A 72,089-nucleotide genomic window follows, 5' to 3' on the forward strand; every position below is an offset into this window, starting at 1 on the left:
TATCTAATTGCTTCGGTGAAATTTCTGGAGGCTGCTAGCAGGTCATTCCCTCCCGGAATGCAGGAAGAAGTGAAGTCACCTGGAGGACAGGTTCTCACATAGAATATGGTATTAAATGCAGAATATAAATTAAATATAGGATATGGCATTAATTTTGCCCCTTCAGCTTGGCCCAAACCCCCTATCCTATCATACCCTATCAGCGTTAAGGCCAACTTCCCTGTAACCCCCTTACCCAATCCTGTAACACGAAGGTTTGGAAAGCCCCTTGCGGTTTTTGCCTTTATAAACCCTGTATCCTAAGGAGTTGGACCGCCAACTCCTTACTGGAGCTTGTTCAATAAAAGATTTTGTGTATCTTGAATCCGGCTGGTCTCTGGTGGTCTACAGGGGTCCCGTGACTTGGGCATAACAGACTAAAGCGAGGTGAAAGTGAGCCAGCTAGTGCCAGTATGCTCCCACAGCCAAACTGAAAAGGCAGCTCCCGGCCTTGCCTCAGGTGAAGGCCCCCGCCTGCCTAGATCCTGGGTGACCTGGAGCAGCAGCAGGCTGATGGTCACTCCCAGCACCACCCCCATCACCTCTCCAGCGCTGACAAAAACACTGACCCAGTGGCCCAGCCTAGGTTAGAACAGCCCCTCTGAAGTGAGCGGCTTCCTGGTTCCCACGTGCCCCATGCCCACTGTTTCCAAGGTGGGTCTACCCTCCCTCCCTGCCTAATCCCTCAGGCCTGGTGCTGAGGCCAGGCTGTCCTGCAACCTGGACTAACCTTCACCTCAGAGATCTGACACCTCTGAGAAGGGAAGAACATGAGCAAAAGGAACTCAAAAGACTATGCTTGTGACGTCACGTTGAGCGAGACTACATTTCCCACAAGTCTCTGTAATAGAGATCCAGGAGTTGCTATTCAGGAAAGGACAAAAACATGCAATCTCTGCCGCTAGAGGGAGACAGTCACAGGGAGCCAGGCTGCTTTTAAAATGCTCAGCTCACAAAACAGATGTTTGAATGTGAGTGGAGACTTTATAGTAATGTTTATTACATTTAATAGTTATTTTTGGTTACTCTACTGCGGTTTCACACTCAGATCTGCTTATTATAGCAACTTACTATAGGATAAAACATACATTTTTGACTCAGATTTTACTTTAAGATGATTACCAAGAAACTAACATGGGAAGTCACCGCTAAGCCTTTCAAATGAATTTTGTAGACAGGCCTGGTGGCAGCCCCCTGGTGTCAGCTACTCATGCACTGAAATGAAAAGAACAAAAGTGGGCGGAGGCTGGGTGGTGTGATAGGTTCCATCAAGTCAAGAGGCCTTGCTATTAGTGTGCAGCAGTAAAAACCGCAACACAACAAAACCAAACGCGTTCTGGTTAGGGCTGGAGGATGTCTCTCACTGGGAGAGCACTTTCAGGCATAGCAGTACTACAGTCTGGGGTCTGGACTTGCACTTGCACTCGTGAGTTTACACACATAAACACACACACACACACACACACACACACACACACACACACACACACACCAAAAAGTAAGTTTAAAAAAAAAAAAAAAAAAAAAAACTCATCTATTGAAATGCTTTGTGAAGTGAAATGTACCAGATGCCTCAGGTGGAAAACCAAGTTTAGTTTGTACGTTGGAATACAATATAGGGGGTTACCTAGGGAGCAAGGAAACAGTTCAGAAACGTAATGCAATGTTAGTAGTCCTAGAATCTAATATTTACTTACAAAAGTCCCCCCCACCCTAACCACACACACACACGCACATCTTCCATCTTTCTATCATATCTTCTGTCCATACAATTCATTATCTACCTAAGAAATTTTCATTGATATTTATGAGTTGAAATGGAAAGTCATCTTCCTATACCTGATTTTTTCTCAAAGTTACTTTTCCACATGGTAAACGCCGAGGATGGCTCTCTGTCTCTCCTGTCCTCCCAGTGCGGGAGCACGGCTCTGTGATCAGGGCTGACTGAGCTCCACCTGCAGTTGGGTAGCATAGTGACGCTTGGCCCATCAAAAGCTTGGCTTACACTTTCCTTAGCTCTGGTCATTGCTCGATGTCCTCTCTCTCTTTAATTCTAAATTTGCTGCTGGCTGATGGTATTCTTAATGCCCAGGATGCTCTGCCTGGACCTCCCCTCAGTAGCCCCCAAGTCAGGATACAAACTATTCCCTGAAAACTATGGTCTCAGAAATATGCTCCTGAGCGGGGGGGGGGGGGGGGGGGGGGGGTGAGCTAGTTCCGGGGGGGGGAGGGGGGGATGAGCTAGTTCCGGGGGGGGGGGAGGGGGATGAGCTAGTTCCGGGGGGGCGGGAGGGGGGATGAGCTAGTTCCGGGGGGGCGGGAGGGGGGATGAGCTAGTTCCGGGGGGGCGGGGGGGGATGAGCTAGTTCCGGGGGGGCGGGAGGGGGGGATGAGCTAGTTCCGGGGGGGCGGGGGGGGGGGGGATGAGCTAGTTGAGGAAAAACAGGAACTCATTTTGCAGCACGGATGTAAACGCCTTTTCCTGTCTTTCCTTTGAAATCACTACTCCCGTGTCAGTCATCGCAGAGGTCAAATCATGCGCAAACACTGCACATGTTGGTACTTGGATGAGACACACTGCTTCTCAAGGAAGCTGTTTCTGAGCAGAGACACTAGGAAATTCGCATTTAATTTTGTCTCATTGTAAGCCACTCACACTTTTCCTCTATGTCTTTTTCTTAATACTACTTCCTTGAAATGACTGGTCATGACTTGAGTCATATTTGGTGACAGGTATGTAATACATTGTGATGAACACAGAGAAATGAACAGTACACTCTCTATGGTAAGGAAGAGTGTTGGGGGACGGTCTGATGTATTCTGATGCTAATTACTGCTTGCTGTCTGGGTGACCCACCTTTGCCTTAATAAAAAGCCATCCCACCTGGGCAGGGCAAAGGAGATAGCTAGGGCTAGAAGAAAGAGGAATTCTGGGAAGAAGAAAAGAGGGCCACAAGGAGGAAGGAGAGAGACCTGAGGAGAAGAGAGGAAGGCCGCTATGGGTTAGAAGGAGGAGAGGCATGGATGGAGAATCCAGCCCAGATAAATAACATTAGCAAGTATATGGGATTGTAGATGAGAAGTAGCTTGACAGAAATTATTGGAAGCAGATGACATGGGATTGAGACAGGGATCCCATGCCTGCCCCACTATGGGAGGTAATTTAGAAGAGTGATATCTGCCCTGCCTCAGGTTAACTAAGGCTATCTTAAAATATAACAAGTGTCTGTGTCTTAATTGATTGCTAGCCGGGCTTACGGGTAATACAGATAATTTTTAAAGCAACGGAAGAGGGAAATGATGACAAGAGTGCTGAATTTAGAATCCTGCAAGGTAAACAACCAGAAGTAGGCATTCAGAGAAGGTACAAAACTATATTCCCCGTGTTTTCATCTGTTTCCTAACGAGAGATGTGATAATGAAGGGGGCTGCAATGCATCTGGGAAAGTGGTTCAGACTGAGTGTGTTGCGCATAGGCGGCCTTGAGAACTGCACTAGCAAGGAGTCTATTTTACTCATTTTGCTGAACGCTGAATAAAGGATTTATCTATTTACATGTCTTTTGGCAGTTATATAATCATTTGTTTTGTATGCATATTTCAAAAGTGGGAAAAATATTGGTTTAAAATATCAGTTTCTTTTATGACGTTCAAACCTGATTTTTTTTTTTTTTTTTTTTAATCTTGGTTTATTCCAGAAAGACATTCTCTGTGTCATTGGCAGTCCTGAACCTGAGTCTGTAGACCAGGCTGGCCTCCAACTTAGAGACACACCCTCTGCCTGCTGAGGCCCGGGACTAAAACCAAGCACCGCTATGCCCAACTGAAAACTTTTAATGATACATTTTTCTTTCATTTTATGGGTGTGTATGTGTCTGAGAGAGTGAGAGAGAAAGAACATTTTTTTGTACACGAGCCTGTGGATGTCAGAGAAGAGATTGGGCTTCTCTGGAAATGCTGCTACAGGTGCTTGAGAGGCATCATGTGCTTTTTGGATCACAAACCCAGATATTCCGAAGATCATTAAATACTCATAGATATTTAACTGTCTCTTTCACCTGAAGTGTAGAGTTTGAAGTGAATTTTGCCAAACATCACACTTAGCGGAGAATGTTTCAATGGGGGGGGGGGGGGCAATGTTAAATAAATAAGACATAATACAAAATATTTTCTTAAAGGTGATAGATACAACTGTTGACATAGTCTAAACAAATATATTAGGCCTGAAGATGCTAGACTTTTCCATAAGTATGCCTGGGTCCCTAATTTCATGCTAAATGGAGCTCCCTCCTAGATCCTGCAGCTCAGTTTCTACCTTCAACATGATAGCTCCTTTCCTCCTCCCCTTCCCCCTCCTCATCCCCTCCTCATCCTCCTTCTTCTCCTCCTCCCATGGAGACTGCGGAAGAGTTGGAAATGGATCCTCGAGGATTAGCATTTCTCACATGAATGAGCACCTTCCAAGTTAGCACTCCATGTAACACACACACACACACACACACACACACACACACACACACACACACACTGAAAGCCTAGCCATGCTCAGAAATGCTAAGCCCCTAAGGTTGCTGAGAATGCCCTTCACTGCAGCATTCAGGAGGAGGACTGACCAGTCATGACCTCATTCTAAGCAGCCTTGCCAATCAAGGGCCCAGCTTGCTATATTGCTTCTTGACTCCAGTTTCTCTAAGTCGAGGAAGCTGTTCCCTGTCACTGGGTTGACACACTGCTTGGACTAGAAGAGCTGAATAGGAACCTCGAACCTTCTCCCCTCAGAATCAGCTTCCCTGTGAATGAGTATGCATCATGACAGCACAAAAGCTTCCTGTGATGGGGTTTGTATCTCTGTCTCATGCCTGAGTTGCACAGGAATCCTCATTCCTCAGACCATGTGGGCATTCTCAGTACTCCTCGATTCCGATGGAGCCGTGCTACTACCATGAGCTCATTTGATAGTCCTGTGAACATACTTCTGCTACCTTCGTATTCAAGGAGGAATCACCTCAGTGTTCTGCTCAGAAGTGAGGGAAGTTCAAGGCAGATACATTTGGTGTTCAAATAGTGTCAAATGTGAACCCTGACGGGAGCAGAGGAGAGACAGGAAATTCAATAAGGGACATGAAATGTAAAGCAGAGAAAAATGCCCTATCATGTTCAATGTACCCAGAGTCAGTGCACACACCAACGCGATCCCAGGGGCCTGCCCTCCTCTTGGGGAGAATGTAGAGGAGGACATAAGGTGCTCAGAGAACACTGGTGGTGACTTCAGCACCGGAGATGCAAGGTCACTAAGGACGACTTCAATAAGCATCTTAAAGATATAGCGCTCAGTCCTACATTAGCTTCCTGCTTCCTTATATTTAGGTAAAGCAGATCAATCTGAGTTTTCAATGCTATCGTAAGATTCCATTATAGGTGGGCTTTAGCTTTAAAATCACAAAGTTTCATCTGAAATAACCAGGAAAAGTTATAAACATTACTGTTGAAGTCTCGACTCACAGACTAATATCGGGTGCTGCGACCACAGGACTTTAAACCACGATGGATCCCCTTGTGGCTGTGGCTGTGCTTGTCCTGAAGATTAGTTCCTAACATCTTGACCTGTTCCCAGCTAGACTGGAAAACAAGCACCATTCAAACCTCACTGAGTTCCTGGAAGTCCTTCGCACTGACTTGTGGGAAATGTAGTCCAGACCACTATGACATCATCAGAAGGGGCTACGGTTATCCAACTTCCGCGTTCACTCTTCAAATTTCCTTTCTCCGCAAAGTTAGGCGCGTGTCCTGCTCAGCGCTGGGCTTGAGTCTCTGACATGGAGGTTGGTGTAGGGAGCAGCGGCGTCCTGCAGATCTGAGGGACTGTGCACGGTGGCGGATCCTACGCGGAGGGAGCTGACTTGGGCTGGGAGGGAGACAGGAGTAGCTGACCTGGAGGTTCTGTGCTGAACTAGGCTGCCCTACTGCCTCTGGGTGCAGGTTTGACCCAGAAGAGGGCATCATGCCAAAGCCATGTGCTGTGAGTGTCCAGTCTCTTAGGACGAACCTGCTGCTCGAGTCCACCTGTGCTTCTAGGAATGGAGAAGGTTGGAAACACCAGGATTGCAAGGGCAGTAGGGTGGGTCCCCTGGCCTCTGGTGCCTGAGCCTGTGCTGGCAGCCCGTGTACCAGCTTGGGTGGAGTATCATGGTGGTACTAGCTGCCCCACGCTCAGGTGACTGCTGTCAGATTTCTCAGGACATCTAGCAGGTGGGACTTCTGACTCTCCTGTAGCGATAGCCTGCCCAGAACTCCTAGTTTGAGCTGACAGTTTCTGAACTTCCTACTTTACAGAGACAGAGTGCTGTGAGGGCGATTAGTTTAAGAGATGTCAGGCTCAGTTCTTTGTAACAAATTGAAAGTTTTCAGGACAGCTCCTTTGAAATGGAGCCACAATACATACCCCCCTCAGACCTGAATCCCAGACGGACACTCCCATATAGTCACAGAATAATCCTGTAAACGGTATGGTCCGAGCTTTGCTTAGTCCAACTAATGACTAATTTTATACTGCCCAGTGAAAACCACGAGGCAGTTACGGCACATTCACTTCTTTCTGAGACAGTGTGATGCTTGATATTTTGGACTCCTGTTCAGGTGTGAGTGATGACTTGGTGTGATGAGAGAAATGGACCTCAGGATTGCTTACTGACGCTAGGCTTTAAGCATCACAGATACCCCTCCAGCTAGAGTTGCAATGGCTTCTCTTCCATGTTAAAGGAATCAGTCTCTTGGACTACAGCCTCTTCTCATTGGCTAGACTCCACCTTTCAAGATGCCATACCCTCCCATTGGTTCTCTGACAGAGGCAAGTGAGAATCCCACTCTTCCTTCATCGTGACAGAAATTTAATGTCTGCTCCACTCTTAAAACCACGAGAAAGGAGCTGGAGAATTGGGGACTATCCAGCATATCCTGCCTTGCTAGTCCACACGTGAGTGGGCCATGAGAAAGCACAGAACCATGCCTTTCCCTGGCCCACCTCTTCTTCTGGGAATTGAGCCCAGGCCTCACACATCTGAGTAAGAATGTCTCCACTGTGGGTTGTTCCCAACCCCCTTTCCCTTTTCCTTTAATGCATTCTTCAGATTGCATCTTCTGTCGTGCTGACACTGATCAGCAGTCTGCAGGTTTCTCACAAAGGTTTATTCTGGCTCAGCTCATCTTCAGGGGGAGGCAAAAAGTGCCCTGGGTTTGCAAAGGCAGTAGTTTGGTCTTATTGGATCTTAGGGTGTGACACTGTGACAATTGGGTGTTCAGTAAGCATTGTGTGCAGTAGTTAGGAAAACAGCACTGGGAAGGAAGTCCACTCCACTCCCAGGCTTTGGCACAACATTAAGGAAATGGAGAGTATTAGGAAGAGCATGCATGTCTCCAGGAGCCCATGTCTCCACAGTGCTGAGGAAAGGAGAAAGTCTGAGAAGGTCAGAAACACAAGTGGACACCTGAGAAGACAAAAACGAAACACATGGAGCTACCTACCATAAGGAAGGTGGGAAGACTGTTAAGAGGAGAAAACTAGCTGTGAGGGGGTCATGGTGGCAGTGACACAACACAATTGTGGCTTCTAGAAAGCCCGTGAAGGGACATAGCTTATGAGTGAGAACTACAAGAAATTCTGGGATGGGTTCTTCCAGGTTCTTTGGCTTACTGCGAAGGAGCAAACAGTTCTCACTCTAATTGATTGGACCCACTCTATTTACATGCTCACATTCCTTTCTATGAATTGGGAAAGAAACATTTTAATCTGTTCTAAGTCCAGGGACTTGATTTCATGTGATTTTTTTGTGTGAGTTTGCTTTTGGTAAGAAATATTGAGATTTCTCCCGATTGGTCCAGCATTTCAGACTGTCCCACATGGAACTCTAATTAAGCCTAGAATTTTTCAACATTTAGGACCTGGACAGTGAATGCTATTTCTAGCTTGTTTAACCATTTCCCCCACTTTTATTTGGGCCCCTACAAAGGTATTGTTCATCCGAAATCACCCAGAAGAAACCTTAAGAGATCAATGCCTCATTTCCTTTCAGGGGGTCCAGTAGGTTTTGGGCTATGGAGGGTTATTATCAATAGGATTTGGTTATATGTTGTTGTTGTTGTTTTTATTTATTATTATTATTAGAGAAAACAAGGTTAGACTCAGCAATGTCTCTCTTTGCTGTCTTACATTCTCTGGTTTGCAGATAGGGGTTGAAAAGAAAGAAGGGAAAATATAGAAATATATAGGGAAGTTAGAACAAAAAGTAGATTAGTGAATCTACTCCTCAACTTAGTTCCTCAGTTCTCACTCACAAGGTTATTTTTAATTCCTTGGTATAGAATTTTGAATAAGGATGCAACGTAATCTAGATATGGTGGTATAGAATTCAACTGTAAGAATACGTCACACCATATATATATATATATATATATATATATATATATATATATATACACACACACACACACACACACACACACACACACACACACACACACACATATATATATATGTATACACTCTAAAATGTGGTATTGTGCACTTACAACTCAATTATAATACAAGGGTCATGTCAATTACTAGTCTACTTTTATCACAAGAATATACATCTTAGGTGTGTCAGATAGATATGATTCTATAGAAAGATAAGGTAGAATAGTTAGATAAGGTCTTCAGAAACCTCAGAGATATTCAGAATATGGCATTTAAAATGTTTTTATTATTTTAAAGATTCACTGACAATGAGACAGATTAACTCCTAGCAACACCCAGCCTACCTCAAAGAAGATGATGAGCATCAAAGAACCTCCTTATAGACATGGCTTCAAGTGTGGCAAACAAGCCACTGGGCAAAATGTCCTCATTTCTACCACAGACACACCTCTGTCTTTAAAAGGGCAAGCTTGGATGCAGGCAGAGTTGATGTCCAAACCCTGCCAAGACCAAGAAAACAAGTCTTCAATAGTTCTTGCCTCAGAAATATGTCTGTCAGATATATTGGAAGGGCAGAGAGCATTCTTAACTTGAAAGATGTCTCTCCAGCCCCAAATACTGCTTTGTTTTGGTTTTTGGTTTTTTGAGACAGAGTTTCTATAACAGCTCTGGCTGTCTTGGAACTCTCTTTGTAGACCAGGCTGGCCTCAAACAGAGGTCTGCCTGCCTCTGACTCCTGAGTAAGAGTTCTGGGGTTAAAGGCATGAGCCACCATGCCCAGCTCAAATACTGTTTTGTAGATGTAGTTATTCTCCATTTTTATGGACCTTAAAAGTGGAATGTCCATAGAAGAGTCTAGGATCTCTTGTCCTCCAATTTCCTTTAAGATGAGTCCTCTGTATCATCTGGCACCACATCACAAGTTCTTCAGGGATAATTGCTTCCGTATTTCAGAAGCACTGGCAGCTCTCCTCTCACTATGGGTGACGTTTACATTTGTATGGAGCACATGATGCCTCTTGGCATTTGCAGTATTACTGGTAGTTGTAATTAGCACAATGTGTGCTAGTCACTCTTTTTTCTTTATTTCAGGAAATGCTGTCATTCTGGGATGTGGCCGTTTATTTCTCTGCGGAGGAGTGGGAATGCCTGGGCCCTGCACAGTGGAATTTGTACAGGGAAGTGACGTTGGAGAATTTCAGCAACCTTGAGTTCCTAGGTGAGGTATACTTCCATGGTGAATTCTTAATTTATTGTCAATATCCTTTTACACAATATTGTTATTTTAAAATTATCATTAGTATTAGTGTTACCACTAGCTATCAATTAAGACACAGACACTTGTTATATTTTAAAATAGCCTTAGTTAACCTGGGGCAGGGCAGACATCTAAACTACTTTCCATAGTGGGGCAGGTATAGGATCCCTGACCCAATCCCATGCCATCTGCTTCTAATAACTTTTATCAAGCTACCTCCCATCCACAATCCCAAATACTTGTTAATATTCTTTATCTGGGCCGGATTCTCCATCCATGCTGGCCATGTGCTTCTCTTCCATATAACCCATGGCAGCCTTCTGCTCCTCTCTCTTCAGGTCTCTCTCCTGGCATTTTTCTTCTTCTCCCCAGAATTCTCCCCTCTCTCTCTCTTTCTCTCTCTGGGTCCCTTAGCCACACCTATCTCCTCTGCCCTACCCAGGTGGAATGGCATTTTTTTCATTAAAAAGTGGGTCACAGAGACAGCAAGCAGTAATTAGCATCAAAATACATCAGACCATTTCCCAACACAATATCTCATGAGGGACTGTGCTTCAAGCACTGAGCATCATGGGGCGACTTTTAGGGACAGTTGGGAGATTATTGTTCTACCTTAGAACTATTTTATTTTTTCTTACGTTTTATATCTCATATTGGTTTGCTTATTTTGTTATATATGTCTTCCACATCAGCGGTTATGTTAGAAAGTCAGTGGCAGGAGCAGGAAAAATATATGCTGTAGGGAATGCCACACTCTTTAGTTTTAATATTTTTCCTTGTAAATGAGTGAGGGAAGCTCAGGAGCTGCATACTCTAAATCCCTCCTGAGCATGCTGATGTTCCAGTCAGGAAGCAAGCAGAGAACTGGTCTTCTACAATGTTCCATTGCATCTTCTCATTCCTTATGTGGGTGAACTGGACATGTTATTTCCCAGGAGAACCTACTAACAATGTTGTCCCGTTGCCCACAAACAGGTCTTGCTTCCTATAAGCCATACCTTGTCACGTTTTTGGAGCAAAGACAAGACCCTTCAAATGTCAAGAGACAAGCAGCAGCTGCCGTGCCCCGAGGTTTGTTGGAATGAGGGGGTCACAGGATAGAGTGGGAGGTCAGAGAGCCAACAGAAGGACGGGTTCTGCCATATAGAAGCCATGGTATGGTGGAACGTGTTTGTTAAGGGCAACCTTTCCTGTATTTCACTGTCAAAGGAGGACCTCTTTCAGACATTTGTGATGCCTTCGAGTCTCCTAAGTTTCAGTTTCTACTGCCTTAAAGTCAGCTTGTGTTTACAGTGACTCCTAAGCTCTGTCATTTCTAAGTGAACTTGACTTATTTGGCATAAACTGTTTCAGGAATTAATGTTTTTCATGAAATATACACAAAGCTTCCTTCTCATATTCTTGAAATATATTAATTACTATTGTTATGGGCAGTCTTCTTGTACTATAGACTAACATTTGTACTTTCCAAAACTACAGTCTGTCCTTGGATATGTTCATGTGTATACATGCATTCTCTTAGTTTGACTATTATACTTTCTCTTTATCTAGATAATAATATTTTGATATTTTTTCATTAGCATAATGCTCTTAAGGGTTTTCTTGATTGTTGATGTTCCCTTTTCCGACACGTTTGACCTTGATTAATGTTTCTTTGTTTCTGTGTTCTATGTTGTCATGGTCTTATTTCAGAGGAAGGTCACATGGTTTCCACCTGTTGTATTTGGAACTAGGTTTCCTTGAATGCAGGTGAAAAAATTAGAATATGGCTCATCATTTATATAGAAAAATTTGAGTAGGAGTAAATGTCTTCGTTTAAAATAAGCATTGTCAGCATAAAGAATGTTGCTCTGCTTTTATTCATATTTCAACTTTTGCTCACCAGGAAAAAAATGCTATACATGTAAAGAATGTGGCAAAGCCTTTGATTGGAACTCACGCCTTATTAACCACCAGAGAATTCATTTAAGAGTAAAGCCCTACAGGTGTGAAGAGTGTGGTAAGACCTTCCGTGTTCCTTCATTGCTTTCTGCGCACCAAAGAATTCATACGGGAGAGAATTCCTACAAATGTGAAGAGTGTGGCAAACTGTTTTCTTATTCCTCAAGGCTTAAGCAGCATCAAAAATGTCACTCCCAAGAGAAACCGTACAAGTGCGAAGTGTGTGGCAAGGCCTTCAGATCTTCCTCGCATCTTGATACTCACTTGGCAATGCACTCTGGAAGGAAATCGCACAAGTGTGAAGAATGTGGCAAGGTCTTTAAAAATTCCTCACAACTTTCTAGGCATTTGAGAGTCCATTCTGGAGAGAAACCCTTCAAGTGTGAACACTGTGAAAAAGCCTTCTCCACTCGTTCATACCTTTCTCAACACACGTTAGTTCACACTGGGGAGAAACCTTACAAATGTGAAGCATGTGGTAAACTGTTCTCCTGTGCTAAAAACCTTAAAGAGCATCAAAGAATTCATTCTGGAGAGAAACCCTACACGTGTAACGAATGTGGCAAACACTTCAGAACTTACACAGCACGTTCGAAACACCAAAGAATTCATAGGGGACAGAAACATTACAAGTGTGAAGAATGTGGCAAAACCTTTCACCAGTCTTCAAATCTTAAGCAGCATCAAAAAACTCACCTGTGAGCGGAACCACACAAGTGTGAAGGATGCGCTAATGACTTTTGTACTAAGAACTTTTGCAACACTGGATAATTCACACTGCAGTGAAGTGCAACGTGTGGGAATAATGTTGCAGACCCTATAATCAGCTTTCTAGTACTTCTCAGCAAATGGTAGTTCAAATTCCAGTAAAATAGGACTAATGTTCGTGTTCATTAAAATGTTTTACACTTTAAAGAAATCAAAAAAGTCATCTGAATTGAAACTCTATATGTATGGGAAAGTGGTAAAGCCTTTCATATCATTCAGACCTTACCCAGTAGAGAAGAATCAGTCGTTGGGGGTAGCTAGACATAGGGGAAGAATTTGGGGCAGCTTTGTCATGCAATCCACATTTCTGACCTCTACAGAATTCCTCCCAAAAAGAAACACCACAACTGTGAAAAGTGTGACAGTGTCTTTAAAAGCACCACACACCTTAAAGAAAGCACTCATATTGAACACAACCATACAAATGTGAAGACTGTTGAAAAGGTGTGATATATTTTATGTATCACTCAGCCCTTGTTAAGATCAAAGAAGTCACACATGGTAGTCTCTGCAAATGTACAAAGTATGGCAATGTATTCAGCTGCTCTCTGTTGCTCTATAAGAACCATTGTCCTTATGTTGGTAAGGAGCATGATAATTGCTAACTGATTGTGGCAAGCCCTTTACCTGACCATCATAGGTGAAGTGTTCCCGAAGACTTTATTCTAGGGGAAAACTCTTTACACCCAAACATGGTGTAAAAATATCTTTTGACCATTATTAGCACACAGAGTCTGCACTGTTGAGAACTCTGCAAATGCTGATGCCGTGTCTTACTTCTGTTTTCACCATCACAGCCAAGCAGTATGTGAGAGTGTCAATCTGGATGGAACTGGCCCATGGGCATGTCTATGGGATGTCTTCATGAATGCTCATTGATGTGGGAGAATCTAGACCAATTTGTTGGCTTTGCCACACCTGGTCACGTAGTCCAGCTTGGACAAGACTACTTCCTGAATTGAAGTCAGAGTGCACAGGCCTGGTAGACACTTCCCTCTCTGGTTCCTATTTCACTTGCTGCCTTAGATTCCTGCTTTCTCCTCCTTCCGTGGCTTCCCTTGATGACAAAGTGCAGCCAGTGAATGGAAATAACCCCTTCCCCTTCCCCCAAGGAGTTTTGGTTATGACATTTATCACAGCAATAGAAATCCAACTAGTAAGGAGTGCGGGATTGCTTTCCACTCTTTATGTCCTCCTCAGCGTCAGGGCCTCCATATGGACACAGTGTTGTAATGAGTGATGAGTGAGTTGATATGGATTAGAGACCCTTTTCATATGACTCAGGCAGAAACTTTGTCCAACATATAAACCTCATAGAGCATATTATACCAGAAAGCATTGTGGAAGACAAATTGTGTAGCAAAGTCTTTTCATATCTTAGAAATGAACAGAAGGGAATTAATGTAGGAGATCAATACCATAAAAGTGGAATTTTGGAAAAATGAGGTATTGCTTGAAATTAGTGTGACATCATCGTTTGATGTGATGGAATGAAATCTTAGATACCAGAACCCTTCAGATCACTCATGTCAGAGGATGTCAATGGCTTGGGAGCCAGCTTGGTTGCCAACAAGACCCGCTCCTGTATTTTTTTTCCCAAGGTCCACAAAACAGAAGGGGAATTACCTATGCAGGTCATCCTCTGAACTCCATGCATGGGCCACTCACAGACATGTGTTCACATGTACACACACACAACACAAAATTAAAGTGTATTGTTTAACCTATGGATGTATTATAAAGTCACATTCTCAAGTTCAGTGCTCAACCTTCTGTACAGTCACCATTTGCTCCATGGTCTCCTGAACTATCCACACAGCGCCTGTACCTCCCTGTGAGGAATGCAGCACGAAGGGGCCTGCACTGTGGCTGGGGAAGTGGTACAGGCTCAGTGTGGTGGGCGTGTAGGGTCGTGAGAACGTCACTAGCAAGGCGTCTGCTTCACTGCGCTTTTTGGTTTGTTTGTTTGTTTGTTTTTGTAAATGACAAGTAACAGGTGTTTAACCATTTGTTTATATATTATAAACCCAGAAAATATTACCTTCAAATATCAATTCCTTTTTGAAATTCAAACCTGAGAATTGACAACAATTTTTTTCAATCTCTGTGCGTGTGTGTGTACATACTTTGTACATAAGCCTGAAGAGATCAGAACAAGGGCTCTCATCCCCTGAGACTGCCATTACATGTGCTTGTGAGCTATAATATGCATGTTAGGAAACACCGAGCTCCATTGGAAGAACATTAGTTACTTTTTACTCTTGAAGCCCCTCTTTAGCTTGCACACATGGCTTGTCAAGTTTTTCCAACTATCACAGAGTGTTTCCATAGGAGAAAAGTGTTCATTATACAAAATTCTTTATTAGAAGTGTTAAAATTGTTAACCGGATGTAATAGCAACTTTTATTCTTCTGTTCTGATTGTTGTCTTGGACGCTTACTGCCTCTGCTACCTAGGCCTAGTCCAGGTAGCTTCTAGCCTCCGTGCAATCTCACGTAGGCCTAGAGTGCTTTCAGTCTCTGAGACTTACTGCTTAATGAGCTCACCCTTCCTTGTTTTTTCTGAGCCCTGGGATGGCTGGTTCAAGTCAGCCGTTCTGGCTCAAACTCTTCTCGCAGCTACCTTATTTAATTTGCCTTCTCTCTCAGCCCAGAACTGCTCTGCTTGGCCTCAAACTAACTCAGCAGTCTGCTCTAATCTGGCTTCTTCTCATTTCCTAGCTCGGTCCATCTTCACATGAGTTTTCTCTCTGCGGTCCATCTCTCTATTACTGTCCTGGTAAAACTGCCTGCTTCTCTCTGTAAAACTTTTTATTAAGTAGATTCTCTTTCCTCTCTTCTTGTGAGAGTTGGGCATATCCTAATCTTTCAAATCTTCTGATTCGTCACCTTTTCTGCTTCTCAGACAACTGTTGTTTTTAATTAATATTGTCAGTATGACCGGCTAGCGATGAATTAAGACACGAACACTTATTAAATTTTAAAATAGCCTTAGTTAACCTGGGGCAGGGCAGATATCAATCCTCTAAACTACTTCCCATAGTGGGGTAGGTATGGGATCCCTGCCCCAATCCCATGCTATCTGCTTCTAATAATTTCTATCAAGCTACCTCCCATCCATAATACCAAATACATGCCAGTGTTCTTCATCTGGGCCAAATCTCCATCCATGCCGGCCATGTGCTTCTCCTCCATCTAACCCATGGCAGCCTTCCTTTCTTCCCTTCTCGTCCTCTGGGGTCTCTCCTCTGGTCTCTCTTCTTCCCAGGATTCTTCTCTCTCTAAGCCCAGGAACCTTAGCCACACCTATCTCATCTGCCCTGCCCAGGTGGGATGGCTTTTTATTAATTAGCATCAAAATATATTAGACCATCTCCCAACAGACAACACTTTCAACATGGGTGCTTCCTTCTACAAACTAACATTACCTTCATTGTTTGTGATTAAAGGTACGTATCATCACGCCTGGACCTAAGCTTTTCTTTACCTGATCCTTGTTCTATACCAGACTGGCCTTCAACTTAGATCTTTTTGCTTCTGTCTCCTGGCTTAAAGGTGTGTTTGTATTCTAGCCAGATCACACAGACCTAGAAGATCTTTGGATGTGATCTCTCGCCAGCCTAGAGGTCTTTGTATATGATATATTGCAAGAGCAGCCTTCTAAATTAGCATTCCTCTATAGCAGTGTCTAAAAGACTTATTAGGCCAGAGCATCTGGATCTGCTAGACTTTTCCATGTGTATGCCTGGGTCCCTAATATCCTGCTGAGTGGGGCTTCCTCCTAGATCCTTCATGCTCAGTTCTGCCTGTACCATGGTAGCTCCTCCTCCTCCTGAATGGGGGGGAAAAAAAAAAAAAAAAAAAAAACCCAGTAGGAAGAACTGGAGACTGCAAAAAAGTTGGTAATGAATGCTGCATCCTCAAGGATCAGCATTTCTCATATGGAGGAGTGCCTCCTGAGTTAGCTGTCCATGTATCTAACACACACACACACACACACACACACACACACACTGAAAGCCTAGCCATGCTCAGAAATGCTAAGTCCTTAAGGTTGCTGACAGTGCCCTTCACTGCAGCATTCAGGAGGATGACAGACCACTCATGACCTCATTCTAACCTGACATGCTAATCAAGGATCTATTGAATGATTATTGATACTTAATATTGAATTATTATTTTAGTGAAAGCAACAGTTACCCCTTAACTAGGTATATACCATATAAATAACTGCCCAAAGAGGCTGGGATATATTTAAGTACTTGATAGCACAATGCTGCACAATAATTACTCTACCCTAAACCTCCAAGCTAGTACAGTTTCCACCCATTCAGATTTCCCACATTGTACTTGCTTGAAACTCATGTCCTAGGTCCGGCTCATTCCTTCTGCTGCTTCCCTGTCCTGTCCACATACATCCTTTCTGTCCTTCCTCCTCCTCCTCCTCCTCCTCTCACTGGCCTAGGATGTCCCAGCCTATTGTCTGTTATTGTCCAGCGTTGGCAAGTTGGCTTTTATTGGGAATACAGAGAAAAAAATGGTGACACGTTTACACAAACTTGAGACAGGAGATACTTAGAGTAAGCACCAGAGTGCAATGTCCTGATTGAAACAGGATAGTGGGGCAGAGAAATCAGCACTTGAATAACCAGATCAGAAGAACATTATACCAACAAGGATCTATGTGAACTTACTGCCTCTTGACTCCAGTTTCTCTAAGTCGAGGAAGCTGTTCCCTGTCACTGGGTTGACACACTGCTTGGACTAGAAGAGCTGAATAGGAACCTCGAACCTTCTCCCCTCAGAATCAGCTTCCCTGTGAATGAGTATGCATCATGACAGCACAAAACCTTCCTGTGATGGGGTTTGTATCTTTGTCTCAGGCCTGAGCTGCACAGGAATCCTCATTCCTGAGACGATGTGGGCATTCTCAGTACTCCTCAGTTCCGATGGAGCCGTGCTACTACCATGAGCTCATTTGACAGTCCTGTGAACATATTTGTGCTACCTTCGTATTCAAGGAGGAATCGTCTCACTGTTCTGCTCAGAAGTGAGGGAAGTTCAAGGCAGATACATTTGGTGTTCAAATAGTGTCAAGTGTGAACCCTGACAGGAGCAGAGGAGAGACAGGAAATTCTATAAGGGACATGAAATAAAGCAGAGAGAAATATCCTATAATGTTCAAGGTACCCAGAGTCGGTGCTCACACCAGTGTGATCCCAGGGGCCCTGCCCTCCTCTTGGATGCAGAGGAGGACATACGCTGCTCAGAGAACACTGGTGGTGACTGCTTGGTTAAGTTTGTGAAAAGCCAGCGTAAGCCAGCTGTGATAGACAAGGTGTGGAAGAGTCAACAGGAAAGTTAAGTCGCTCACACAGATTAATAAAACAAAGTGTGGTCGAGGAACCAACAGACGGAAAGATCTTCAACTGGATTCTAGGATTTCGTCTCAAGTAAACTTCAGAGACCTGTATTTTTCACATTGTTCAATGATTTGAAATATCTCTGTAGCCCTGACTGATCCCCTTCATTATGCGGATTCCAGTGTTCCCATGAAGCCTTTTTTTTTTTTTTTTTTTTTTTCCCAGCTGTGCAGTCTGATCCACGTGTGACTCACAGTATGCCAGCTCAAGAGAACAGGATTAAATTCATTTGTGTTACTGGGTTTTAAGCCAAGGCCGTCTTCATTATAGACACATGTCTTACCCTAATCCAGCCTCCCCCAACTGTTTCTTACTTGGTATTTAAATAAATGTCTATAAACTTTCCTTAGCCTTTTTTACAACTCTTCTGACTTCAGCGCCTGAGTGCTGGATGATAGACAAGGTTACTAAGGATGGCTTCAAAAAGCATCTTGCAGACATAACGCTCAATCCTGCATCAGCTTCCTGCTTCCTTAGATTTCGGTAAAGCACATCAGTTTGAATTCTCCATGCTGTAGTAAGACTCCATAAAAGGCAGACCTGAGCTTTAAAATCACAACGTTTTAGCAGAAATAACTAAGAAACGTGATAAACATACTGTGAAAGGTTCGCCTCAGGCTAACCCCGGGTGCTCAGACCACAGGAGTTTAAAACAGCCTGACTCAACTTCCGCAGCCCCTGGGGTAAAGCTTGGTTGGTGGCAACTTGACTTGCTAACAGTTGGCCTGGAAACCAAGCACTTTAGAAACCCTCTCTGAGTTCCTGGAAGGTATTCGCACTGACTTGTGGGAAATGTAGTCTGGACCACTATGACATCACCACAAGGGGCTGTGGCTATCAAACTTCCGCTTTCACTCTTCAAATTCGCTTCTTCCCAAAGTTAGGCGCCTGTCCTGCTCAGCGCTGGGCTTGAGTCTCTGACATGGAGGTTGGTGCAGGGAACAGCGGCGTCCTACAGATCTGAGGGACTGTGTCACGGTGGCCGGTCCTGCGAGGAGGGAGCTGACTTGGGCTGGGAGGGAGACAGGAGTAGCTGCTGACCTAGAGGTTCTGTGCTGAACTAGGCTGCCCTACTGCCTCTGGGTGCAGGTTTGACCCAGAAGAGGGCATCATGCCAAAGCCATGTGCTGTGAGTGTCCAGTCTCTTAGGTCGCCCCTGCTGCCCGAGTCCACCTGTGCTTCTGGGAGTGGAGAAAGTTGGAAACACCAGGATTGCAAGGGCAGTAGGGTGGGTCCCCTGGCCTCTGGTGCCTGAGCCTGTGCTGGCAGCCCCTGTTCCAGCTTGGGTGGGGTATCATGGTGGTACTAGCTGCCCCACGCTCAGGTGACTGCTGTCACATTTCTCAGCACATCTAGGAGGTGGGGTTTCTGGCTGTCCTGTAGCGATAGCCTGCCCAAAACTCCTAGTTTGAGTTGACAGTTTCTGAACTTCCTACTTTACAGAGACAGAGTGCTGTGAGGGCGATTAGTTTAAGGGATGTCAGGCTCAGTTCTTTGTAACAAATTGAAAGTTTTCAGGACAGCTCCTTTGAAATGGAGCCACAATACATACCCCCCTCAGACCTGAATCCCAGACGGGCACTCCCATATAGTCACAGAATAATCCTGGAAACGGTATGATCCGAGCTTTGCTTAGTCCAAGTAATTACTAATTTTATACTGCACAGTGAAAACCACCGGGCAGTTACAGTACATTCAGTTCTTTCTGAGACTGTGGGACGTTTGATATTTTGGACTCCTGTTCAGGTGTGAGTGAGGACTTGGTGTGATGAGAGAAATGGACCTCAGGATTGATGTCTGGAATGTCTTTGAAACGGAGGTGTTTCCTTTCATTTAAAAGCATGACCAGCTAACTCCCAATGAAAATAAGCATCTGTAGACCAAGAGAATAAACAGAAACCTATCCAACCCCCCCCCCCTTACAGGAAATGGGACATTATTCTCTTAATGTTTCTTCATGCTGATTTAGTGTGAATAATACCTTTGAATCCCCCCTCTGCCAGAATGGGGGAAATGGATAAATAAACCAGGGATAGTATTTGTGGTCCATAATCCTCCATTTCTATGAAACTGGGAAGAGGGCTCCTTTGTTGAAAAGGGTATCACATCCTTTTGAATTGGTTTGCCTTTTCAACATACTCAGTGAAATGGTTCATTTCTTAGGCCGAAATAGAAACAGTTTATTGTCCTTATTGTGTCGATTAGCATAGCTCTGAAGCCTGTTTTTTTTATATATTATAAAAACTTGGTATACTAGAAATATTAAGATATAAAGTTTCATGGGGGGAAAGGTATGGCCTGATAAATATTTTGAGCATATATGTAGTTTAGTTGTTTTTCTATTTCCTTTCCATAGTCTCTATTCATAGGCCTCAGAATGCATGCTGATGCTAAGCATTGAGCATCACAGATACCCCTCCAGCTAGAGTTTCAGTGGCTTCTCTACCTTGTTTTAGCAATCTATCTCTTGGACTGCAGCCTCTTCTCATTGGCTAGACCCCACCTTTCAAGATGCCATACCCTCCCATTGGTTATCTGACAGAGGCAAGTGAGAACTCAGCTCTTCCTTCATCGAGACAGAAATTAAATGTCTGCTCTGCTCTTAACACCACGAGGAAGGAGCTGGAGAATTGGGGACTATCCAGCATATTCTGCCTTGCTAGTCCACATGTGAGGAGGGCATGAGAAAGCACAGAACTGTGACTTTCCCTGGCCCACCTCTTCTTCTGGGAATTGAGCCCAGGCCTCACACATCTGAGAGAGAATGTCTCCACTGTGGGGTGTTCCCAGTCCCCTTTCCCTTTTCCTTTAATGCATTCTTCTTCAGTTTGCAATCTTCTGTCGTGCTGAAATCTACAGGTTTCTCACAAGGTTTATTCTGGCTCAGCTCATCTTTAGGGTGAGGCAAAAAGCACCCTGTGTTTGCAAGGGCAGTAGTTTGGTCTTATTGGATCTTAGGGTGTGACAGTATTATCTTTCTATTCCTTTGGGTGTTCAGTAAGCATTGTGTGCAGTAGTTAGGAAAACAGCACTGGGAAGGAAGTCCACTCCACTCCCAGGCTTTGGCACAACGTTATGGAAATGGAGAGTATTAGGAAGAGCATGCATGTCTCCAGGAGCCCATGTCTCCACAGTGCTGAGGAAAGGAGAAAGTCTGAGAAGGTCAGAAACACAAGTAGACACCTGAAAAGACAAAAATGAAACACACGGAGCTGCCTAACATAAGGAAGGTGGGAAGACTGTTAGGAGGAGAAAACTAGCTGTGAGGGGGTCATGGTGGCAGTGACACAACACAGTTGTGGCTTCTAGAAAGCCAGTGAAGGGACATAGCTCATGAGTGAGAACTACAAGAAATTCTGGGATGGGTTCTTCCAGGTTCTTTGGCTTAGTGGGAAGTAGCAAACAGTTCTCACTCTAATTGATTGGACCCACTCTATTTACATTTTGGCATTCCACTCTATGAAGTGGGGAACAGACAATTTTAAGTCCACTGATTTGGTTTCCTGTGATTTTTTTGGTGTGACTTTGCCCTTAGTAAGAAATACTAAGAACCTAGGATCCTTTTCTCAAGTCAGCGGTGATGACTGTGGTAGAATGAAAGACAACGGCTCCCATAGGCTCATGTATTTGAATGCCTAATCACCAGGGGTTGGACTATTTATTTAATATGTATGATTGTTTCATGAGTGTGTATCTCTAACACATTGTTTTGTTCTCTGGGACTGGTAGGATCTCCTGCAATCCATTCTCCTTACAGATAACTCCTCTGTAAAATCCTAGCACCACGTTACAGTTTTTCAGAGATATTGCTTCCGTATATCAGAAGCACTTCCAGCTCTCCTCTCACTATGGGTGACGTTGACATTTGTGTGGAGCACATGATGCCTCTTGGCATTTGCAGTATTACTGGTAGTTGTAATTAGCACAATGTGTGCTAGTCACTCTTTTTTCTTTATTTCAGGAAATGCTGTCATTCTGGGATGTGGCTGTTTATTTCTCTGCGGAAGAGTGGGAATGCCTGGGCCCTGCACAGTGGAATTTGTACAGGGAAGTGACGTTGGAGAATTTCAGCAACCTTGAGTTCCTAGGTGAGGTATACTTCCATGGTGAATTCTTAATTTATTGTCAATATCCTTTTGTACAATATCTCATGAGGGACTGTGCTTCAAGCACTGAGAATCATTGAGCTACGTTTAGGGACAGTTAGGAGATTATTGTTGTACCTTAGAACTATTTTATTTCTTCTTACGTTTTATATCTCATATTGGTTTGCTTATTTTGTTATATATGTCTTCCACATCAGCGGTTATGTTAGAAAGTCAGTGGCAGGAGCAGGAAAAATATATGTTGTAGGGAATGCCACACTCTTTAGTTTTAATATTTTTCCTTGTAAATGAGTGAGGGAAGCTCAGGAGCTGCATACTCTAAATCCCTCCTGAGCATGCTGATGTTCCAGTCAGGAAGCAAGCAGAGAACTGGTCTTCTACAATGTTCCATTGCATCTTCTCATTTTTTATGTGGGTGAACTGGACATGTTATTTCCCAGGAGAACCTACTAACAATGTTGTCCCGTTGCCCATAAACAGGTCTTGCTTCCTATAAGCCATACCTTGTCACGTTTTTGGAGCAGAGACAAGACCCTTCAAATGTCAAGAGACAAGCAGCAGCTGCCGTGCCCCGAGGTTTGTTGGAATGAGGGGGTCACAGGATAGAGCGGGAGGTCAGAGAGCCAACAGAAGGACGGGTTCTGCCATACAGAAGCCATGGTATGGTGGAACGTGTTTGTTAAGGGCCTCCTTTCCTGTATTTCACTGTCAAAGGAGGACCTCTTTCAGACATTTGTGATGCCTTTGAGTCTCCTAAGTTTCAGTTTCTACTGCCCTGAGGTCAGCTTGTGTTTACAGTGACTCCTAAGCTCTGTCATTTCTAAGTGAACTTGATTTATTTTTCATAAATTGTTTCAGGTATTAATGTAAACATAAAGCTTCCTTCTTATATCCTTAAAATATATTATTTGCTATTGTTATGGGCAGTCTTCTTGTACTGTAAACTAACATTTGTACTTTCCAAAACTAAAGTCTGTCCTTGGATATGTTCATGTGTATACATGCATTCTTTTAGTTTGACTATTATACTTTCTCTTTATCTAGACATAACATTTTGATTTTTTTTTTCAAAATTTGATATTAAGAGCATAATGCTCTTAAGGGGTTTTTTTTCCACTTCTGATGTTCTCCCTTCCTACAAGTTTGACCTTAATTAATGTTCCTTTGTTTCTGTGGTCTATGTTGTCATGGTCTTATTTCAGAGGAAAGTTACATGGTTTCCACATCTTGTGGTTTTGAATTTAAGTTTCTGTCCTGACCCGCAGGACAGTCAATGGGAGAAATGGAGGGAAAGGGGGACAAGGAGGGGCATGAGAAATGAGGTCGAGTCTGGAAATTTCTTATCAAGACTCGTTTATTGAAAATCATCACAGAGGTTTTATGGGTGGTTACTGGGGCAGGGGTATTTGTGTAAGCGAAGTCGCTATGGATACCCAACTGTGAAATACTCCAGCAGTTATCTACTTTTACAGATGCTCTAACCACAGAAGGGGGAAAAGTTCCAGAAAGAAAGAAGTTGTAAAAGGTCTGTTTAGTCAATCAAACAGCTCCCGGGACTGCTGTTCCTGGAACAGGGTGGCCTCATGAGCAGCTGGCCTTTAACTGAGTTTACCAGTAGTCTTACTGGAAAAGCTAGCCTAAAGCCAAGATGGAGTAACTCCTGTTACGAGCTCAGGGGTCTTAGAATGATCATTTCCCATAAGTTTCCTTGAATGCAGCAGTAGAAACTAAAATATGCCTTATCATTTATTTAGGAAAATTTGAGTAGGAGTAAATGTCTTCATTTAAAATAAGCATTGTCAGCATAAAGAATGTTGCTCTGCTTTTATTCATATTTCAACTTTTGCTCACCAGGAACAAAGGGAACAAAGCGCTATACATGTAAAGAATGTGGCAAAGCCTTTGTTTGGAACTCACACCTTATTAACCACCAGAGAATTCATTTAAGAGTAAAGCCCTACAGGTGTGAAGAGTGTGGTAAGACCTTCCGTGTTCCTTCATTGCTTTCTGCGCACCAAAGAATTCATACGGGAGAGAATTCCTACAAATGTGAAGAGTGTGGCAAACTGTTTTCTTATTCCTCAAGGCTTAAGCAGCATCAAAAATGTCACTCCCAAGAGAAACCGTACAAGTGCGAAGTGTGTGGCAAGGCCTTCAGATCTTCCTCGCATCTTGATACTCACTTGGCAATGCACTCCGGGAGGAAATCGCACAAGTGTGAAGAATGTGGCAAGGTCTTTAAAAATTCCTCACAACTTTCTAGGCATTTGAGAGTCCATTCTGGAGAGAAACCCTTCAAGTGTGAACACTGTGAAAAAGCCTTCTCCACTCGTTCATACCTTTCTCAACACACGTTAGTTCACACTGGGGAGAAACCTTACAAATGTGAAGCATGTGGTAAACTGTTCTCCTGTGCTAAAAACCTTAAGGAGCATCAAAGAATTCATTCTGGAGAGAAACCCTACACGTGTAACGAATGTGGCAAACACTTCAGAACTTACACAGCACGTTCGAAACACCAAAGAATTCATAGGGGACAGAAACATTACAAGTGTGAAGAATGTGGCAAAACCTTTCACCAGTCTTCAAATCTTAAGCAGCATCAAAAAACTCACCTGTGAGCGGAACCGCACAGGTGTGAAGGATGCGCCAATGACTTTTGTACTAAGAACTTTTGCAACACTGGATAATTCACACTGCAGTGAAGTGCAACGTGTGGGAATAATGTTGCAGACCCTATAATCGGCTTTCTAGTACTTCTCAGCAAATGGTAGTTCAAATTTCAGTAAAATAGGACTAATGTTCGTGTTCATTAAAATGTTTTACACTTTAAAGAAATCAAAAAAGTCATCTGAATTGAAACTCTACATGTGTGGGGAAGTGGTAAAGCCTTTTGAATCATTCAGACCTTACCCAGCAGAGAAGAATCGGTCGTTGGGGGTAGCTAGACATAGGAGAAGAATTTGGGGCAGCTTTGTCATGCAATCCACATTTCTGACCTCTACAGAATTCCTCCCAAAAAGAAACACCACAACTGTGAAAAGTGTGACAGTGTCTTTAAAAGCACCACACACCTTAAAGAAAGCACTCATATTGAACACAACCATACAAATGTGAAGACTGTTGAAAAGGTGTGAGATATTTTATGTATTACTCAGCCCTTGTTAAGATCAAAGAAGTCACACATGGTAGTCTCTGCAAATGTACAAAGTATGGCAATGTATTCAGCTGCTCTCTGTTGCTCTGTAAGAACCATTGTCCTTGTGTTGGTAAGGAGCACGACAATTGCTAACTGATTGTGGCAAGCCCTTTACCTGACCATCATACATGAAGTGTCCCCATACACTTATAGCTAATCATAGTAGAAAACATTATGTAAAGACAAATCATGTAGCCAAGTCTTTTCATATCTCAGAATTGAACATAAAGGAATTAATGGAAGGAAGTCAATACCATTAAAGTGGATTGCTGGAAAATGAGGTATGGCTTGGAATCAATGTGACATCATTGTTTGATGTGATGGAAAGACACAAGTCAAAAATATCTGCATCATTCAGATTACTCAAGTCAGAGGATGTCAATGTATTATAAAACTAAATTATTATATAGCCCTGGATATCAGATATGCCAGGAATAAGAAAGTAGGAGATCTATGAAGGAAAGCTGCAAACAATCAGTAGAGCATGCTGAGGAGACACAGAGACTCTGTGTCTACAGGTGAAGTTGGAAGGGAGTGGCCACCAAAGGTATTTGGATCCATCCCCAGGGCAGCAGTTGCCCTAGATGTCAGAAGTATAGTTATCAATTTGAGCATTTTCCTCTGATTTTGGTCTGATCCTTCCTTGCTATGTTCTGATTATTCTGTTTTAGAATAGTTATTTTTATTCTGTGAAATAGTTTGGTGAAAGTATAGAATTTATTTTTAAGTTACAGAAGCCCATAGTTTAGAGACTGCCTTGAGTCTCTGATGGAATGTGGACAGCAGTCTTCAAACTCTTTAAATTGTTAAGTATTCTGTGGACCTTTCACACTGGATCCTATTTTTCTTATGGGATGAATGTAAGAGTTGGAAAAGGGAAGGAATGTTATGTTAAAGTTATGCAGCTGGAGCCAGTACAGTGGTTTGGAGAGCAAGCTTGGTTGCCAACAAGATACAGGTATTTGTAGTCCCCAGTGTTCACAAAAGAGAAAGGGAATTACCTCTGCAGATCATCTTCTGAATTCCATGCATGGAAAAACACAGACAAATGTGTTCGCATGTACAGACACAAAAAACACAAAATTAACTTGAAGTATATCGTTTAAACTATGGATGCAGTATAAAGTCATATTCAGTGGTCAACCTTCTGTAGAGTCACCATTTGCTACATGGTCTCCTGAACTATTTACACAGCACCTGTACCCCCCCCCCCCCCCGTGAGGTTGGCTCCGTTTCTTAAAAATTAGACTTTATTATACAATCCAACTGTCCTATATAAGATTGAAAAGGGTTAAAGGGAAACAAGAGTAAACGTTCCTGTATCTGTTCCTTGGGACGGATCCCCAGGTGTCTTCTGGCCGGCAAGCTGGTTGTCTCTCCAAATCCACATGCAATCCTGCTCCAAAAAGTGCAGCCTTCTCCTCTCTTCTCCACCTGCGTCTCTCTCTGGCCTACAATGGCTGGTCTGGGTCAGGATCCCTCCCCCCATCAATGTTTGACTACAAACACAGTTTCTATATGCAAAACAATTCTTTCAGCATATTGAGAGTCAGTAATTATATTAATAGACTCGGGAAAATCTAACAATACCATAAGGATTGCATACATTTCTGATTTTTGAACTGAGGTAAATGGGCTTTTAATCACCTTAGTCATTTTATCAGACTTACAACCAGCCGTACCTGATTTATTTGCATCAGTGAAGAAGGTGGGTGACCCTGAAATTGGTGACCTCTCTACAATATTTGGAAGGATCCAATTAGTTCTTTTTATAAACTGTATACGTTTTCTTTTTTGGTATCTATTGTTAATGTCTCCCAAATAGTTACTACAAGCTCTTTGCCAATCTTCACTAATTACTCATAATGGCATGATCTCAGAATCAGTGAGAGCCACTACAATTTCCGACGGGTCCATCCCTGACAGTTGGTGCAACCTTATTCTTTCCTTTGTAATCAATTCAGAAATTTTCTCCATGTATTTTTTTCAATTTTTTGCTTTGTTTATTTGTCAGCAGTATCCATCAATTGTAATTATATGCCAAGACCTAGGTAACAAGGAAGGCAAAGGAATTCTAGGTTGAAGCTAACCCATGGGTTGAATCACCTTGTTTATGGCCCCCAAATCCGTTATCATTCTCCATCCGCCTGAGTTTCTTTCTTACCAGAAACACAGGTAAATTCCAGGGACTGGAAGATTCTTCAATGTGTTGAGCCTCCAGCTGCTCTTTCACTAAACAGTGAAGTGCCTGTAACTTTTTTTTTTTTTGTTGTTGTTGTTAAGGGCCACTGCTCCTGCCATACAGGTCTGTTTGAAATCCATTTTAGGGGCAGGGCTGTTGGCATCTCAGTAGTGGCCCCTCTTATAAATTTGGATACTCTAAACATGAGGAGTTCTGAGGTTGCACAGTGGGCACAGCTTGTGGTCGCTCCTGATCACATACATTAATCTCTTCCTCAGAAGCATGTACCATATCACCCCTAGTTTCAACAGTGTTTATCTCTGTAATTTCAGGAATATTAATCTGAGTACCCCATTGTTGTAAGAGATTTCTTCCCCATAGTTTTATGGGTATGTCAGCCACATAGGGTCTCAGACTCCCTGTCTGCCCTTCTGGTTCCACACACTCAAACCACCGCACACTTTGTTTTATTTGAGATAATTTACCAGTTCCTATCATTTCTGTATAAACCCTCTGAAGTGGCTAATTTTGGTTCCAAGACTTCTGACACATGATTGAGACATCACCTTCTGTGTCCACCAAGCCTTCTATTTTTACACCATTCATTTTTATAATTAATTTAGGTCTCTGATCATTAACTATTGTTTGCCAGAACACACGTGTCCCTGTGCTTCCAAATGCACCAGTCCTTTACACTGGAGCAGCTTTGCCCTTAATGCAAGAAAACAACAACAGTTGAGCAATTTTCATCTCCTTCTTTACATATGCCATGATTTTTATTTCCTCCTTAGAATCTCCATCTATAATACCAGGATGCACAATAAAACCATGAGAAGTCAGCCCACTTCGTCCCAGAACCATTCCTACTGTGCCTGAAGGCAAAGGACCGACAATACCAGTATTTAATTTGTAACATTCAACCTGTGGAGATAGGGTAAGAGACATATTTGAAGCCAGATCCAAGGCTGCACTGCCTTCAGTAGCATGCATTAGATCACTAACACTCAGTTCCCGTTTTCCTGTGGGTTTGTCACTTCTGGACTGGCCAAAGGAATTTGACTGGCATTGTTTACAGGGCCCCGAGCCGATTGGGCCCTCCTTCCATTTCCTGTCAGCAAGATATTGCCTTGCACATCTCTTTTTGATTGACAATCCTGAGACCAATGTTTCCTTTTCCCACAGCAACTACAGAGCCCTGGAAATCTTAACATCTCATTACCATTATGGCCAGAACCTCCTTGTTCTCTCCTACAAGTTTTGTTTTCTTCTGGGTTATCATGCTGGTATTTATCTCCACAGTTTCTTTGCACATGACCAATTTTACCACAATTAAAGCACCAGGTATAATAATATCTGGGTTCTCTGGCTATAGCTTTGCCCACAATATTGTTTTTCTACTCCTGAGAGTTAGTATTAACTGTCTCCTTTACCCAATCATCTAACGGAGCACCTCTTTCCTTTAATCGTCTAAGCACCCTCTTACATTCAGTATTTGCATTCTCATAAGCCATTATAAGTTTTAATGCCTGTTTGGTGTCAGAATCTGGCAACACCCTATCCATAGTGGATCCTAACCTCTGCAAAAATTATGTGAAGCATTCCCCAGGTCCTTGAAATACTTTAGTAAATGGAGTAGTTGTTTTCCCAGGTTCCTCTACCAGCTCCCAAGCTCTCAAGGCTGCAACACAACATTGTTCAATCACTCTATCTTCAGATTGAATTTGTTGTCTTAAATTAGTATATTGTCCTTCACCAAGCAATTGATCTCTATTAATATTTATTCCCCTTGTAGTGTGTTCTTGCTCTGTTCTTACAGCCTCAGTTCACCACCATGATAACCACTGTAACTTTGCGATGCTTCTAATACCGGTGAAACTACAGTTTTCCAATCTTGGGGAACAAGTCTATTCTCTGTGGCCCAGCTGTTTAACAACTATTTAATGAAGGCAGCGTGCACACCATATTTGACGACAGTCTCCTTAAAATGTTTTAAATCCATCATGTCTACAGGACACCAGGCCATTTCCTCATAACCCTCAGCACCATTTTGCATAGGCATGTGTCTTACAGTGACTGGAAAAGCTGAAGGTGTCCAGGCGGCTCTAGAGGTGTCCTGCATTTGGACATTTTCCTTCAAAGACCCTTTGGTCTATATGCCTTCATTTTCCTTTGCTTTCTGACCTTCTACACACTTTTTAACCAAAGGTGCCTTTTGCCTTTCCAGCCCTTCCAGTTTTTTCTGCATTTTGTTCATTTGTTCAGCAAGTCAGTAATTCTTTCCAAAAGGATAGAGCTTATTGACTCTTCTGGTTTTTTTTTCTTTTCCTGGCTTTCTGGTCTCTCTATTCCCTGCTCTTCTTCACTCTTGTTTACCAAATATGCTATTTGCTTTCCCATCCCTTCATTTTCTTTCCTGATTCTTTCCATCTGTCCATTCAAATCTGCAATCTTTTCCAAAAGGATATAATTTATTGGCCCTTCCAGTTTTTCTATCTTACTATACTTTCTTCTAATCCTTCTAAGAATGAAATACAATAAAAGAACACCAAAAAAAAAAAAAAAAAAAAAAAAAAAGAAAGAAAGAAAGAAAATTCCCTCTAAGTATAAAGCAGGAAAGAGTTTTGCAATGGTAGTTGCAATTTTGCTGATACCCTGAAACAGCATTTCTGTATCTTCTAATTTTGAATCTTCCCTCATACCATTAGAAATTACAGAACCCATCAAACCCCACATCTGGCGCCACTTGTTGGCTCTGTTTCTTAACAATTGGACTTTATTATACAACCTAGCTATCCTACACAAGAGGGAAAAAAGGTGAAAGGGAAATAAGAGTAAACCTTCCAGTGTCTGCTCCACGGGACGGGTCCCTAGGTATCTCTGGCCTATATGCTGGTCCTTTCCCCATCCAAGTGAGCTCCTGCTTGTTCCGAACCTGCAGCCTCCTCCAGTCTTCTCTGCCTGAGTGTCTCTCTTGCACAACCAAGGGCAGGTCTCCTCCCAGGATCCCTTCTCCCATCAATGGTTGATTAGGGACACAATCACCTGGCTGGAGTCTCCTGGACTCCAGACCCAGAAGGGTTCTCTCAGTCTTCAATAACGTCCATATCAGTGGGGTGTTGGTGGTGTTTCCAAGCAGTGGAGCCTGAGGCATGACCCACATAGACTGCCTTCCCCTGGGATATTGTCTACAATCCTTCCACAGGACCATAAAAGTATAGCATAAGGCCAGCGTTCCACAATCAGTTGTTAGGTGAAGGTCAATATGCTTATTTACAAAGGTAGCTTGAATTTGATGACAATGCATTGGCACAATGTCCTCTAGCAGCTTTAAATGCTTGAAACAAAGTTGAAGGGTCAGGAAAGTGCTTTGATTCATTTACTAAAATTATACAACACCCAAAGAAGTGTTCACTGATTTATTTATTTATTTATTTATTTATTTTACAGATTGGCTTCAGCCGTAAATAGAGTAAGTTCAGAAGTCAGGAATATACCAATTGAATCTCTGACATTTGAAATACTAATTCAGACTGTAAGAAGGTAATTAGACCTGTAAAAGCGTGATGAGCACCAATAGATGAATGTATTATAAATACAGCTAATATTGGATCTCACATTTATGATGCTACTCTGATAAGAGAAGTAATTTCTAGAAGTTTTAAGACAAAACAGCTTCAGTTGACAAAACAAAAAATCCATGAGAGAAAAGAAAACAAGTATTTTGGCAACCTTCTATAAATAATCAGACACAAAACCTCAAAATACAAATAAATATCATTGAAATTAAAGACTTAGTAGGCACAGGATAAGATGTGATCATAATTTCACCAAATTCTTGGCACAAAGATTGTTCTCTTCAGGAGGTTAAATATTCATTTTCCAGAGATTTGAACTTTATCTGAGGTTTTAAAAAAAAGTACAAGATGGGTCAAGTGTAGAGGGCCAGAAGGACAAATAGGAAAAATAAAGCCATATGTGGCTAATATAGCCATGAATTTATGGGGATGTGATATTTTGCAGAAATGTAAAAACAGCTTAACATTCCTCCAGTCTTAAAGACAAACCATGAAATGAAGATTGCTTCTGAGAAAAGAAAATTAAAAGGTAATTTCAAGAACAGTCACAGACTATTCAGATTTTAGGTGAGCAGTATACAACAGCTGTTGGTCCTTCAAATGTACCAACTGCTCTACCTTTAAAGGTAAGAAGGAAGGAAGGAAAGAAGGAAGGAAGGAAGAAAGAAAGAAACCAAGAAAATAGAAGATGTTAATGGATTTAAGAGCCATAAATAAGATTATTCAGCCAAAGGGCTCTTTAAAGCCTGGGATCCCATTTTCTTCTTTACTATCCAAGTCATGGCCTTTGATATTAATTGATTTAGAAGACTGCTTTTTTCACAATTCCTTTGCATGAGCATGATAGGGAAAGATTTGATTTCTCAGTACCTATGTATAATAATAGTTGTCCGATAAAGAGATATCACTGGAAAGTCTTACCACAAGGAATAGTAAATAGCCCAACCATTTGCCAATATTTTGTACCACAGCCATTAGCAGTAGTTCATAAACAGTTTTCTTGATCTACAAGTCATCATTATATGGGTGATATCTTACTGGCTGATTCAGTTACCTTAGATGCGGATACCTTAGAAAAATGTTTGATGAATTAAAGAGATATTTGCCTTGCTGGGCATTACAAAATGCTTCTGAAAAAATTCAAAGAGGAGATTCTATCAATTATCTAGGATATAAGATAAGTCTACAAAATTTGACCACAGAAAGTACAAAACAGAAGAGATCAGTTACAAACTCTTAATGATTTTCAAAAATTACTGGGAGATATAAACTGGCTATGGCCCACAATTGGATTAATGACTCAATAACTAATTAATTTATTTCAAACCTTACGGGGTGATAAGAACTTAAATAGTACAAGAAAATTATCAGCTGAGGCTGATAGAATTAGCTCTGGTAGAAAGAAGTTACAGGATGCATATGTGGACCTGTTGGATTGTATTTTAGATATTTTTACTTTCTATTCATTCTCCCATGGGAAATCTTACACAGAAAAAAGGATAATATCATAGAATAAATTTTTGTTTGGTTGGTTTTCTACAGAAACAGAGTAAAAAATAAAGTCCTATGTAGAAAAGGTTTCTGAATGGATTCTGAAAGGAAAAATGAGACTTTGTCAATTAGCAGTAGTAGAACAAGTAGAAATTGTGGTACCCTTTACTAATGTTCAAATTGCCTCATTGTGGGCAGAAAATGAACACTGGCAAAGAGATTGAAGTAAGAGATTAACAGTTAATTGGGAGAGATGAACAAGTACCCCCAAAGTAAGAGGCTTTATTTTATAAACAGAGCTACTTGGATTCTTCCTCATATAGTAAGAGGGACACTAATTTCTGGAACCCCTGCATTCTATTCTTATGCAAATAAATCAGGAAAGGTGGGTTATAAGTCAGGAAAAATATGTAAAGTGGATCAGAGCCCTTATGATTCAGTTCAAAATTCAGAGCTGTATGTCATTCTTATGGTATTATGCAATTTTTCTGAGTTTATTAATATAGTTACTGACCCTCAATATGCAGAAGAGTTGTTTTACATATTGAAACATCTGATCTTATTCCACTTGCCTTGCTCACCTGAAAGGAAAGTTGTCTTTTCTTAAACCACATGTCTTAATTCCATATTAGAATGTTAGGCTATAGATTACCACATGTTTCATACCATTCCAGACATCAACTTTTGAGTTTTCTTTTTAAAAATACATTTGTTGTTCAGTATTAAAAACACAGTTAAGAGATATAAGATGTTTTAACTGTATTCAAATGGTTACTACAATTCAACCTTGTTTTCTAAATCTCTAAGATTTGGACTGATTTGGAGCTAAGATGAAATATTTAAGCAGGGCAGTGGTAGCCCATGCATTTAATCACAGCAGAAACAGGCTAATCTCTATAACTTCATTGTTTTCTAAATTCTAACATTATAATGAATAAGTTGGTGATGGAACATGCCTTTAATGCCAGCACCCAGTAATAAAAACCAGACATACTTCTTAATTGGTATGTCTGCACACTAGAGAAATTACATATCTTATTTACAGATTGTCATAAAGATTCCCACATGGTTACTAGAAAGGCAACTAATTTACAATGAGGACAGGAACAAAGAGCAGCTTTTCTGACTGTCAGTAAGCTCATCTTTGTGCGTGGAAGCCTGACGAATATTATGGATATCATATTTATTGTTGAATTGGAGACTAGAGACTCTTCATAAAGCAAAAGGGAGTCCAACAACATTTCCCTGTTGGCTTCTATTGCAAACATTTTACAAGGCACAGAGAACCTAATACTCAGTTAATGCCAGCCACCCTGTGCTCATAAAAGCACCACTTAAAGTGATAGATTGGATCCTTGCAGTAGGGGAAGTTATTACTGTGGAACTTGTACCTAGCTGATTTCCTTCATGACCAGGATGTGCTATCAAAAGCCACTGTGCCTTCCACCAGTGGAGAAATTGGTCAGTTGCCTGTACTCTCCATCCCTAAACTGCACACTACTCCCCAAAAAGAGGCACCCATTGAACTGTGGAGACAAACAGAATGGTCACAACATTTGGCTAATGTAGTGTTTATTGATGATTCATCAGCCACTGATGTTAATATAATTAACAGAAAGCAGCAGCCTACAGACCAGTGGAAGGAATGGCCAACACTGAAGAAGGAACCATAAAAATCAGTGCAGCACTCTTGGCTCTAAGACAAACAACTAGGAAAGCAAAAGGGAAATCTCTGTCTTCTCCAATTCATGGTGTGTGTGCAATGGTACAGCTACATCGTTATCAGAATGGAAAACCACTAACTGGTAGATAAATGGCAAAGATATCTGGTCATGGGAGGTGAAAAGGGAAATAGCAAAACTTAGCAAAGGTATTGAATTTTATGTAGCTCATACAGGTGTGACAGACCAAACATCTGAAAATAATTAAATAGTGGATGAATTGGCATCATATTTAATAAACACTGTATGTTAAGTTTTCCAGGGAACTAATTCAAAATAAATCATCAAGAATGATAGAGTACATATTCCAAAATCTTGAAAGTTTATCCCTAACATCAAAAGAAGAAGGAGGAGGAGGAGGAGGAAGAAGGCAAAGAAGAAGAAGGAAGAAGAAGAGAAAAAAGACAGAGAAGAAGAAGAAGAAGAAGAAGAAGAAGAAGAAGAAGAAGAAGAAGAAGAAGAAGAAGAAGAAAGGAAGGAAGGAAGGAAAAAATCCATATCTAGGTGGTGGTGGTTCACACCTTTAATCCCAGCATTTGGGAGGCACATGCCTTTAATCCCAAAAATTGTGAGGCAGAGACAGGCACATAAGAATTATAGTGATTTAAATTTAGAAACCACTTTTAAAAGGCAGGCTAAAATTGAATGTACTTTGTGATCTAAAAATAAATACACTTACAACTTGAATAAAAGGGAAGAATACTGTACATATTAAGATATTTGTTTTCAATTTTTCAAAATTATTTTCTTTTAATTTCAATTAAAAGATCATACATTTTCTGTTGCCAAAACCATTTTGGCCTAGGAAAGCTATAATCTGCCAAAAGAGGAATCCACATAGTTAGTGTTGGAGCAGGATTTTTTTTCCCCCAGGGGAATAAAAGCATCCAGCTAATTAATCAAGAGACTACTGCAAAAGTGAAACATCTGAAGAAAAGGACCAGACACCAAAGAAGACAAGTAGCTCCCATGATCCAGCTTCACAGACTGACTCAATACCTGTTTCCTCAGAAATCTGCACCCAGAACACCTTCAAAATGGCTGTCTAAGTTGGGACAGTCAGTTAAGCCCTGAACTTTCCCATTCCACAAAGATGAGACAACAAATGATACAGATAGCAGATCCTACAACTTGGCCAATTTCCAAAGTTTAATTCCCCCAAAAAGACGCCATTGCCCCAGACAACAGGAAGCAAACCCCCATTTCCATGAGGTTGATTAATTGATTTTTGGCCATGCAATGGGTGGTGGAGGTTTGTTGTTGTCTTAGGAAGACTGTTTCCAACTTCTTAATGGTCTTGGTCATGGAGGAAACCAAGAAAAGGAGGTTGGGTTCAGGGATTTCTTTCTCTCTTTTTCTTTCCCCTGTCCTTCTGTCTCTCCTATCTAGTATTAGGGCAGAAAAGAGGAAGAAGGAATGAAAAGAAAAGAGATATAGGAATAAGATAAAAGGGCAAGTTATTGAAATCTAATTTGAGACTATAAAGCAACAACAAGATTGTTATAGACTTGTATATTGATACAAATTTAAGGTTCTATTACTTATGACACACACACACACACACACACACACATATATATATATATTTCAACTCTTGTTTAGGTATTGTACCTGTGCAACTCATTTACAAATGCAATATGAAGTTCTAGTCCTTCTGAAAGCTCCTATTGCAAACTGTTTAAGATAAATAACAAGTGCAAACTAATAGTCAATCAAACTTAAGGTCTTGTTAGAGTCTACTTTAGTTAATCACAGAAATAAGGCTTATTTAGCCTCTTGTAGATGTTTTTATAGTAAATTAGATTGTAAATAGCTAGAAACAAGCAACATTTGCCTAGTCAAATATACTGAAATAGGTGGTCTTCAAAAACCACTGAGATCTACACAATAGGGCATTTAAAGATGTTTAAACTTTCCTGTGATGGGGTTTGTAGCTTTGTCTCAGGCCTGAGCTGCACAGGAATCCTCTCTGCTTAGACCATGTGGGCATTCTCAGTACTCCTCGGTTCCGATGGAGCCGTGCTACGACAGTGAGCTTATTTGACAGTCCTGTGAACATATTTCTGCTACCTTTGTACTCAAGGAGGAATTGTCTCAGTGTTCTGCTCAGGAGAAGTGAGGGAAGTTCAAGGCAGATACTGCTGATGTTCAAATAGTGTCAAATGTGAACCCTGAGAGGAGCAGAAGAGAGACAGGAAATTCAATAGGAAACATGAACCCTGGAGCAGAGGGAACTCTCCTATAATGCACAATGGACCAAGAGTCACTGCACACACTGACGTGATCACAAGGGCCCTGCCTTCCTCTTGGAGAGATGCAGAGGAGGTAAGCATGTGCTCAGAGAACACTGGTGACTGGCCTTGATTTCCAAATCTTCTCTCTTAAGCTTCTGAGAGGCTGGCTGGGTGAGAGGCAAGGGTCGCCAAGGACGGCTTCAGTAAACATCTACAAGAGATAATTCTCAGACCTAAATTACCTTCCTGCTTCCTTATTTTTAAAAAAAACTTATTTATTCACTTTACATCCTGCTTGCAGCCCACCTTCATCCCCCACCCCCCCCCCAATGTCCCTACCTCCTTTCTCTTCTCTCCACAGAGAACGGGGAGGTCCCCCATGGTTACCAACTGGTCCTGGCACATTAAGTTGCTGCAGGACTAGCCACATCCTGTCACATCAAGGCCAGGGAAGGCAGTCCAGTTAGGGAAATGAGAGGCATCTAAGTCACAGCCCCTCCTCCAGATGTTAGTGGATCCACATGAAGACCAAGCTACCTATCTGCTATATATGTGCAGGGGGGTCCTAGGACCAGTCCATGGATGCTCTTTGGTTGTTGGTTCAGTGTCTGTTAGCTGCCATGAGCCCAGGTTACTTGGATGGGTAGATCTTGTGGTGTCTTTGACTCTTCCAGCTCCCTCATTCGTTCCCCCCCCCCCCTTTCATGGGACTCCTTGAGCTCTGTCTAAGGTTTGGCTGTGTGTATCTGCATTTATTTTCCATCAGCTGCTGGGTAGAGCTTCTGAGAGGAGTTGTTATGCTAGGTTCCTGTCTAGCTAGGCACAGTAGAATAGCATTACTAGTGTCAGGGATTGGTTCCGTCCCATAGGATGGGACTCAAGCAGGGCCAGTGTTTGGCTGGCCATTCCTTCAGTCTTTGCTCCATCTTTGTCACTGTGCATCTTGTGGGCAGGACAAATTTCGAAGGCTTTGTGGGGAGGTTGATGTCCTTATCCCTCCACTAGAAGTCCTGGGTGGCTGCAGGAGGTGGCCACTTTAGGCTCCATAGTCAACACTGCTACGAGTCTCAGCTCGGTGACCGGCACTGACTTCCTGGGGCTTCCCCAATCCCAGGTCTCTGGAAGGCATGCCCCCACCTCCTATTTCCATTTTTTTCACCTGTCCCTTTCTCCCCCTGCTCTCCCTACTCCTAACATCTACACCTTTTTAGGAGAAATAACTAGGAGACTTTGATAAACATTACTGTGAAAGGCTCATCTCACAGGCTAAGATCGAACGCTGTGTCTCACAAGAATTTAAAACAGCTTGAATCCCCTGTGGCTGTCCCAGTCCTGAAGCCTGTTTCTTTCCATCCTAGCCTGTATGCAGTGTGGCAGGAACTAAGGTACTGTACAATCCTCTTTCCTGGAAGTTCTTCGCACCGACTTGTGGGAAATGTAGTCCCGACCAATGTGACGTCACAAGAAAGGGTTGTGGGTATCGAACTTCCGCATTCCTTTTCCAAACTTCACTTCTTCCCAAAGTTAGGGGAGTGTCCTGCTCAGCGCTGGGCTTGCATCTCTGACATGCAGGTTGGTGCAGGGAGCAGCGGCATCCTGCAGATTTGAGGAACTGTGCAGGGTGGCGGGTCCGGCAATGAGGGAGCTCACTTGGGCTGCATGGGAGACCAGGGAAGCTGAAATGGATGTGCTGTGCTGACCTAGGCTGGGCCACTGGCCCTGGGTGCAGGTTTGACAGGGAGAAGGTTGGAAACAACAGGATTTCAAGGGCAGGTTAAGTACGCTGACAGCCTGTGCCTGAGGAGCTGAGAGACCTCAGTCATCGTTGCTGGGGAATCATGGTCTACGTCCCTGTCCGAGGCTCCCATGACTAGTCAGATTTCTCAGGACATCTGGAACACGTGGACATCTAGCCTCTCCTATACTTTATGTCCGACCTAGTACTTCTGGTTTGAACTCACAGAACTTCCTAAAGTTACTAGTTTTCAGGGACAGAGAGTCCTGTGAGAGCGGTTGTTGTATGGCATGTTCGTGCCTTTTCCTTTGGAATGAACTCTCAGATTTATGGATGCCTCGGTTTTAATAGAAGTTCCTAGTGTACAAACATCACAATACATTGCTATATAATCACAGAATAATCTTAGAAATGGCATGAACCTATCCTTACACAATCAACATAATTATGGATTTTACACTTCAAAGTAAAAATCACTAGACAATAATACCTCATCAATTCTGAGACTGTAGTGTCTGCAATTTGGGCTCCTTTTCAGATGTGAGAACTGGAGCTCATGATAGGGGCGGGAATGTTTCTGAAAGGGAGGGGAGAAATGGCCCTGCTAATCTGCCCGGCTCTTTACATGGTTCTTCTATCTGTTCACGTTATCAGCAGTGATTAAACTCTCTTCAATGTACTCTGCCACTCTCTGTGGCAGCCAGGTTCACTGATGCTCCCTGAATATTTCTAGAAAGATTTGCCCAAGACTTTGTACTGGGTTAGAGAGAATATAAGAGGAATTGGAAAGTTGTAGCACACTCAGGGTCTCGTGATTTGCATATAGTAGGTCCCTGTCAGTACAAAACCCACAGCTCTCATCTTAAAGAAGAAGAGGTAGTTAATTCTGGATCTATTTGCATGTCCATGACCTGGGAACCCAGATTTAGGTTACCCCGAATTCCATGCTTCAACAAGGAAGCAGTTTCATGGCTTTACAGAACACAGAATGTCATTAATCAAAGGAAGTATGAAATACATGGCTGGGTGCCCCAGAGACAGGTCCTATGAGAAGGGAGAGCTATTCTATGTGCCTGGGATACTATCTGATGACATTCTCAGCATGTGGACAATAGACGCTTGTGTTCTGTCTTGTCAGTGGATTCTAAGAGGTTTTTATCAGTTGTCACAAACTGTTTGGTCCACTCCAGAGTGAGACAAGGACTGAGTGTTCCTGAAGGGTGAAGCCAGCCCAAGGTAAGGCAGTTACCCCAAACTGTAAAACTCCAGTCTGTGCGCAGCACTGAACGTCCTCATGGGCCATCAGTCTCCGCAGCCACAGCCTCCTCTCAAGAGTTCTTCACTCACAGCAGACACAGGCTTTTCAGGATTTCTCCTCCGCAGCCCCTCCCCCTATCTCGGGTGACCTTGCATGTACTGTCACTCTTCTGTCAACTGAAGTGTGTGTGAGCTGGAGACTGGCTTATGACATTGAAATCTACTTTTAGGAAGCGTGGCCTGCAGACCTCCTTGCCCTCTCTACTGGAACTTTCAGTGTGTTTCCAACCACATCTGAGATAGACACTCCCTAGTCAGTGCTGCTAATCTGTAGGAAAAATAATGACATTGTGTGACGTGCAGAAAGCACACGGCCTTGTTCAGCCAACAGCTTCCCTGCAGTGTAGAGATAGATACAGCAGCATGCTCATGTGTCACTTACAGGCACCAAATATTTACATATCTGTGGAATTAAACAGCCCTACAACTGAAAAGAGAGCTTAAGTCTAGTCTATGATTCATGTCTCTCATCTCTGTATTCTGAGGAGTTGTCAGGAACTCTAGAATTCAAATTCATCCTCTGCTTCATAGGCATAAGACAAGCCTAGGCTACACTATATTTTAAAAGGAGTATTTTTAAAAATCGTTTATTGGGTGTAGTAATTGCTTTTTCTGGTTCCTCTCACTTCTGAGCACCAGCAACCTGACAGAAATCCATGCAAATTGCATTGTACTAATTATCAATACTTACACATGTGCTTAGAGAAGTTCTATTGACTGTGTTTGAAATCTAATTTCCAATTTTTCACTAGGATTCCTTTGTTAATGACATCAAGTGTTGATGATTAGGAACACATTTGTATTTACTGTGTGTTGGGGTTTGGTCTGGTTGATTCCCAAATGAGCAGACTTGCATACCCCAAAATGTTTGTAAGCTTATTCCTATTTGACCAATAAAAGCCAGCCCACCACGGCAAATGGGATAGGCATGTCTAAAGTTCTCTGGCTTTGAGGGGAATAGAGACCAGCAGAGAAAGGGAGGACAGATGGGAGGAACAGGAGGAAAAAAAGCCGCATCATTGGTTAGGTGTAGGAGAAACACATGGCCGGTGTGGATGGAAGGTTCAGGCCAGGTGAAGAACATTAGCAAGTAATTGGGATTATGAATGGGAGCTCGCTCCATAGAAATTATTAGAGGCAGATGACATGGGATTGGGGTATGGGATACCTGCCCAACTATGGGAGGTAGTTTAGGGGATTAATATCTGCCCTGCCCAGGTGAACCAAGGCTGTTTTAAAATATAACAGGTGGCTGTGTACATGTCAGAGTCAATGCAGAGAAGACACAAGCATTATTTGGACAGATTCTGATGAGCATCACAGGGAGACAGTGATAAGCCTGAGAAGCACAGATTGGCATCGTTTTCTGCTTTGGAGTGAGAATGTTTCTGTCAGTGAGCGCAAGGACACTTTTCAAATCCATATTTATGTTCTTTGAACTCCCTGATCACTGTCGCACAGTTCTCCTCCGTTTCCTCATGTGGTCATATGTGCCCTCCCTTCTCTCTGTGTTGCTCCTACACAGCATCCCTACAGGGGTCTTTATGGCCTTCATGGGCAGCAGTTAACAAGGCAGGGGAGGCAGGAAAGCAGTTTGCCCAACACAACCCAGGAGCAGGTGTTGCTTTAAATGTCGGGAGTCTGACCCCTACTAATTTGTTTTAGGCATGTCCTTGCACAAGCACAACGGGTGAAAACTCTTCTGGTGATAATTAAGCCAATCCTGTATGCACAATGAAGCATACATAAATCTCCTTGAGGAACAAATCTAGCTACATACAGGTCATACGTGGCTAAGAACACACTCTTTGTCAAGCCTATAAAGATAGGTTCTATAGATTGAGTGGAAAAAACAGATTTAAGAATGAATGAGAAAACTAATTTATGGTGAGGGTCTTGGAGTAGGGTCAGTGGCCATAGAGTTTCTAGCCACAGAGCTAGAATAAAGGTCACCTGACTAGAAATCTGCTCTAGGCACACTCCAAAAACCTAATTTATTTTGTTGGTGTACATGTATCTATGTATATTTGTGGGCCTATTCATGGAGGTCAGAGGTCAACCATCAGTGTTAATTCCCTCTGTATTTTGTCGGTGCTGGTAATACTAATAAGGAGGTAGGTCTTTGTGGCGATGAAGTTTGTTCACAAAGCTGTCATGCTAGCCCCAGCAATAAAGCTTTAAATCATAATGTTCCTTCCATTTTCCCTAATCCTATACTCATCTTGATGAAGATCTGAGCTATGCCATTGCCTGAAGATTTTTTTCTCCATCATCTATGCCTATAATTTGAAGGTTTGGTCTTTTCCTAATATCTAACATTTCCTATTTGTTTCCTTCCTACAGACTTTTTCTTAACTTATTTCATATTCTTAGCTTATTTTATCTAGATCATCTACTTTATTTTTAACTCCTGATAATCTCCTGCTGATTTATTCTAGTGTAAGTTTTTGGTTTTGTTGTGAGTTTTCTTTTTGGATTAGGCTTTTCAAATTTATCTTCATCTCAGCTTGCATCCTCTTCAATGTTTCTCTTTATTGAATTCCATTTTCAACCCCTGGGCTGTCTTTGTTATTTCTATCATTCTTATATTTTTGTTTTCTTGGGCATCACTCAAGCATCTATTCTCCTTAAATGCATTGTTTTCATGCCATTGAGATGTTTCTCCATGCCTTTCCTAGACCTTTTTATAATCTTTGATAAAGTTTATGATTCTACTCTTAAAATCTGTGAGTTGGTGTTCATCTAAATAATGTGTATTAGCAAATATTTCTACAGAACTCGTAGGTTATTGAGGGAAGGTGACAGTGTGACCTTTCATATTGTTTTGTGTGTGTGTGTGTGTGTGTGTGTGTGTGTGTGTGTGTGTGTGTGTGTGTGTGTGTGAAACCTGGGCATAAGATCTGTAGGGGGAAATGCAGGTATGGACAGTTAGGTACTTTTTAAAATCAGGTTTATGTGTCTGACTTCATAACAGTTTCCTTTATTCTTTTCAGGTATAAAAACAGCTCTATATTCTTTTAGCCTAAATACTTTATTTATCCTTATTATATTCCCCTTTACAGTGATTTTAAGGTCATCTTAATGAGGTTGGAAATGGACTTCTTTAATTTGTATAAATTTTAACTACATCATAAATGTAAAACAATCAAGGAATTGTGGTCACATCTTTATCTTGGGATACTAATCAGCTGTAAAGGCATGTTTTCCTCTTATACTTCAGCTCCCAAAATAATGACTCTGATGCTTGAATATATTAACAAAAGCCCAGGCCAACATAGCTAGCCATGTTCATTAACTAGCTCATAACTAATATCCCATTTATTCTGTTCTTATTTCTGCCGCGTCTGGATACCTTTGCTCAGTTTCATTTGTCCATTTTCTTCAGTATCCCAGAGCCCATCTCCACCTCTGATTGTCTCCCAGAGTTTCAGTTTCTCATCTCTCTCTCTCTCTCTCTCTCCTTCCCTCCCTCTCTCCCTTCTCTCTCTCTCTTTCTCTCTCCCCTCAGAACTCCCAGCCCCTTATTTCCTGCCTCAACCTGAAAGGCCATTTGCTTTTTATTGACAGAAATACTTCCTTACAAACACAAGATATTTCTTCTACATTTAGTCTAATAGAAGGCTGTTTCTCTCACAATAATAAGCTATATATGGTAATAACAATTATTAAACAATCAAGTAAGATTTATATTCACAGTGTCCTGTCCATATGTATTTTGCAACTTTGGAGAAAGTACTCTATAGTCTATCCTATCTTGGTGACTTCGGAGTCCCAATTTGCATTATCAGTCTAAAAACTTCTTCTTGGACCTAAAAACATATTATTAAACATAAACCACTTAAGCTTATATGTGACACTGTAACTATCTAGTCTTCAACCCCTTCAAACACTAGCGAAGAAATATTACCTGAGTTTGTAGGAAGTGCAGAGCAAGCAGCTTCCAAAATATAGAAATGACAGACAGCTGGCTGCCTGGACAGTCACCCACTCTGCAATGTTGGGACATCTTCCTCAGCCTTTTGGTCGATTATATCTGACAGACTTTTTTTGTGAAGCAAGAAATGTGAAGGACTGCCTCCCTTGTCTTAGCAAAGTATGGCAGTGAACCTGTTTCAAGCCCTGCATGTTCATAGTTTAGCGAACATGCTGTCTGTAGTAGCAAAAGCAACTTCTTCCCAGTTGCTTGCTTGCCACTTTTAAAGCACATCCCGTAAGGATGTCTTTCAATGCCAGATATCTTTTTTGAGGTAGCTGGGGGGTGCTGCCAGGCACTGACATGTCTCATTTTCCAAAAGAATTAAGTAATAAAAACATCTTTAAATGCCATTTTCTTTAGGTCTCTGGGGTCTTTAAAAAATCATCACATTCTCGTCTGTACATAACCACTATTGCATCCTCTTCTATACACATTTGCATGGCATTCAATCACTCTCATACGTCTTGTGTACACATTTGCATAGTGAGAAGTCACTGTCACATCCTCGTCTGTGCACATGTACACAGTGTTAAATCGCTATCATAGTCTTCACATAGTACATAATCTGAACAGGGAAGCACTGCTTGTTTTTAGCTATTTACTATCCAACTGAGGAAAGCTTATTTTGTAATGAACTAGCCTAGCATCTGACATGGCCATGGATTTGATTGAGTAAATAGTAGCTTCTATTACTTAATCACCCTAAACAGTTTGTAATAGCAGCCTTTAAGAGGACTGAAACTAAACATTGCATCTTTTAATTAGTTGTATAGTCCGACACAAGATTCAAAGATAGTATACAGTATGGCGTAAGAAAAATAACCTTAATTTTTGTATCACTATATATAAATCTATACCAATGTAATCAAATATAACCTTAATTCTGTATCAATATACAAAGATTTATAACCAATGTAAGTTTTTTGTCTTATTAATGCTTTATATGGTTACATTCAATAATCTACCCTTTTATCCTATTATTCCTATATTATTCCTATATACCATCCCTCGTTTTTCTTTTCAACCCTTTTCGCCCTATATAAGAAAGAGAGATAGAGAAAAAAAAAAGAGAGAAAAGCCTGAATCCAACCTCTTATACCTCCTTATCTCCCTGATCAAGACCATTAACAGCTTGTAACAAACACCCATAAAGGACAACAAACACCTATAACCCAATGAATGCCCAAAACCCACCCAGCTCATGTTATGGGAAATGGGGTGTCACTCTTATAAATTGTTTCCTGCTGAGTTGGGACATAGTGTTTCTTTCCCAGTGCCCAAGAAAATTGGAAAAAAAATGATCAAGTCTAAAGAAAACTAGCTATAACAATTGCCCAGTCTCCAAATGCTGTGAAAATGCAAGCTTAGATGAAGTTCTAACCCGAACAGTCTGAAAGGGTAGACCAATTGGGATCAGCAGCTGTCCTTGAAGCTGTCTTGGAAGCAGGCTGTGATGAAACAGCAGTTGAGGCAGTCAAAGGTTGGATCAAGCAGGATGCTGGAGAAAGCATGTCTCAGCATCCTTTTCAGCAGCCTCGTGGGTCAGGGCCACTTTATTTATTTATTTATTTATTTATTTATTTTTTTTTTGTCAGGGCTACTTTAACTTCATTAGTGTCTGGTCCTTTTTTTTCTGTAAACATATAAACGTTCACAGGTAATATATATTTGCATAAACATAAGTAAGGAATGTGCAGTGTGAACAATTCAGCTGTAGATGATTCTCTGTTCTTTATTTTAGCAGGTGAAAGACATTTTTTATAAACCATTTTGCACTGTTACCAAACTGTAATAAAAACTCCATCCATACCATATGAAAGAATGGCATATACTAAAAAATCATGAGAATTGTGTAGCCAACAAAAATTATGGGCTATGCATAGACAATCATGTCTCAGCCAGTCTCAGAGCTGTTCCCGTGTAGAGAAATCATGGTAGATTCTACCTGTCTTGTTGTTCTGTATGTATCCAAGATCTTGAGGGAGTATCCCTTGGTCAAATCTTATGTTCAACAATTTAGATAGAATACATAGCTTTTCTTCTTCTGTGGAAAGAAATGTAAAATCTCCTCCCCAACTCAACACATTTCCTTTCTTCCATTCTGAGATTATCACATGTATGTGTTGATCTAATTCCAGTGTACCTCAGCAGCTGTGGGACTTGTCTCATTGATATTTTTTTTTAATTAAATTTGACAAAGCATGACTTAATCTTTCCCTGGGAGATTCCTTATCCTGCTTCTGTTCTATGAGCGTTCTCTTGGAAGTCTTGTTTGACCTTTCTACAACTGTTTGTCCTGTAAGGTTGTAAGATATAGCTGTAACCTTTTATGCCATATTATCTAAAATAGTGTTGTATTCTAATGGATACACATGTTGAAGCATCATGCGCTTTTATCTGTAAAGGCATTTCCAAGATAGCCGTCATTTTCAACAGATGTGCAATTTCAGAGCCATCCTTCCCAGAATTCAAGGCAAAAGCCCATTAGAGTTCTGATTTTGAGCCTATGGCATGGTGCATATACTTTAGTTCTTCAGACTCTGGTAAATGAGAAAATATAAGCCATTGTAGAACCATGCTCCAAGGTAACACAAAAGAGGATCTATATTTCTAGTTTAGTATACAGACTTTCATGCAGTAATTAGTGATATACATACAATATACAGTCTGACCGTGTTGGCCTGTAGCTGGAGCCTTTCTATCCAGCATCTCAATGGTCTGACATTCTTTAATTTCCTCAAGCCCCTGTGCATTTCTCTCATATGAACCTATTTCTTTTCATTTGTGTTCTATGGTCTTTAATCTAGTAATCAATTTCTCAGTCTGTCTTATTTTTATCTCTCCTAAAGAGGATATATAAAACTGTAAATGGTACTGAAAAAATTATTTGTATGTGAAGAGAAACACGTTCACATGGAATCCAGATGTGTTCCGTCATTGTGTTTCCTTCCATTTTTAATATAGAAAATATTTTTTTCTTTTTGATCGCAAAACCTCTCCCTAGGGACTGTACTTTCTTATATTTCAGCTGAACACTTCTTCCTATGAATTTTTTTCTTCCTATACAGCTTCCTTTTTCTTTTATTGTTTTCCAAATTCAATAGTTACCAGTTGAGATGCCTGGGGCTTCTCAGTTTGTTCCTTCACAGCCTTTCAGTTAGCTTGCAGCCTGGCTGCTGGCTCTACTCCTCAGGCTGGTGCCTCTGCCCAGATAAAGCTGTAGACTTTTCTGGTGTGGACCCAAATTGGGCTGTGATTTTGCCACAGGCAGCCTATGTCTATTCCATGCTTCTCTAGAACTGTGATGCTGCACTTGGAAAAAGCCTTGGCTTCCAAGCTCTGTGCCCCGAGACTCTGCCTAGCCTGTCCCAGACTGCCCCCCCCCCTCCATGGGAAGCCTTTTGCCTTCAGGGCATACCTGAGGCTCCACTCTGGTTTTCCTCTCTTTTAAAGAGATCACACCTCCAGTCTAGCTAGCAAATTGTGTCAGGCCTCAGTTCCCTACTTACCAGCCTCCACTCAAGTGCTGTAGCAGCAGTTCTTAAAGGGGCCTTACCTGGTTTTCTGCTCCAACTCCTGTGTCAGGAACACTTGGTTAATACCTTAATCTTGTGTTTTAAGCTTGGAGTTTTAGTTAAGTTTGGATTAGATGCCTATCATGACAGGCACTATTTATAAAATCAGGTTTTCCTCCCTCACCAGAGTTCCCAAAATTATGACTCTGGTGCTTAAATATATTAACAAAAGCCTAGGAAAATACAGCTAGGGATATTCCATGATTTGCTTATAACTCATATCCTGTTTGTTCAATTCTTAGTTCTACCAGGTGCCTGGTTACTTCGGCTCAGTTTCAAAGATCCATCTTCTTCAGAATCCCAGTGTCAACAGTCCCAGCCTCTCACTGTCTCCCTAAGTTTCTCCCTCCACCCCTCCTCTCCCCTCCCTTCCCCCCCTTCCCCACCCCACCTCCTTATTTCCTGCCACACCTAACAGGCCATTAGCTTTTTATTGCCAAGAGATTCCAGATGACTCTGCCAGCCTTCTCACTCTTTCAAGAGACTAATGTCTAATGGGTCAAGCTGTCTCTACTTTGGCAAACGTTTGATGAAGGAGAGACTTCAGGAGAAAAGTGGACTCTGTGCTACAACAATTTCCTCATGTCCAAGCCCCTCACTCTGCTCCTGTAAAGGGTTGTGACCTTCTTCCCCCACCCCACTAGACTTCTCAGTTTCTCATGGAAAGAATCTGTCTTTCACTGTGTGAGCTAATAAATGCTGTCCTGTCTGTTGACAGGTCAGACTCCTGTCACTTTTCTGGCTTCTGGTTCTAAATGCTGCCTCAGAAATCTAACAGTGTCAGTCAGATGTTGAATCTAAAGTTTTGTTTGTTTGTTTATTTTTGGGGGTTTTTTTTGTTATTGTTGTTGTTGTTTTGGGGTTTTTTTTGTTTGTTTGAGACAGGGTTTCTCTGTGTAGCCCTGGCTGTCCTGGACTCTCTTTGTAGACCAAACTGGCCTAGAGTTCACAGCAATTCGCCTGCCTCTGCCTCCCAAGTGCTGGGATTAAAGGCATGTGCCACTGCCACCTGGCAAATCTAAAGGATTTTAAATCAAATTTTTTCCCACTGGCCAGTAACATTGGGAAGAGGAAGCCTAGAGAAACATTGATCAATGAATGTTCTTCATTTAGAGAAGATGAAGGAATCTTAGGGTACTGATGCTGACCTAAACCCACAGGAATAAAGGTCTCAAGTGGCTAGGTGTGGAATTTTGAGGGGACCAGAGATGAGAAATAAAGAAAAAGACATAAGACTGTACCTGGAACCAGGAGGTCTTGTATAAACTGATGACCCAAAGGCAAGCAAGTTTATTAAGAAATACAGCATGCTACATGCTTTTAGCAGATGGAAAGTGGCCAAGGTCACCAGAGACCTAAGTCACACCATGTTGGCAATGAGAACACAGGATTCCTCAGACACAGCTGCCTTAGGGCTGACCACCCCAGTCTCAGGAGAAGACTAGCTGCAAAATTGACTCCTTCAAGGCACTGGATCCTGTGCCTGGCCAAGTCCACTACTGGACAAGGGCAGAGAATTAAAGTTCCCTGTGTCCTCTAATGGGTGCCTCTGAGAGAGTCTTGGGACAGTATCGGTCCCAACTTGTTGATGAATTTCCCAATTATAACATCGCTAATCCGCTTTGATTCCATTTCACTATGGATTCGTTGACTGTTCTAGATGCCTCAGGCATTGTCTAACTACGCAGTGTCTACTGGCTGCTTGAACTCACGTCCCTTGGCTCACTGCCATTTGCATTGTTTCGTTCATGCTCAGTACACCAGACCTCAGCCCAGAGGTGCTGCCTCCTATCTGCATCTTCACGGTATTTGTCATTTGTGATGTGCATATTGTGTTGAGAAGCACCTTCCCCATCACCGTGGCTCTCTAGTGTGAGAAACGTATGGAATGTGTGCTGTACTCTACTGTAACCATGAGACACTAAAGTGTCCGTTTTCAAACTTCTACTATTTATTTCTTTGCTATGCTGGCTAGCTTCGTGTGAACTTGAGACAAACTGTAGTTATGTGAGAGTAGGAAATTTTAATTTAGGAAATGCCTCTATAAGATCAAGCTTTGTTGTGGGCTGGAGGGATGGCTCAGAGGTTAAGAGCACTGACTGCTCTTCCAAGGGTCGTGAGTTCAATTCCCAGCACCCACATGGTGGCTCACAACCATCTATAATGAGATCTGGTGTCCTCTTCTGGCTTGCAGGCAGGATATTGTATACATAATAAATAAAGAAATCTTTAAAAAAAAAAAAAAAAAAAAAAAAAAAAAAAAAAAAAAGATCAAGCTTTGTGATAGCCTGTGGAGCATTTTCTCTTTCTTTCTCTTTAAGATTTATTTATTATTAAAAAAAAAAGATTTATTTATTATGCACACCTGCAGGCCAAGAGGCACCAGCTCTCATAGATGGTTGTGAGCCACCATGTGGTTTCTGGGAATTGAACTCAGGACCTTTGGAAGAGCAGTTGGTGCTCTTAACCTCTGAGCCATCTCTCCAGCCCTGAGCATTTTTCTTAATTAGTGATTGATAGAGGATGGCATAGTTTGCTATAGGAGGTCCCTGGGCTGGTGGCTCTGGATTCTGTAAAGAAGGAGGCTGAACAGGCCATGTATTACAAGCCTGTAAGCAGAACCCCTCCTTGAACTCTGCATCAGCTCCTGCCTCCAGGTCTCTGGCTTGTTTGCGTCCCTGTCCTGACTTTGTTCTATAGTGAACAGTGCTGTGGATGTGGAAGCACAATAAGCCCTTTTCTCCCTGAGTTCATTTCTGGCCATGGAGTTTCATGGCAGAACTAGGAGCTCTAGCTAAGGTGGCTATCTATGATTATAATTTGGTAGAATGTGTGTCTAAGAGGTTGTCTGATCGTCTTTCACTGCAGTTAGAGAGTTAGTTGTGAGCAGCCATATAGCTTCTCTGTGTCAACCCCAGGTTTTTGGAAGAGCAACCACTGCTCTTAACTGCTGAGCCATCTCTCCAGCCCCAACATACTGTTTTGTAGATGCGCTCATATTCTGTTTTATGGTTCTTAAAAGTACAATGTCCATAGGAGTGTCTAGGTCCTTCTGCCATCCACTTTACTTAAAGATGGGTCCTCTGTAACATCCCAGCACCACATCACAAGTATTTCAGGGCCATTACTTCCCTATATCTTAAGCACTTTCAGCTCTCCTCTCACTCTGGGTGACCCTGACATTTGTGTGGAGAAGTACGTGATGCCCCTAGGTATTTATGTTATTGCTGATGGCTGTAATTAACATAATGTGTGGTAGTCACGCTTTTTTCTTTATTTCAGGACATGCTGTCATTCTGGGATGTGGTCATTCACTTCTCTGTAGAGGACTGGGAATGCCTGGAGCCTGCTCAATGGAATTTGTATAAAGATGTAATGTTGGAGAATTACAGCCACCTTGTGTTCCTGGGTGAGGATCACGTCCATGACGAATTCTCAATTCATTGTCAGCATGAAATTGGCTCCTTTTGTGCAGTATCTCATGGGAGCTTGTGCTCCAACAATGAGGTTCATAGGGAAACTTTAAGGAAAATTGCAATTAGTCATGTACCTTAGAACTATTTCTTCTTGTGTTCATGCCCCGCCCCCCATTTAAATGTGTGGTTTAGATTAGAAAGAAAGTGGCATGATCAGGAGTGGTGCACCTTAAAGAGACGGTCATACACTTCCATTTTAAAAGCTCTCCTTGTAACTTAGGGACGTGAAGCTTGGACCTTGTTACTGTTAGTCTTAGGTATGGCCTACTAAATGCTTATTATTTATAATCATTATGATGGTATTATCTCACCCACTTCTACACTCAGTAAAGATGCAGACACCGGGTGTATTTTAGAATAGCCTATTTTCACCTGGGTAAAGTAGATATTACCTCCTAAGATATTCTCCATTATCTCCTAGTCTCCATCCCATTCCATCTGCTTCTAATAATTTCTGTTTGGTCTACTTCCCATCCATAATCCCAAAATATTCCTCAGGGTGTTCATGTTGGCCATCTCTTTCCATGAGGAGCTCCAGAGTTCCTCCTCTGCGCCCACATGGCTCTTTTCCTATCTCATAGTGATTCTCCTCCCTCCTTCTCTATCAAGTCTGCCTCTCTATCCTAAGATTCTCTCTGCTCAAAGCCCTTGAACCTTCACTCTGCCTCTCCCTTCTGCATTGCTCAAGTATTTTATTCAGCCAATCTGGGAGGCAAGGTTCAGGGCAGTAACTAGATCTTGTTAGCTAGTAATTAGCATCAGAACACATAATCAGACTAGCCTCTAACAACGCCTCCTTTCTGTCTAAATATAAAGACCATTTTTTTTATATTAACAAAACCTAAGAACAATTATGATTTACATAATTTACATATTTACATAATGCCGAGTTAAAGGTATTTGGCAACTTTGAAGAAAATATTATCTGTCCTATCTATGACAGTCTAAAGTTTTGTACATAAACTATTTTTTATCAACCTATTAAATTAAAACACTTTCTAGACTTTAAAGCATTTTTAATTTTTAAACAACTAAACTTAATTGTAAACTATAATAATATAGTTTTCAACCCCATAAGAGACTTGAAAACAAATAAAATTAATTACCTGAGTAAACAGGAAGTACAAGTTAGCAGCTTCCAAAATGAGAAAATGACAGAGATAGTTCACTGCCTAGATAGTCACCCAACACTCTCTATAACATTGGAGCATCATCTTCAGCCTTCTGGCCCAGTATATCTGACAGATATATTTGTGAAGCAGGAATATTGAGGACTTGTTTACCCTGTCTTGCCAGAGTTTGGCAGTTGACTCAGCCTGCATTCCAAGCATGCCCATTTCAGGCAGCATTCTGTCTGTGGTAGAAATGAGGAAGGGCATTTACTTTGCCCACATGGCTGGCTTGTCATATTTGAAGCCATCTTCAGATAGAGGTTTCTTGATACTCCTTATCTTCTTTGAAGTAGCCTGTGGGTCCTGCCAGGAGTTGACATGTTTCATTGTCAAAGAATCCTTAAAATAATAAAAACATCTTTAAATGCCATATTCTGTAGGTCTCTGAAGTTTTGAAAACCTTATCTATCTAATCGTTTTTATATCATCTATCTATAGAATCATATCTATCTATTAAAGCTAGGATGTATATTCCTGTGCTAAATTCAACTAGTATTTGACATGCCCATGAATCTGATTGACTACCTATAATTTGTATATAATATGTGGCAAAAATAACCTTAAATTTGAATTCTATACCAATATATCAAAAATAAACTTATTTTACATCAATATGCAGAATTCTACCTAAATGAATAAAAAATAAACATATTTGAGAGCAACAATTAAAGCCTTAAATTGAGGAGTAGATTCAATAATATACTTTTTGTCCTATCATCTCTCTATATTTTCAATTTTCTCCCGTCTTTTTTTTTCAACTCCATTCTCCTTACCTTAGAAAGAATGAAAGATAGAGAAAAGAAAAGGAAAGAGAGAAATCCCTGGTGTAACCTCATTTTCTCTCTGAAAAAGACCATTAATAACTTATAACCAGGGCTAGAGAGATGGCTCAGAGGTTAAGAGCACTGTCTGTTCTTCTGAAGGTCCTGAGTTCAATTCCCAGCAACCACATGGTGGCTCACAGCCATCTACAATTGGATATGGTGCCCTTTTCTGGCATTCAGGCACACATGCAGGAAGAATGCTGAATAAATAATAAAAATTTAAAAAACATAACATAACCAACTCCCAATGTCAATAAACATTCATAGCCCAAGAAAACAACTAAAAACTTACCCAACGCTCTTAAGGGAAATGGGGTATCATTTTCAAGGTTGCTTCTCACTGATTATGAAATGAAGAATGCCTTTGGGGCGGGGCCAAATAAAATTGGGAAAAAATGGTTAAGAAAACTGGTAATAGCGTTTGTGGTCCAGTCTCTAAGTGTTGAAAATTTTAGGCTGAATTAGAAGTCCTGTTTGGAACAATCTGAAATGCTAGACCAATTGAGATCAGCAGTTTTCTTCAAAGCTCTCCTGGGATCAGGCTCTGATGAGCAGCAATGAGGCTGGAACATGCAGGGTGCTGGAACAGATGTGTCAGCGCCTTGGCATCCTGGAGGATGAGTCCTGTCAGGTTTGATCACGTGTCATCAGTGTCCAGTTCTATTGTTCCAAAAATATATAATTTCTCACAAGCACCACACAGTCTTCAAATTATAAATGTATGAGATGCAGGATGCACAGGTCAATTGAGAATATTTTTCTGCTTTTTGTGTGAGCAGAAAAAGGACATTTGTATTTAGGTCTGTTTTATTTTGTCACTTCTCAAAGAGGGTGTATAATATTACCACTATCAAAGAACATACAATCATTATCTTACTGAAATCAAAACAAGGTTGCATTGATCTAAACGTGTATTAGGCTGAGCCACTACCTGTCTCCTGAGAGAAAGCCTCCTGCTTAAAGAGACAAACCAGTTGCCCTGGGCAATAGAAAAGGCATTATATTTTAAATAAACTTTATATAAAATCCTTTTTTTTTTCTTAGTGGTCAAGCATACCCTAAGTATGTGTTACCTGTTTAGCTTTTCGGCCTGGATTTTTATATTTGTTGTGGCTACTTTCATCCTGCCCTTTTTTCCATATAGAATGGGTGTTTATGTCTTTATAGCCAAATTTTATATAAACTCTATTATTTTCAGAGCTTAAGTATATGCTAGGCATCTTGTACCTGGGTTTTTTCACTTGTTGTGTCTGTCTTTGCCTTGTCCTTTTTTCTATGTGGACTAAGTTATACCTTTTAAGCATGAATTGTAGCCTTTACATTTTGGGGTTTTGGACCTTCACTTAGGCTAGCATGTATTTCCACCTGTATAGTCCTCTGTGTCTTTTTGTGCCAGGCGTGGCCATAACCTGTCCCCCTTGACAAAGGGTCTCATATTTAAAGGCACGGGCCGATTGCAAGAGCAATGTGACATCTCACCTTAATGAGCATTTAATAGCCTTTTGGCTGTAGGAAGCATGCAGTTGGCATGTTTGTTTCCCAGCCCAACTTTGGGTCTGTTTATTGATTAACAGAATATTCTTTGTTGGTAACAGCAAGCAAGGAAGAAGCAGAGTTAGTGGCATCTGACCTAAGAAAGCATCAACCTGTGTTGATGGCAACAGGAAATTTTAAACTGACCATTTCCCCCCTAAAGCTGGCCCTGTAAAAAAAAAAAAATCTGCTTTCTCAGCAGAGGGTTCCTGCCCCAACTTCATCTTGTTGGGATTAAAGGTGCTTTCATTTACCTGTTTAAATTTCTCTTCACAAATCCAGTCAAAAATCTTTAAAAACCTCATGTTTTGGCAATGTAAAAAACCAAAAATATTCTATTTCCACTATAGGGAACAACAAAATCTTTTAAGCAAAATTCAAAGAGACAACACAATTTTAAGTTTTGGGCCAGCTGCACCATCTTAGGCTGCAGCGGTGGACCCTGTCCATTACTTGGAATCTACGTGTTGTTAATGTGTATTGTGGGACCTATCTCAGAAAGACTTTACAAATATCTCACAGCTACAGAACCTTGAGTTTTTGCCACGATCAACTGTATCAAGAAGAGTCCTGTTTTTTCCTCCCTTCCCATTGCCTGTAACTTATTAATTGTATCTCTCAGACTTTTCCCCACCTTTTCCTTGAAAATTTCTATAGAGGGCTTTAAAAAATCATGATCACTATTAAACACATTGCAACCAGGTCCGTGACTGTAACAGCCAAAACAAAGCCAAAAAAGATCCAAGTGCCCTCTGCCATGGAATTTTCCATTTCAAGTGTAGTTCTAGGCCTAACTCTATCTATAAGGCTGCCTACTTCCTAGTTTTGCCTCCCCAACCCACCATTTGTCCATAGCTGCTTGCTGCTCTGTGAGAGCTGAGCCCATGGGCAGCAGCAAGCAGCACTTGTGAAATGCATTTGTATTTGGTTCCTTGCTCTTTAGCTAAGAAACTGTCCTTCACCTAGGACTTCTCAGGCTATAAACTTAGCTTCAAGCCCCAAGTTGAATCACCATTCATTGAATGCTTATTAATGTTAATATTTATTTATTCTTTTAGTAAATAAATGGATACTTCTTAACCAGCTATATACCCAAGTAGCCACTCAGAGAGACTAAGATCTATTTGATTAGCCTAGAGCGCAATATTGAGCAATAATTACTCCATCCTAAACCTCCAAGCTAGTCTAGCTTCCTCCCATTCCGATTTCCCACATATACTCGCTTTTTATTCATATCCTAGATCCAGCTTCTTCCTCCTTGTGCTACCTGTTTTCTTCATATGGCTCTATCCTCTCCTTCCTCTCTTCCTCTTACCCTCACTGAGCCTGGATGCCCTATCCTCTGTCTTGCGTAGCACTGACTAGTTGGCTTTTATTTGCAGTACAGAGAACAAATGGTGATATGTTTACACCAACTTGAGACAGGAGATACTTGGAATAAACATCACTATGCAGTGTGGTTGAAACCAGATAGTGGGGTAGAGAAATAAGCTTTTGAATGAACAACGACACACTTGACACGATCCATAAGAACATTATGCCAACAGGACCTGAAAATCCTAAATTCCTCCCACACATACTGATGTGTCCATCACAAAACACATAAAGAACAAATCCTCTACACTCCTCTACACTGTACTGTCTCTTTCCTTATACATACAGTCCTGGAAAGACATGTTATTTCTCAGGAGGCCACATTAACAATGCTGTTCCCTTTTCACACAGATAGGTCTTCCTTCCTCTAAGTCATTCCTAGTCACCTTTCTGGAGCAAAGACAACAGCCTGCAAATGTGAAGAGACAAGCAGCTGCCACCATGCACCCAGGTGTGTCAGGATGAGGCGTCAAAGGACAAAGTGGGATATCCAACAGAAAGCCATTGAGACATAATGTTCTGATGCAAATCATCTTTTAAAGATTTCATTTTCTGTCTTTTGCTGTCATTGGAGGACATCTATCTGACATTTATGTTTTGAGTCTTATGAGTTTGTTTTCTACTACCATGAGGCTAACTTGTATTTACAATAACAGCCAAAGTTCTATCATTTCTAAGTGAACTTTAACTTGGGTATTTATTTTCTTCATAAGATTTGCATAAAAATTCTTAAATCCTTGAAATTTATTGTCTAATGTTATTATGGACAGTCTTCTCTTTATGCGGCCCAACACTCATAACTTTCAAACCTAAAACTCTATAGTTACAATGTATATATAAAATGTGTATACAGGTGTTTTCTAAGTTGGACTACTTTTATACCTTGTTTTTATCTACTCATACTATTTCTGTACTTGTTTGAGGGACTAATTTCCATTTGCATAATGCTGTTGTGGCTTTCCTAGTTGTAGATGTTGTGCCTTCCTTACATGCTTGACATTGATTAAAATGTTCCTTTGTTTCTGTGTTCTATGATGTCATGGTCTTCTTATTTCAGTGGAAGGTTACATGATTCTCACCTATTGTGTATTTTAAATTAGGCTTTATTGAATACAGGTATAGCAATTTGAATGTAGCTCATCATTTATGTAATAAAACACAAGCATGAGTAAAAAGCTTTTTTAAAAAACAATAAGCATATAAATATAAATATAAAGAAGTTTGCTCTGATTTCACTCATCTCTCAACCTTTACTCACCAGGGGGAAAATGCTATACATGCAATGAGTGTGGCAAAGCCTTTGAACGGAACAAATCCTTTAGTAACCACCAGAGAATTCATTTCGGAGTGAAACCCTATAAGTGTGAAGAGTATGACAAGTCCTTTCGTTATCCATCATCACTTTCTGAACACAAGAGAATTTACACAGGAGAGAAACCCTGTAAGTGTCAAGAGTGTGACAAGTCCTTCCATTATCCATCATTACTTTCTAAACACAAGAGGATTCACACAGGAGAGAAGCCCTACAAGTGTGAAGTGTGTGGCAAGGCCTCCCATGCTCCATCACTACTTTCTAAACACAAGATAACTCATATAGAAGAAAAACCTTACAAATGTGAAGTTTGTGGCAAGGCCTTCCGTGCTCCAATATTACTTTTGGAACATGAGAGGATGCATAGAGGAGAGAAACCCTACAAGTGTGAAGTATGTGGCAAGGCCTTCCATTGCCCATCAGGACTGTATAAACATAAGATAATTCGTATAACAGAGAAACCCTACAAGTGTGAAGTATGTAACAAGGCATTTCCTTTGCCAACATTACTTTCTAAACACAGTAGAATTCATACAGAAGAAAAACCCTACAAGTGTGAAATATGTAGCAAGGCCTTTCATTCAGCATCATTATTTTCTGTACACAAGAGTCTTCATACAGGAGAGAAACCCTACAAGTGTGAGGTATGTGGCAAGGCCTTCCATGTTTCATCATCACTTTCTAAACACAAGAAAATTCATACAGGAGAGAAACCATACAAGTGTGAAGTATGTGACAAGGCCTTCCATATTTCATCATTACTTTCTAATCACAAGAGAATTCATACAGAAGAGAAACTCCACAAATGCGAAGTTTGTGACAAGGCCTTCCATTATCCATCAATACTTTATAAACATAAGAAAATCCACACAGGAGAGAAACCCTACAAATGTGAAATCTGTAGCAAGGCCTTTTGTTTACCATCAGTACTTTCAGGACATAAGAAAATTCATACAGGGGAGGAACCCTACAAGTACAAAGGGTGTGGCAAGGCCTTCCGTTTGCCATCATTACTTTCAGTACATAACAGAATTCATACAGGAGAGAAGCCATACAAGTGTGAAATACGTGGCAAGACCTTCCGTATTTCATCGTTACTTTACAAGCACAAGAGAATTCATACAGGAGAGAAACCCTACAAGTGTGAAATACGTGGCAAGGCCTTCCATTATCCTTCCTTACTTTCTAAACACAATAGAATTCACACAGGAGAAAAATCCTAGAAGTGTCAAGTGTGTGGCAAGGACTTTCATTGTCGATCATTACTTTCTAAACACAAGAAAATACATACGGGAGAGAAACCCTACAAATGTGAAGTTTGTGGCAAGGCGTTCCATTGTTCATCATTACTTTCTATACACAAGAGAACACATACAGGAAGAAAACCTCTACATATGTAAAGTATGTGGCAAGGCCTTCTGTGTTCCATCATTACTTTCTAAACACAAGAGAATTTACACAGGAGAGAGGTCCTGCAAGTGTGAAGTATGTGGCAAGGCCTTTGAACTTCCCAGATCCTCTCTACTCATCTGATAGCCCATTCTTGAGACAAACCCTAAAAATCGAAGGAATGTGGAAAAGCCTTCTGTGCAGAGTCAGTCCTCTATCAGCACAAATTAACCCACAATGAGAACACGTACAAATATAAAGGATATGGCAAAGTGCTCAACAATACTAAAAAACTTAGGGATCTACAAAGAATACATCCTGGCGAGAAACCCTACAAATGTAAAGAATGTGGCAAAGCCTGTAGAAGTTCCACAGCATGTTCTAAATACCAGACAATCCATACTGTAGAGAAATATTACAAGTGCGACGAATGTGCAAAAGCTATCACCAGTCTTCTGGTCTTAAGCAAAATCAAAACATTCATTTTTGAGAGAAAGCGTATACGTGTGAAGAATGTGCCAGCATCTTTTGAACTTACTAAGAACTATTGAACCACCTCGTAATTCATTCTAGACTGAACTGACACAAGTGTGAAAAATGTTGCAAACCCTTTAATAAGCTTTCTTTTTAAAAGTTTGTTTATTCACGTTACATTCTGATCCCAGTCCCCACTCCTCTCCTCATAGTCCCTACTCTCCCAATTCTACGATTTCTTTCTCCACAGAGAAGGGGAAGTCACCCATGAGCACCCACTCACCCTGGCACATTAAGCCAGTGCAGGACTAGGCGCATCCTTTCCCACTCAGGCCAGAGAAGGCACCCCAGTTAGGGGAACAGGATCCAGTGCCAGGCCTTAGAATCAGAAAAAGCCCCTCCTTCAGTTGTTGAGGGACCCACGTGAAGACGAAGCTGTGCATCTGCTACATATGTGTACGGCATCTAAGTCCAGCCTGTGCATGCTCTTTTGTGAGTGATTCAGTCTCTGTGAGCCCCCGTGGACCTAGGTTAGTTGACTCTGTAGGTCTTCTTGTGGAGTTCTTGACCCTTTCAGCTCCCTCAGTCTTTCTCCTAATTCTTCCACTGTGTTCTGTCTAATATTTAGCTGTGCATATTTGCATCTGTTTCCATCTACTGCTGGGTGAAGCCTCTAAGAGAAGTTATGTTAGGCTCCTGTTTACAAGCATACCAGAATAACATTGTTAGTGTCAGAGTTTGGTTCCCTTCCATGGAAAGGGTCTCAAGTAGTCTTTGGTTGTCCATTTCCTCAGTCTGTGCCCCTTCTCTATCCCTGTATATCTTGTAGGCAGAACAAATTTTGGCTCAAAGGTTTTGTGGGTGGGTTGGTGTCCCCCTGTCTCCACTGGAAGTCCTTCCTGGCTACAGGAGGTGTCCGCTTCAGGCTTCATAACCCTGGTGTCTCAGCTATGGTGGCCCCTATAGACTTCCTGGGGCTTCCCCTATCCCAGGTTTCTGGCAAGTCCCAGAGATGCTCCCCACCTCCAGTCTCACCCAGTCTACTGTCTTCTACTAGTCCCCACACTTGCTCCCCTCCCTTTTCTCTCTCTCCATCCATCTCCAGTTCCTATTTTATTTTCTCCTTCTGAGTGAGATTCAATCTTCCTCCCTTGGGCCCTCCTTGGCTTCTTTGGGTCTGTGGATTGTAGCATGGTAATCCTGTACTTTATGACAAATATCTACACATAAGTGAGTACATACCATGTCTGTATTTCTGGGTCTGGGTTACCTCACTCAGGATGATCTTATCTAGTTCCATCCATTTGCCTGCATATTGTATTCTCTTTGTTTTTAATATCTGAGTAGTGTTCCATTGTGTAAATGTGCCACCTTTTCTTTGTCCATTCTTCAGTTGAGTGACATTTTGATTGCTTCCAGTTTCTGGCCATTATGAATAAAGCTGCTGTGAACATAGTTTAGCAAGAGTCCATGTTGGATGGTCTTTTGGGTGCATGCTGAGGAGTGGTATAGCTAGGTCTTCAGATAGATCTATTTCCAATTTTCTGAGAAACTGCCAGATTGATTTCCACAGTGGTTATACAAGTTTGCACTCCCACCAGCAGTGAAGTAGTGTTCCCCTTTCTCCACATCCTTGTCAGCATGTGCTGTCACTTGAGGTTTTTTTTTTTTTTTTAATCTTAGCTATTCTGATGTGTGTGAGATGGAATCTGAGAGTCATTTTAATTTATGTTCCCCCAATGACTAAGGACATTCAACCTTTCTTTTTTTTTAAGTGCTTCTCTGCCATTTGATTCCTCTGTTTAGAATTCTTTTTAGCTCCATCCTCCATTTTTAATTGGGTTGTTGGTTTGGTGGTGTCTAATTTCTTGAGTTCTTTATATATTTTGGATATTAGCCCTTTGCCAGATATAGAGTAGGTGAAGATCTTTTTCCATTCTACAGGCTGCTGTTTTGTCCTATTGGCAGAGTCCTTTGCCTTGCAGAAGCTTTTCAGTTTCATGAGGTCCCATTTATTAATTGTTGATCTTAGAGCCTAAGCTGTTGATGTTCTGTTCAAGAAGTTGTCTCCTGTGCTAATGAATTCAAAACTCTTCCCCACTTTCTCCTCTGCTAGATTTAATATATCTGGTTTTATGTTGAAGTCGTTGATCCATATGGGCTTGAGTTTTGTGTAGGGTGATGAATATAGATTTATTTGTATTCTTTGACATGCAAACATCTAGTTAGATGAGCAACATTTGTTGAAGATGCTTCTTTTTTCATCTTATGGTTTTTGTTTCTTTGTCAAAAATCAGGTATCCATAAGTGTGTGGGTTTATTTCTGGGTCTCTGTTTCTATTCTATTGATCAACCTATATATTTCTATGCCAGTACCATGTGGGTTGTATTACTATTGCTCTGTAGTACAGCTTGAAATCAGGGATGGTGATACCTCCAGATGTTCTTTTATTGTATAGGATAGTTTTAGCTGTTCTTGTTTTTGTTTGTTTGTTTGTTTTTTCATATGAAGTTGAGAATTGTTCTATCAAGATTTCTAAAGGATTATATTGATATTTTATGGTAATTGAATTTGAATCTATAGGTTGTGTTTGGTAAGATGACAATTTTTACTATGTTAAGCTTACTGTTACAAGAGCATGCGAGATCTTTCCATCTTCTGATATCTTCTTCAATTTCTTCAGAGACTTGAAATTGGTGATGTTCCTTCTGTTTCTATTTTGTGGAATAGTTTGAAGAGTATTGGTGTTACCTCTTCTTTGAAAGTCTGATAGAATTCTATGATGAAACCATCAAGCTCGGGGCTTTTATTTTCTTTTGCTTGGGAGACTTAATGACAGTTTCTATTTTCGTAGGGGTTATAGAACTGTTTAATTTGTTTGCCGGACCTTGATTTAACTTTACTAAGTCGAATCTATCAAGGAAATCATCCATTTAATTTAGATTTTCCAATTTTGTGGAATATAGGCTTTTGAAATAAGACCTACTGGTTCTTTGGATTTCCTCAGTTTCTGTTGTAATGACCCTCTTTTCATTTCTGATTTTCTTAATTTGGATATTGTCTCTGCCTTTCAGTTAGTTTGGCTACGGATTTGTCTATCTTGATGATTTTCATAAAGATCCAGCTCTTGGTTTGGTTGATTCTTTGTATTGTTCTTTTCGCTTCCAATTTATTGATTTCAGCCCTGAGCTTGATTATTTCCTGCCATCTACCACTGTTAGGTGTATTTGCTTCTTTTTTTTTTTTTTCCTAGATCTTCCAGTGTGCTGTTAAGTTGGTAATATGAGCTTTCTACAATTTCTTTATGAAGGTACTTAGTGCTATGAACTTTCCCCTTAGCATAGCTTTCATTGTGTCCCATACATTTGAGTATGTTGTACCTTCATTCTCATTGAATTTTACAAAGTCTTTGGTTTATATATTTCTTCCCCGACCCAGTGATTATTGAATAGTAGTTATTCAGTTTCCATGAATTTGTGGACTTTCTGTTGTTGTTGAAGTCCAACTTTAATCCATGGTGATATGTTAAGATACAAGGGGTTATTTTAATTTTCTTGTATTGATTGAGGATTGTATTGTGATCAAACATTATAGTCAGTGTTGGAATAGGTTCTGTGAGATGCTGAGAACAAGGTATATTCTTTTGTGTTTGGCTGAAAATTTCTATAGATATCTGTTAGGTCCATTTAATTCATGACATCTGGTAGTTACACTATTTCTCTGCTTAGCTTCTTGTCCTGATGACCTATTCATTGGTAAGAGTCAGTTTTTGTAGGTATCCCACTATGAATGTATGGTGTTTGATATCCATTCTATTAACCTGTGTATTTTTGGGGAGGAATTGAGTTCATTGAGATTGAGAGATGTTAATGGCCAATAATTGTTACTTCCTGTTATCTTAATGGTTGTGGTAGGTGTGGTGTGTGTTTCTCTTTTCGTATTGTTGCACAGGACTTTTTTCCTGTGTTTTCTTGAGTGTAGTTAACCTCCTTGGCTTGGAGTTTTCCTTCTAGTAATTTCTATAGAGCTGGAATTGTGCATAGATATTGTTTAATTTTTTATTAGTCATGGAATATCTTGTTTTCTCCATCAATGGTGATTGAAAGTTTTGCTGAATATAGTAATCTGGACTGACATCTGTGGTCTCTTAGAGTCTGCAGAACATCTGCCCAGGACTTTCTGGCTTTTGGAGTCTCTGTTGAGAAGTCAGGTATAATTCTGATAGGCCTAACTTTATATGTTACTTAGCCTCTTTCCTTTGCAGCTTTTAATATTCTTTGTTTATTCTATAAATTTATATCTTTTGAATATTATGCAGCAGGAGGCTTTTCTTTTCTGGTCCAATCTATTTGATAATCTGTAAGCTTCTTGTATAATTATAAACTTCACTTTCTTTAGATTGAGAAAATTTTCTTCTATAATTTTGTTGAAAATGTATTTTGTTCTCTGAATTAGAATGTGTTTGATATCAGGGAAGCAGCATGAGTTTCTGTCAGGCAAGTGACAGCTGTGATAGAGTTCCTCATTCTGATCATGTCTATTTTTGTCACTGTCACATCAACTGTACAGTGTCAGCAACATGTGTATTGGAACATCTTAGTTACTGTCAAAGTGGTGGTTTTGTTGTTGTTGTTGTTTAAGTCGAGATCTTATATTATTTTCTAGTCCTTGGAACTGGGAATCGTCTCTTCTATTTCTATTATTGTTAGGTGTTATCTTTTCATAGTGACCCTAATTTCTTCGATGTCTTGTGTCAAGAATGTTTTAAATTTAACATTTTCTTTGACCAATGAATTGATAAAGTTGTATCTCCTGTAACTGGGATTCTTTCTTTTAGTTGCTCCTGTGTCCTTATTTTATCACTGAAATTTAAACAGTTGCTAAATCTTCAGGGGTTCTCTGTGTAACCTTGGCTGTCCTGGACTTGCTTTGTAGACCAGGCTGGCCTCGAACTCACAGCAATCCACCTGCCTCTGCCTCCCAAGTGCTAGGATTAAAGGCGTTTTCCAACACTGTCCAGCATGTTCCCTCTCTTCTTAACCTATGTACTTACAGGGCTGTATGAACAAGCACAGATGTAGTGTCAGAACAACCCTTTGTGTTGTGAATGTTTCTCTTTTGCAAAATGTACATACCAGTTATGTGATTTCTGTGTACATTTGTATTTGGCATTAGTTAATGTATCATGTTTTTGCATTTTCAACGTTAAATTACTCTTTATTTCAAATTGATTTTTCTGCAGGGTGAGCAACATTTCATTTCTCCACAGTTGAACATCCAGTTTTGCCAGCATTATTTATTGAAAAGGCTGTTTATTTCAGATTATGGTTTTGATGTCTTGGTCAAAAATACCACATCCCTTGACTTAATGCTTTATGTTTGACTGTTAATCTGGAAGTACATTGGCCTACATCCTTATTTTATGTGAGTATTAATATAGCCATTTTTATAACTTGACGTTTGCAAATCCAGGAAGATGTAATATCCTTCTCTCCTGTAATGTCTGTTTTGGTAGTTTATTTTTTTCATTTTTAGTCTTTATATATAGAAGTCTTTTACTTCTTCTGGTAATGTGAGCAACTACTCCTGTACTTTTTGCTTTTTACAGTGCTACTGTAAATGTACAGGTATTTGTCCCTGAAGAGTTTCTCAGCGCATAAGTTGTTGGTGTTATAAGAAAGCTAATGATTTGTATGCTGATTGTTTTTGAACTCCTGTTTTACTGAAATAGGATTCATAAGTTTTTCTGTAGAGTGTGGAAGCTCTTAACTATAGGGTTATATCATTTGCAAATAGGGATAGTTTAACTTCCTCCCTCCCCATTTTACCCCTTTGCTATTTTTCTATTCTCTTATTTCTTTAGTGAAGCGTCTGAGCCTCTTCTTGTATTGCAATATAGATAGGGAACCCTTACCTCCTGCCAAATTTTAGAGACATGTTTTCGGTGTCTCCTCCTTTGAAGATGGTCTATGGGCTTGTTACACACAGCCTTCATGCTATTGGAAGGTTGGCCATCCATTCCCGCCTTCCTAGGGATTTATTATACAAGTATTTTGACATTTCACAATTGCCTTGTCTGCAGCTATTGAGACAACTGTGTGGATTCCATTTTTCTCTATCAATATGGTTTATTATACACAAGATTTCCACAAGTTGAGCCAACCTTTTGTCATAGGGATAAGAGCAGGCCAGTTATAAAGTATGATATAAAGTATGATCTAAGAGGGAATTTAGTTGAGGGTTTTAAATTTTGTTATGTTCTTTAAGGAAATTGTTTCTGGAGTCGTTTGTTTTGATGTGCTATGTTTTTTAATTAATTTAATATTTTCTCATATGATGTATCCCAACCACAGCTACTCATCCCACTTCCCCCACCTCCCCTCTCCCTTCTATAGACTGCAATTTATCCCATTGAAGGTGTCATCTGCTTTGAAGAAGCTTGAAATCAAAGATGGTGACACCTTCAGAAGATTCATTTAGTTGGTTTTTGGTTGGTGGCTGTTAGTTTTTGTTGTTGTTTTTGTTTGTTTGTTTTGTTCAGGATAGTTTTAGGTTGCCTGGATTTTTTTTTATGTTTTCATATGAAGTTGTGTATTGCTCTTTCAAGGTCTCTAAAGAATTATGTTAGAATTTAGATAGAGATTGTCTTGAATCTGTAAATTGCTTTTGATAGGATGGAGATTTATTTATTATTATGTATACAGTGGTCTACATGTACATCTGCAGGCCAGAGAGGGCATCAGATCACATTATAGACGGTTGTGAGCCACCATGTGGTTGCTGGGAATTGAACTCAGGACCTCTGGAAGAGCAGACAGTGCTCTTAACCGCTGAGCCGTCTCTCCAGCCCAGGATGGAGATATTTTACTGTTAATCCTGCCTATCCATGATCATGGGTGATCTTTCAATCTTCTACAATTGTCTTCAATTTCTTTTTTATGAGACTGGCGCGCTACCTACTGTGCTAATGAGGCACCTTTCAATTTGTTTTTTAAAAGATGTGATGTTTTTGTCATAAAAGCCATTTCCTTGGTTAGATTTACACCAAGAAATTTAATATTATTTGTGGTAATTGTGAGGGGTGTTGCTCCCCTGATTTGTTTTTCAGTCCATTTGTCATGTGTATAAATCTACAAATAACAATACTTTGACTTCAACCTTTTCAATTCGGATCTGCTTAATCTCCTTCAGTATTTGATTGCAAGTTATTTTCTTTCTCAAGGTCGGCTTGCTGTATCTTATGACCAGACTGTCATGTATCAGAAATAATGCTGTGTAACCTTGCCTCCAAAATTATCCCTTATTGGCTAAGTAAAGTTGCCTACATACGTGGGCAGGGCAGAAGTGAGGCAGGCAGAGCTAAGATTCACAGACTTGGAGGAAAGAAAGATCATGGGAAGGGAGAGACAGGTATGAGAGAGGAGTAGGAAGTGGAGAAACCTCAGGAATGTGATCTGGTCTTAGGCCAGGGTCAGAGAGCCCCTCTCCCTGTGAACTGAGGGAGGGAGTCATGGCCAAGCACAGTGATACACAAGATGCAAACTGAGAAGACCCAAGCTTCTGAACTGGTAAAGTGTTAAGTTTAAAACTGGTAAATTAAAATCCTTAAAGACAAGATTAAATAAACTAAAAGGAATAAGCCATGTAAAATTGGGAAAGAGTTTGGGTAAAATTAGATACAGAGTTCAAATAATGGACTAAGTCTCCATAGAGAGATTTACAGAGATTAAAAATATTTTTTCATATGAAAAGATGGAAGACAGTGTCAGAGGGCATTCTGACCCAATATAAGTTTGTTTTGACTGTCAACATACAAATAGTTATGTTCATTAGTAATTATAGTTCTATATATCCTTTTAAAGAAAGATCAGCCAGGCATGGTGGCGCATGTCTTTAATCCCAGCACTCGGGAAGCAGAGGCAGGTGGATCGCTGTGAGTTCAAGGCCAGCCTGGTGTACAAAGTGTGTTCAGGACAGCCAAGGCTAGCACAGAGAGACCCTGTCTTGAAAACCAAAAAAAAAAAAAAATCAAAATACAACAAATTTGGAGACAAAGAGACTGAGTAATTAGATGCTAGATTAGTAATAGAACAGAGGTTGAAAGAGTCATTGAATCAAAATGGAGACCCTTCAGAGAAATCTGATCTGGAACTTACAATAGCATCAGAGAGGATAGCTGCAGAAGAGAAAAGTCCACAGAGTGAAGGGGAGATAAACATGATTTTGTTTGGATCCCAAGTGTGGGATAGGGAAAAGACTTGTGAGAGAACTGGTGATGTTATCCACTTTGAAGTCGAGCACTTCATGGAGGAGATTGGTCTTTGGTCATCGCTCCACTTTGAGACACTCCTAGAGAGAACTGCTGCAGGGAAGGCTTCAAGGCTTTGGGCTCCAGCTGAGGCTCCCGGTTCCGGTTCTGGTTGCTCCAGGTTCCAACAACAACTTTGGTGGAATTGCTGGTCTGCTGAAATCCTGCTGACTACGCCAGGAGAATCGTTCCTAGGAACTGATACCCAGAAGGTTTCACTCTTGTTTCCTTTACTCTCCTTTTCCTCTTGTTTAGGCTAGTTGGGTTATAAGGGAGGTATGCTCATTTAATAAGTTCATAATAAAGTATAATTGTTAAGGAAATTGAGCCCACAACAGAGGCTTAAGGAAATTACATAATACATGGCCATACTATATATTATATGTGTATTGTCAGGATTCAATTACTGGATAAAGGCCTACAGGCTAAATTATAAATACAGACCCTGTTTGGTGTTGCCTTGGCGCAAGGCCTTGCAGTGGCTTGAACGCTTCTGGTACAGAGTTTAGAGAATCTGAACCATGCCATAGGTTCATATTCAGAAGTCAAATAGGAATTTGCCTTAAATTCTAAAAAGGATGATTCAGAGGTTTTTAGATTGGGCCTGATGGTGCTTCAGCATGTATATCCATTGAAATACAGCAGGTTTTTGGAGAAGATGACATAAAAATTATTATAGATATAACTAACGGTCATACAGATCAAAAAATTGTAGAGAGATCTAACAGAACTTTAGAAAAAATTCTCATAAAACAAAAGGGGCTCTCAAAAATAGATTAAAAATGATTTAGCGGCTTTAAATTTTTTAAATGAGACAAGTCCCACGGCTTCTAAAAAGAACTGGGGCTTACAAAGCACTGATGAATTAGATCAGCACAGAAAGGCTCTTATCCCCCAAATGGAAGAAAGTCGGTGCGCTGCACTGGGGAGATTTTACATTTGCTCCAAAAGGAGAAGAAAAGTTTTGCCTTCTATCTGATTGATGAGAATTTGATTTGACTGAAGGAGACCCCCCCCCCCGAAGATCTTGGCTACAGACAGAAGGAAGGAAATCGAAAAGACCAGGACAGGTAATGTTTGCGCTGGCCCATCTATGTGGAAACATCTCTGAGACTGGCTGAGACATGAATGACTTTGTATAGACAATAACTCTTGCTGGCTACAGAGTCCTCGGACTTATCATGCCATCCTCTCATGTGGCATAGGTAAAAATTCGTATTACAGTCTGGTATACAGTTCAGACTGGCTTATAAAAGAAGACAAATGTCTCTCACCTGCTTAAACAAAGAACAAAAAGAAAATCATCTTTAGCTGATCTGTGCACACTGCACATTTTGTACACATATTATTACATAACTGAAGGAGAGATAAACCTGTTTTTGTTATGATCCCAAGTGTGGGGTGGGGAACGGTCTTGTGAGAGAACAGGTGACATTAATCCACTAGAAGGCAAACCACCTCGTGTGGGAGCTTGAGTGTTGCCAGCTGAAAAGATCTGTGGACAAACTCTGGGAGGAGATATGTAAGTGAGCCAAAAACAAGAGGCAGGACCTTTGGAGACTTGGGATAATTTTGGCTGTTCATCCCTCCACTTTGAGACGCTCCTAGAGAGAACCACTCGAGGGAAGGCTTCAGGGCTCCGGCTCCTGCTGTGGTTCCAGGTTCTGGTTGCTCCAGGTTCCAACAGAAGAAATCCTGCTGATTATGCTAGGAGAATCGTTCCTCGGAACTGGTATCTTTATAGCTTTGTTATTGTATTCTTTAATCCTCTTCTCCTGTTGTTTCGGTTAGTCGGGTTATAAGTGACGTACACTCGGTTAATAAGTTCATAATAAAATGTATTTGTTAAGAAAATTGAGCCTACACATAACTACATATTACTTGTGGGAAATTATGTTTACAGAACAAAAAGACCAGATACGAATGGAATGGAGATGGTCTTGATGAGATTCCCCCACAAAAATGCTGAGAAGGATGCTGAAATAGGTTTACTCCAGCATCCTGCTTGATCCAATCACAGACTGCCTCAGGAGCTGTGTTCTCAAGAATCTACATCCAGAACAACTGAAAATGGCAAGCTAAGTCATCCAGTATCGCAGACTGTTCCAGTCAGGACTTCATTTGATAGTCCTATGAACATATTTCTGATAGCTTTGTACTCAAGGAGGAATCATCTCATTGTTCTGCTCAAGAGAAGTGAGGGACGTTCAAGGCAGATGGATTTGGTATTCAAATAGTGTCAAATGTGAACCCTGACAGGAGCAGAGGAGAGACAGGAAATTCAATAAGGAACATGAAACAAAGCAGAGGGAAATATCCTATAATGTACAATGGACCAAAAGTCAGTCCCAGGGGCTCTGCCCCTCCTCTTGGAGAGAATGCAGAGGAGGAAAATATGTTATCAGAAAACACCTAATGACTGGCTTTGGTTTCCAAATCTTCTGTCCTAAGCTCCTGAGAGGCTGGATGGATGATAGGCAGGGTCACCAAAGACGGTTTCATAAGCATTTTAAAAAGATAATGCTCAGGCCTCCATTAGCTTCCTGCTTCCTTGTGTTTAAGTAAAACAGATGAATCTGAATTTTCCATGCGGTAGTAAGATTCTATACATAGATCGGAGCTTTAAAATCACGGTTTGCAGTTAACTGGGAAACATGATCAATAATACTGTGAAAGGCTCGACTCACAGGCTAAGATCGTATGCTCAAACCACAGGACTTTAAAACAGCCTGAATCCCCGGTAGCTGTCCCCGTACTGAAAGAAGCCTGTTCCCTGGCAAATTCACCTGTTCAGAGTTGGTCAGGAACACAAGGACGGTACAAATTCTGTGAGTTCCTGGAAGTCCTTCGCACTGATTTGTGGGAAATGTAGTCCAGAGCTTTGTGACATCACACGAAAGAGCTGCTGGTATCAAACTTCCGCATTCATTATTCAAACTTCGCTTCTCCTCTAAGTTAGGCGCATGTCCAGTTCAGTGCTGGTCTTGGATCTCTGACGTTGAGGTTGGTGCAGGGAGCAGCGGTGTCCTCCAGATCTAAGGGACTGTGCAAGGTGGCGGGCCTGGCGCGTCTGGCGCGGAGGGAACTGACTTGGGCTGGATGGGAGACCAGGGAAGCTGAAATGGATGTGCTGTGCTGACCTAGGCTGGACCACTGCCCCTGGGTGCAGGTTTGACGGGGAGAAGGTTGGAAACAACAGGATTTCAAGGGCAGGTTAAGTCTGCTGACTGCCTGTGCCTGAGGAGCTGAGAGAGCTCAGTCATCATTGCTGGGCAAGCATGCTCTACCTAGCTGACCCAGGATCCCAGGGCTGTAGTCAGATTCTCAGGACACCTAGAACACTTTATGTCCTGCCTAGTACTTCTGTTTTGAGTTCACAGAGGTTCCTAAAGTTCCTAGTGTTCAGGGACAGAATCCTGTGAGGACTACTGCTGTTTGGGATGTTAGTGCCGATCCCTTTGGAATGAATTGTTAGATTTATGGATGCCTGGCGTTGGACAGTAACCCCTAATGTACATCCCTATGACCCGAGTCACCACAATACATTACAATGTAGGCACAGGATAATCTTGTAATTGGTATGAACCTAACCTATCCTTGCACAATCCACATAATTATGGATTTTATGCTTCAGAGTAAAAGTCACTAGACAGTAATCCCTCATCAATTCTGAGACTGTAGTGTCTGCAAATAGGACTCCTTTTCAGAAGTGAGAACTGGAGCTCATGATAGGGGCGGGAATGTTTCTGAAAGGGAGGGGAGAAATGGCCCTGCTAATCTGCCCCGCTCTTTACATGGTTCTTCTATCTGTTCACGTTATCAGCAGTGATTAAACTCTCTTCAATGTACTCTGCCACTCTCTGTGCCAGCCAGGTTCACTGATGCTCCCTGAATATTTCTAGAAAGCTTTGCCCAAGACTTTGTACTGGGTTAGAGAGAATATAAGAGGAATTGGAAAGTTGTAGCACACTCAGGGTCTCGTGATTTGCATATAGTAGGTCCCTGTCAGTACAAAACCCACAGCTCTCATCTTAAAGAAGAAGAGGTAGTTAATTCTGGATCTATTTGCATGTCCATGACCTGGGAACCCAGATTTAGGTTACCCCGAATTCCATGCTTCAACAAGGAAGCAGTTTCATGGCTTTACAGAACACAGAATGTCATTAATCAAAGGAAGTATGAAATACATGGCTGGGTGCCCCAGAGACAGGTCCTATGAGAAGGGAGAGCTATTCTATGTGCCTGGGATACTATCTGATGACATTCTCAGCATATGGACAATAGACACTTGTGTTCTGTCTTGTCAGTGGATTCTAAGAGGTTTTTATCTGTTGTCACAAACTGGTCCACTCCAGAGTGAGACAAGGACTGAGTGTTCCTGAAGGGTGAAGCCAGCCCAAGGTAAGGCAGTTACCCCAAACTGTAAAACTCCAGTCTGTGCGCAGCACTGAACGTCCTCATGGGCCATCAGTCTCCGCAGCCACAGCCTCCTCTCAAGAGTTCTTCACTCACAGCAGACACAGGCTTTTCAGGATTTCTCCTCCGCAGCCCCTCCCCCTATCTCGGGTGACCTTGCATGTACTGTCACTCTTCCGTCAACCCAAGTGTGTGTGATCTGGAGACTGGCTTATGACATTGAAATCTACTCTTAGGAAGCGTGGCCTGCAGACCTCCTTGCCCTCTCTACTGGAACTTTCAGTGCATTTCCAACCACATCTAACCCTAGTCCGTGCTGCTAATCTGTAGGAAAAATAATGACATTGTGTGACGTGCAGAGAGCACATGGCCTTGTCCAGCCAACAGCTTCCCTGCAGTGTAGAGATAGATACAGCAGCATGCTCATGTGTCACTTAGAGGCATCAAATATTTACATATCTGTGGAATTAAACAGGTGAGCTTAAGCCTGTTCTGTGCTTCATCCCTGTCATCTCTGCTTTTCTGGGAGGAGTCAGGAGTCTCGGAGCTCAAAGTCATCCTGTGCTTCACAGGCATTCAAGGCAAGTGCAGGGTACATGGGACATTATGTTTTAAAAGGAGTCTTTAAAGACTGTTTATTGAGTGTACTAATTGCTTCTGGTTCCTCTCACTCCTGAGCTCCAGCGACCTGACAGAAATCCTTCCAAGTTGCCATCTTACTGCTTATCACTACTTACGCACGTGCTTAGAGAAGTTCTACTGTGTTTGAAATGTAATTTCCAATTTTTCATTAGCATCCTTTTGTTAGTGACATCATGTG

At 41.2% G+C, this 72,089-nt stretch overlaps 2 protein-coding genes and 1 pseudogene across 2 annotated transcripts in view; all 3 read left to right on the top strand.

The window, feature by feature from the left end:
* Nucleotides 1-7,425: 7,425 nt before the first annotated feature.
* On the top strand, nucleotides 7,426-24,948 carry LOC127193598 (zinc finger protein 345-like; annotated as a pseudogene).
* A 25,417-nt stretch (nucleotides 24,949-50,365) lies between these two features.
* Nucleotides 50,366-72,089, top strand: part of LOC127193801 (zinc finger protein 728-like) — a 26,987-nt gene continuing 5,263 nt past the window's right edge. Inside the window, 4 exon segments of the mRNA XM_051151034.1 lie at nucleotides 50,366-50,399; nucleotides 55,725-55,820; nucleotides 56,799-56,917; nucleotides 57,002-58,077. Of these exon segments, the coding sequence (XP_051006991.1) occupies nucleotides 50,366-50,399; nucleotides 55,725-55,820; nucleotides 56,799-56,917; nucleotides 57,002-58,077 (1,325 nt within the window).
* LOC127193805 (zinc finger protein 728-like) overlaps nucleotides 69,747-72,089 on the top strand; it is a 5,453-nt gene continuing 3,110 nt past the window's right edge. Inside the window, exon 1 of the mRNA XM_051151042.1 lies at nucleotides 69,747-69,856. The gene's annotated coding sequence lies outside the window, so the exon portion shown is untranslated. The remainder of the gene's footprint in view (nucleotides 69,857-72,089) is intronic.

This window comes from Acomys russatus, chromosome 9, assembly GCF_903995435.1.
Source record: "Acomys russatus chromosome 9, mAcoRus1.1, whole genome shotgun sequence".
Taxonomy (NCBI): Eukaryota; Metazoa; Chordata; class Mammalia; order Rodentia; family Muridae; genus Acomys; species Acomys russatus.